The sequence below is a fragment of the Mus caroli genome, unplaced genomic scaffold, assembly GCF_978045245.1.
Source record: "Mus caroli unplaced genomic scaffold, Mus_caroli_1 scaffold_13, whole genome shotgun sequence".
Classification (NCBI taxonomy): domain Eukaryota; kingdom Metazoa; phylum Chordata; class Mammalia; order Rodentia; family Muridae; genus Mus; species Mus caroli.
Window position 1 is genome coordinate 87,574,739 of NW_028227268.1, and position 72,089 is coordinate 87,646,827.

Genomic DNA, 72,089 nt, shown 5'->3' on the forward strand with positions numbered 1-72,089 from the left:
CTTTAAAGTATTTCTTGGGGGAAATACGAAGGCACTGGGTTGTTTTGTTTTGTTTTGGGGGTGGGGGAGGGGGTGGTCAAGGCTGAGTCCAGGGAAGACTATTGGATGCTGACCTATTCAACCTGACTCAAAGCTAGGCTCTTCCCTGTGCGTCTGTTTTCTGAAATGCCATCTTCTTTTGTAGCCCTGGACGAGCTTAATCCTCCTGCCTCTACTTCCCGAGTATGCAAGAAGTAGATGCAAACCAACTCAAACCCAGATTATCAGCCACAATGTTTTGTTTTGTTTTGTTTTCTTCATTTTTCTGCAGTCCTTGTGACATTTAATCATCTCTCCAGCTCCACGGTGGCTTTGTTACAATTTCCATGTTCAATTCCATGTTCTTCCAATTTCCTTTGTTACAATTTCCATGTTTGTTACAATTTCCATGTGAAGCAATGGGCTTCCTGAGGTGAATACCAGACTTACACAGGAGGGAGAATCTTGTTGCCACTTTTTGGTATCCCTCGTGCTGTCTTGGCTCTGCCCTCTCCCATCTGACACACACACAGAAGTAGGGATCCGAGGCCTCCTGTTCTCTCTCCTCCTCTCCTTAGGCTCTTTCTAAGTTTTCACAACAGCAGAAGAAGGCAGGGAGACAGATCGGGTGCTGGGTCTGACATACCCGAGAGGGTATCACTAATGGTCTCCAGAACAACCAGAAAAGACTTCCCTCTCAGAAGGGAATTCTGGACTCAGTAACATTGGATGCTGGCTCTCAGAACTAACCCATCCTAACCCTGGAAGGCCAAAGCAGAAAGTTTGAATTTTAGGTTAATCTGGACTGCATAATAAAATATGTCACACACACAAAAATACAAATGAGTAGGAGAACAAGCAATGGCCACAAAACTTTAGTACCCCTGCCCCAAAAGCTCCAAGTGAAACTTAAACGTGCTCATTCACTCCCCCAAGCCCCAATGCCAAGGTCATCCACAAATAATCTAGCAATGCAGCATTGGGAGAGGGGTTTGACTTCTTCATGGTGAACTCAGGGTGGGGCTGGCAAGATGGCTCAGCAGGTGAAGGAGCTTGCTGCCAACCCTGATGACCCGAGTTCAATCTCCAGGACCCACATGGGAAGAGGTATGCACCAGCTCCCCCAGATTGTCCTCTGATCCCCAGAGCATGCACAGCACATGGGAACGTGCACACACATATACAGTAACTTTTAAATGAAATGAAGACACCTAAATACGTGCTGAGGGAAAGATCTGGCGTGGTCGACTTTGCTCCAGGGCATACCTCCTTGAACAGCAAAAGGATAAAAATGACATGCCTCACCCGTACACCAAAGCCCGGGAAAGTCATAGGCAATTGAGAGAGCTGATGCTGCAAGAGAGGTCTCACTCAAGACTTCTCCTATCACCCAAAAGGTTCACAGCCAGAAATCAAGCCCCATCAGTCCAGACTCCAAAACTGATGTCATTTTCACTATGCTGGCCCAAGTTGCTTTACAAAGCACTCTCTCCAATCCCACCATAATGACTGAGTGGCTGAGGTGAGATGTGGAGGCTGGAAATGGAGTCTCACGGAATAGGGGAGATGGCAGGAAAGAAAGGGCCTGCTGGGCCCCGCCTTCCTCTGAGCCAGCCCAGCCTGGATAATGAGCCCTGGAGTCTTCCTTACAGCCGCATGCTTCCTCCAGCATGGAGCATACAGCAGGGAACTCAGCAGTTTTTCTTATTCCAGGCAAACCGTTACACTGGCTGCTTCTGAAGATGCTAGAAACTGTGCCTGTTAAGGATGGGGTGACATGGAAATCTAAAGAATCCCCATGAATCTGATAGGGTGGCGGCTTGTTCCAATAATCTTCCTCGGAAAGCTGCGGTAGAATCACTTGAACCTAGGAGTTCAAGGCTGGCTCGGGAAACAGGGAGGAGACACTGTGACTAAAAAGAAAGCAACCCCAACAAATTTCAGATGGACATGGTTCACCATGGATGGTGGGATTATAGCAGGGAGGCTGGAGCCTGGTTTTGGAGGAGGGCAGGGAAAATATGAGACTAACTCCAGTGGGAGGTAATCCTAAGGCATACTAGAGGTAAAGAGACACTGGGTTCCAGATTTATTCAGAGCCAGAAACCCCAGCAACTATCTACTTGGTTTGAGCATTAAATGACCCCAATATTATGTGAATGCTTGGTCCCAGCAGCACTGTATGGGGAGACGTTCCAACGTTGTTGGAGGAAGTACATCACTGCAGACAAGCTTTGAGAGTTCATGGTCTAACCCCGCATGGTGCCCACTCTCTCTACTTTGTTTGTAGGCTTCCTACCCTGGCTACCTGTTGCCAGGCCTCTCCCTCCTATCCTACCCCATCCCTCTAGAACTGTAAGACAAAATAAATGCCTGCATGTAGACAATTTTGGTTATGGTGTTTCTAACCCAGCAACAGCAGAAGTGAATACAAGTTTTGCCTGAAATAACACACAGACCTGGTGGCTTAAACAATGGCCTACTTGATTAGTTTTGAGGGCTACAAGTCCAGGTGTAGCCTTTGTTGTATCTGGCTTCTGAGGAGGGTTCTACCCAGATAAAGTTGGGTAACCTTACTGGTTTTCAAAGAAAGAGAGCTCTTTAGTATTTCTTCCTTCTCTCCCTACAGGACTCAAGCCCCCGCCTCATGACTTCCATGGTCTGTTACTGCCTCCTTGAAACTCTCTATATAGTTACTTCTGGAGCTAGGCTTTCAACTTACAGTTTAGAGGGAATGCATTTTAGTATATAATTCTAGAAATAGAATGATAAAATGACATCCTTACTGAACTGTGAGAATTGGCTGAGGAGACCAGGTCCATTGAGGAACTGGGGGAATGGTTGGTGCTGTGTGTAGGCCCTTCATCTTTTCATCCTGCTGTCAACAGAAGATGAGATCAATAAGACAGAAGAGAAGCAGAGCTCAAAAAGCTGGGTGGTTCTAAGGGAGGAGGAGGGGGAGGGGGAGGGGGAGGGGAAGAGAGAGAGAGAGAGAGAGAGAGAGAGAGAGAGAGAGAGAGAGAGAGAGAGAGGTTGCCTTGAGCATAGGAGAGCTTAGTTTAGCATGGTTTCTGGTCCAAACTTAACTAGATGGAACTTGCAAAGTTTCAGAGAATAAGTCGCACTTCAAGAGCCACATCCATGAAACAAGTCCAGGTCCATAGACTCCGGTTACTTCGAGGCTTTATGTCTGACACTTGGTCAAGAGACATCATGCTTTGGCATGGCCCTCACAGTGATGGTTTGCATGACCCTTTCAGCATCTGCCACCAGTCTCACTGCCAGTAATGGCGACGCACTCCTTTAATCTTAGGACTTGGGAGGTAGAGGCGGATTTCTGGACAGCCAGGACTACAGAGAATCCACAACTGCTTACTTATCACCCACAATTCCCTCTTCTTTCTCTCTCCACCAGCTGAGCAAGATGCTCGCCAGGCAGTGGTGGCGCACGCCTTTAATCCCAGCACTTGGGAGGCAGAGGCAGGCAGATTTCTGAGTTCGAGGCCAGCCTGGTCTACAACAGCCAAGGCTACAGAGAAACCCTGTCTCCAAAAACCAAAAAAGAGCAAGATGTCCAAAGGAAAGAAGGCCAAGGGGAAGAAGGCGGCCTTGGCCCCTGCCATCATCAAGAAACAGAAAGCCAAAAAGTTAGTCAATCCTTTGAGAAAAGGCCCAAGAACTTTGGCATTGGGCAGGACATCTAGCCCAAAAGAGATCTAACATGCTTTGTCAAATAGTCCCACTATATCGGGCTGCAGTGGCAATTTGTCAAATAGTCCCACTACATCGGGCTGCAGTGGCAAAGAGCCATCCTCTATAAGTGGCTCAAAGTATCTCCTACCATTAACCAGTTCAGGCCCTGGACAGGCAAACAGGTACTCTGCTGCTTAAGCTTGCCCACAAGTACAGGCCAGAGACAAAGCAAGAGAAGAAGCAAAGGCTACTGGCCTGTGCTGAGAAGAAAGCTGCAGGCAAAGGGGATGTCCCAACTAAGAGACCACCTGTCTTCCAAGCAGGAGTCAATACAGTCACCACCTTGGTGGAGAACAAGAAGGCTCAGCTGGTGGTGACTGCCCATGATGTAGACCCCATTGAGCTGGTGGTTTTCCTGTCTGCCCTATGTCGAAAGATGGGGGTGCCCTACTGCATCATCAAGGGAAGGCCAGGCTGGGGTGCCTGGTCCACAGGAAGACACGCACCACTGTTGCCTTCACGCAGGTTAACTCAGAAGACAAGGGTGCTCTGGCTAAGCTGGTGGAAGCCATTAGGACCAATTACAATGACAGATATGATGAGATCTGCCAGAGGAGCAGAACTGCACATAACCTGCCAGATTGCTCCATTTTTATCAAGTGGAGTGGGAGGGACGGTTCAGCAGCTAAGAGGCTGGATTCTGCTGGCTGGCTGCTCTCCCAAAGTCTTTGGTTTGATTCCTAGCACCCACGGGGTAGCTCACAATGGTCTGTAACTCCAGCCCCCGAGGATCCACCCAGGGAACACCCTCTTCTAGCCAACTCAGACACCAGGCACACACCCATGGCGCGCAAAGAGAAAGTGGGTAATCACAGCTACCAAATGAATCCTCAAACAGGCTAGGACATTCAAAACCCAAAGAAATGTTAAAAGTGAAATTTACAAAGCTTAGTATGGACCTGGTCAATAGATTGCAGGTGCCAAACCATCAGTGATTAGTACACATTGCCCTCAGTTGAGGTTATCAATAAACAGCTTGCCTCCACACTTTTCACAGCAACCACAGACCATCAACTTTCCTTCTCAGATGCACTGTTGATTTTGAACAAAGCAATTATTACTATAGTATACAGCAAACTTGCTCTTTAGTAATGCTGGTAGCCTTTGTCCGTGGTGAGCTGAATTAACCCTCAAACACAGCATTTCCACATCCTACCACGCTCTCCCAGTCAAGGTCTCGCCTTCCTCCTCCCTCCCTGCTCACTGGATTCTAACAGAGAGGTTCTGCTTTATACTATAGTGCAATCATTCCCGGAGTCAAGGAAATGACATCAATATCAACTTTTCCTTTTCTTCTCAAACAGGCTTTGCCTACTACACATAAGATGAACAGGAGACAGCTCAGTGTTAGGAACGCGAGGCCCAGTACACAACACTCACCCAGCAGCTCCAATCATCCCTAACTCCAGTTTCGGAGGATCCAATAGTTTCTGGTCTCCCTAGGCACCAGGCAGGCACATGGTACCCATTCGCATGTGTAGGTGAAACATGCATATACACAAAATAAGAAAATCTTTAAAGAAAAAAAAAAGATTGGGTTTAGAGTCCATTTTCTGAAGGTATCACCAAGGTATCATAGATGTCCTGGCATCGCTGGACCACCCTGTCAGATGTACACCCATAGCACAGAAAAATGGTCTCATTTTAAGAAAAATAAAAGGCTTTCATATCTGTGTGTGTCTACACAAGCAGAATAACTACGGAAGGGCACGTTATAGTCAGTTCACTAAACATAGTTCACTTATTGAGCACTTTGTATCAGGGCCGGGTATTGAGGACCCAGAACAGAGCTTTACAGAGAGCGTCCTCGCTCTCATGGAGTTTATTATGTCCTATCAGCTAATGGCAAAGAGAATCAAACCTGATGCTGAATCCGAGTGGAAATGCAGCTGCTCCGCTCTGGATGAAACAAGCAAGAGACATGTGTAGTAAAGAGAGAATTTATTTGGAAAGTAGGGTATAAAAAGCATGATTCTAACACTTATTGAATATTAACAAATTTAAAAAGTTAGAAACTACAGAAAAGGTAGACACCCAAACCCAGCTTACAGCTACATAGTACAAACAAATAGAACCCAAAAGTCTCTCATGCAAATAAGCATTAAGGGAATGTTTACAGAGCAGGGCACAACAAATATCTTTTAAATTTACATTAAGAAACTGTACATAAATGGAAAAATAAATTAGATCATTTACAAGAAGTGTTTTATAGGTTACAATAGGCTATAACTTAGTTTTGTTATGCATAAAGTTTGTAGTACATCATACATTTTTTACATAAGATTTAATATTAGAAGAATCTAAACATAAACAAAGCTTAAACCTGACAGGAATGATGCAACCAACAGAGTAAGGCAGCTTGCACTGAGTGACGTGTGTGAGGAAAGGAAGCCCTAAGCTGGGACAGCAAACACCTAGGAAAGATTTCCTCAGGACTCAAGAATTAACAAGAATACCTTTCCCTTCAGTTTAAATGCCTGGAGTTCACTTAACTCCAACACAGTGGGTAAAAGAGACAAAGTGTTCGAACCTCACTCACTGCAGGGTCCAACGATTACAGGCAGAAATGGGACACTACAGCATGAGTGCTAAGATTTTAAAAAATTATTTTTCTTCTAAATGCCAGAAAAACTAAGGCCAATTTTCAAATGGCTTAGTAGCAGGGTTAGTTAATTAAGTACTGAGTGAGCCACTGTGACATCCTGATGACACCCGGTCACAATGACAGCTTTGAAGCATAGAACCAAAACAATCGAGATCTCAAACTATTTTACATCACTTATGGTAATGTATGTAAAAATGAAAATGCTTTCTGTGGAAGTTACGTTCTTTACCAGGTCTTTTAAACATAAAATTAACAGCAGCTGCAGTAAACCTTTGTTTAGAAGACAAACTAGTTTGTGAATTCAGATCAGAAACCCAAGCCCCAGATTTCAGCAGCAGCCCACACTGACTTCAGAAAGACACTGGGTCAGACACAGGTCTACTCCAGTCAGCTCACAAAGAGATCTTAATAAGGTCTTCTGTGCCTTATTAGGTAGCACTGTAATCCATCCAACCTATGTGCAGGTGATTCCATTTTCATTTTCATTTTGTAAGTGGTGCTGGAACCGTGTGTCAGACAAATACAATCATTTCAGAAGAGCTCTGTGTTCACCCTCACCTGTGACCACACAATGATTAGAAATAAAAACAGGTCAAGGAGAGGGGCTACTAAAATCCCAAATATAGCTAATACTTCAACATCTCTGAATTTTCATCTTGTACAAATGAAGAATAACAATCCCTAAATGATTTTGAGGTTACACAAGTACTTTCCAGTAGCTATCACAGGCAATAATGACAATAACTTTTTTCCTGGTTTTGTAAGTACTTATCCACATGTACTAATGAATTACTAAAACACTATGAAGCACTAAAAATAAGCTCTAGCACATGATAGGTCTGCAATGTGTAAGTCATCTTGAGCCCTGCCAGGAATGGAGCAACTGTTTGCTCTGGCTCCTGGCAACGGTGTTGTTCCCACGGTGGCCAAAGTCCTGGTTAACAACTAATGAGAGACGTGAAGAAGCTAGGCCAATGACCAGAACACTGTAAAACACTGTTCCAAGCAGAACTCCACATGTACTGAATATATACGACAGCACAGTGTGTCCAATGGGGGAATATTTTAATTTTGCAAGTAGAATAAAAGGCAGCAAAAACTTGGGACACTTTTTTATGTTGCTGTATTGAACTGGCTATCTTAATACTTCAAAGGGAAAAAAAGAGATTATATCACTGTATTACTGACAGTGTGAGACAATTCCTGTTATAGGTTGTAAAACAGAACTTTTGTGATGCAGGCCGGATGTGCTGGCACATGCTTTTGTTGCTAGCACTTGGGAAGCAGAGACAAGAGGATCTCTGAGTTTGAGGCACCTGGTCTACATAACAAAGTTATAGGACAGCCAGAACTACACAGAGACCCTGTCTCAAAAAGCAAAAATCAAACAAGAGATTATCTGGTGACACAGATGAAGCTAGCTGGCCAGCATTGCTGTCACAATGAAGTGCACTCAGTAACATAGGAGCTTGGGTGGGAAAAGACAACATAGACGGTTTAGAGGCAATCACCTTAGATATCAGAGTATTTTAAAAAATGTTTTTCTGTTATTTTGTTTACACATACCACAAAACTGAAGTCGAATGCAAAGTAATATACACTCATTTTAATTATGCTTTATAAATTCTTTGCATAACCTAGAATTTCTGAATTATATTCAAAAATGCAAAACACTAACAAAGATAAAGTGCTCAACAAAAGATATGATAAACTAAATAAGAAAGAACTTTGTTTCTAACAAAGTAGTTATATAAAGGATGTTTAGAAACTATAGCCAGATGAACTTTCCTTCCTCGAGAATGTAACCCACAAAACAGCGTTATTTTTAGGAGTGGATACCTAAACCTGCACTCAAGGGCGCCATCCATTTAGAGCCTTGGAAGAGTCCAGTATTTGCAAATAATGAGAATCCCTTGAGGGGCTGTCTTTCAATTATGCATATTACTAGCCTTGCCTTGGCAAAGACTTGAACCACAGGAGAAATCCACTCCTCCTCCACCTCCTCAGAGGAGCTGAGGAGGGCAATGCCTTGCTATGGCCTGTGTGTGTACAGATGACTGGAGAAGTCTAGTTAAAAGGCAACCTTTTGGGGGAGAGGTGATGTTTTAGATTTGTGTGCGTGTATTACCACCAAAACCATGGCTGACGATGCTCTTAGCATTTGAAAGTTATCAGAATTTTTAGAAAGACTCTTTGTGTGTATAAAAAATAACAATGAGATAAAAAGTGTCTCTTGGTAATCTTTCAAAATTGACTGCACAAAACTCAGAAACTTTAGAAACTAAGTCCCTGGAATTAATTTTGCTTCCATAAAGGAAATACATTAGTTTGGAAATTGCTAACTATTAGGATGTGTCACAAGCAGTTTTATCAATATCAGTTATTAGAAAAATCCCATACACTACACAAGAGATGACATGATGACAATATACAGTATTTTTGAAATAGTAACAGCTTATCTATGTAAAATAAACTGCCCCAATAAATGGTCTTTACTTAAAAAAGTTATTGTTTTTTCCCATCTCATTCTTTTAAAAGCCCATATTCACAAAGTTTTCAAGGACACATAATAGTGCTCTCTTGTAAGGACTCCCAACAAACCTTTAATCTTGGCAGACAGGGGCAGGGACAGAGGCAGGTAGATTTGAGTTTGGGGTTTGCCTGGTCTACATAGTCAGTTCCCAGCCAACTGGCGCTATCTAGTTGAGGCTGTCTCAAACAAAAACAAAACAAAGAAGCTTTAGAAAAACACTACTAATATATGTGGCTATGAAATCTGAAAGGTGGTCAGTCTAAAACTGAATGTGTCATTAAGAATAAAATATATATTAACTGAAGACTAAATAAAAACAAAATAAACAAAAGGGCAAACACATCTCCCAATTAATTTTTTGGTGCCAATTTCACACTGAAATAACATATTAGATATACTGGTAAATTTTTTAAAAAGGTACTAAAATGACCTTCACCTATTTCTTGTTAGCTTTTAATGCATTTACTAGAAAATATAAAATTATTCATAGTTTACATTTTATCTATTAAATGGCACTGTTTAAGAACCCAGATCTTTAATTAGGTTGATTGATATTAGAAGCAAATCTCTATTTGTGATAGCATGCATACAGGGAATTTCTCAAGAGCAATACAGGTTAGATTAGAATCTTGGCAGCCTTTATCAATTATGATTCTGTGTTCTCATTAATTCAGTAATGACAGATTACACTTGAGAAAAGGTAAATGTATGAACAACTTAGTTCACTTTACATGGCCCTTAGTAGTTAATTTCCGTTCCAAATGGCAAAATGCTAGTTCTATATAAACCAAAGCAAAGTGGTGAAATTAATGTGAGCACTATTTAATTTAAAGATAGCCCTAAATCTATAGCTGCTGATGTATAGAATTTCCACACTAGATAATCTACAGTTTCTATCATTCAGTTATTTTCTTATCTGCACACTCAAGTCAACCTTTAAAACAAAGCAAGCAGTAGCATCACAACTGAAACAAGCCAGGCTGTCGAGACAAACACTGAGTGACATCATTGTAGACTTAAAATGTTTACTGGGCAAACAATATCGTCATGTGCTTCCATAAACTACACAGAAATCTGTGTTGTGGTTTTTTTTTTTCACCCCAGAAACAGGGTTTCCCTGTGTAGCCCTGGCTGTTCTGGAACTCACTCTGTAGACCAGGCTGTCCTTGAACTCAAGAGATTCGCCTGCCTCTGCCTGCCAAGTGCAGAGATTAAAAGCATACGCCACCACACCTGGCTCCAGAGACCTGTCTTTATCAAGAACCTCTTGACAGTCTGCTGGAAACTTTGAACACTGGGGTCTCAGAAACTACACTGAAATACTCTTTCAAATGTAAACAATCTAACCTCTTTAAGGTTATTTCCAGAAATCAGAAATTAATATAGGTCCATTTCCCATACAGACTCAACTTACCAAACTAATGGCATCAAAAATGTTACATTTTAACATTATAAAAAAACAGGAATTCAAACCCAAGAATAAATTCCAAGCAGAAAGACAAATTCTTGGTCTGCGATGCTTTTATGACCAAAAACCATAAACATTGATCCATCTGTAACTTAGTAATGCTGCCCAGAGCCACATAACTTTAAAACTTTCCTTTTGATAGCATCTAATTCTGTCCATTGCTACTGCTTATGGAAGGTACACATCAGCTTCCCAAGTTCAGATCTAATGATAAGAAATGCACATTTGGGCCTGAGATACACATGGTAGAGAAAGAGCATAGAATGTCACTCGCTCTAACCATATTCCATTTGAACAGTCTAAGGACTTAATTAATTAGATAGACTCCAAAGTATGTGATTATGCCCTCAATTTTACAAACAGTAAACATTTAACACATATACTGATTAATGCATGAGATAAAGAAAGTGTAGCGCCACCAAATATGCGCAAAAACTTCAGGGATTCAATAGAAAAATTCAGGTTCAGGTTTAAACACAGTATTTCAACTCATCATCTGAGAGAAAATTATACTTATGGGCAGAGGTCATATAGACATGCTTTTCTGAGGATATGTTATAAAACTACCACAGTTAATACTTAATATTGCCTTAACATTTCTAAGTCACAGAAAATGATCTTTGATTGCCAGTACAATAAATTATGAGAGTATGTTACTTCCTGCTCACTAATAACCAAACATACGTGACAGACTCAAACAAATATTTAGAACAAACAAACATTTAGAATCAATTATTTTGCATAAACAAACATTTCTGAGATTTTAAGATTTGTGTCTGAGCACACAGTACTACAATGTTGGCTGCATCAAATAAATAGAAAATCATTGAGGAAAGTTCAACAATCAAGAGGCTGTATTGCATTTAAGATGGAACGCTGGCTATCATACAGACAAGAGGACATCAATGAGGGATACTTCCCATTACAGGGCTTTCCATGCGGCAAAGCTCACGAGCTCACCATTCTGACATTTAAAATGAACACAAATAGAATTATGCTTTCATCCTTTGGTTCCCAGTGACAAACAATGACTGCAGCTTCTGGATCGGCTCCTCCTGAACGGCGTTCCTTAGTGAAGCTCGCGGACGTCTTAGCTGAAATTTGGCAGGCCAAGAAGTGCACCGACAGCTCCAAAGTATCCCTGCGTGGTTTTTTAAACAATTTAAGGCAATGTAGTTTTTAAATTAATTTGTAAGAACACATTTCTATAGCCTTCTTCACATTAATATATGAAAGGGTACATCCCATAAAAACAACAGCTAAAATTCCAGCACTCAGGAGGCAGAGGAAGGTAGATTTCTGTGAGTCAAGGCCAGTACCTTGTTCCTGATTCAGAATAATGTAAGCATTTGAATTCATCATAAAAGACTGATTAGAGGCAGGCAGATTTCTGAGTTCGAGGCCAGCCTGATCTACAGAGTGAGCTCCAGGACAGCCAGGGCTACCGAGAAACCCTGTCTCAAAAAAAAAAAAAAAAAAAAAAAAAAAGACAAAAAAAAAAAAAAAAAAACCCCAAAAAAACCAAAAAAAAAAAAAAAAAAAAAAAGGGACTGGTGAGATGGCTCAGCGGTTAAGAGCACTGACTGCCCTTCCAGAGGTCATGAGTTCAAATCCCAGCAACCACAAGGTAGCTCACTATCCATAATGAGAAACATAAAAAAAAACCTGGAGCAAGCGGAGGCCAGAGTAAGCAGGGCTGGAGCAAGAGGGAGAAAGGAAGGGGAAAGGCATTGTCTGCTCTCCCAGATGCCTGGGGTTCAGTTCCTAGCACCCAGCCACCCTGCTGTAACTCCAGTTCCAGACGCCCTCTCTTGGGCTTCTAGGGTACTGCACACATATGTGGCAGAGACATCTGTACAGGCAAGCACTCATGCAAATGAAATTAAAAAAAAAAAAAAAGACTGATTAGCTGCACAGATTAGAATTTAACTGGATATTGTGAATAGCAACAACATAGGAGGTGGGCTGTGGTTTTTTGTTTTGTTTTGTTTGACACGGGGTCTTGCCATGGAACCCTGGCACTTCTATAGATCAGCCTGGCCAGGGAGCTAGCAAACATCTTGCCGCTGCTTCCTGAGCTTTAGGCTCATACAAGTGCAGCCATTAAGCTTAACAAGAGGAAAACCAATCGCACAGATTTCAAGGGTTCACAATAGGGTTATTTGGGGGGGGGGGGAGAGATTAAAAAGAATCTTCTTTCTGAGAAACAAGAAACTTCCTATTGTTCACTTGGTCAGAAGAGCAATGAAATTCTCATCTGTGAGCTGTCTATGTGGTAGCTAACTATCTGCCAAACTGAAACAAAATGAATCAATTTACTTAAGTCAATAATTTGTGGCACAAACCTGTAATTTCATCATTTATGGAGGCCTGAAATTCAGTCTGAGCCGGGTGTGTAGTGTGACCTTTCAAAACACATGACTTATGACCCAGGCCTAGGAAAATACCTCAATCTGTAAACATAAGGAACTAGGTTTGATTCCTAAAACAAATGTGTTAAAAAAAAAAAAGGCCAAGTGTGGTGGCACATGTTTGTATGCCCAGATATAGGTGAGGCAGATCTCTGGGGTTTGTAGTCCAGCCAGTACAGCCTCACTAGTACATTCCATGCCAGCGAGAGACTCTGTCTCAAAGATTGTGGAGAGTGACACCTGAAGTTATCTTCTGGTTTCCACTAACGTACACACAAAAATTATTTAATTTTTACATATATAAATACAAAATATATAGAAATATAGAGCCAGGCAGTGGTAGCGCACACCTTTAATCCCAGCACTTGGGAGGCAGAGGCAAGCGGATTTTTGAGTTTCGAGACCAGCCTGGTTTACAGAGTGAGTTCCAGGACAGCCAGGGCTACACAGAGAAACTGTGTCTCGAAAAAAAACCAAAAAACAAAATACAAACCAAATAAAAAAAAAGAAATATAGAACAATTTCATACAAAACACACTGTTAAATAACCCACAAAAAGTGTTTACATACCTCATGTTCTAAAAACAATGCTTTCAGTTGGCCCTTTGACCAGTAATCCAAAGCATACGCCAAAAGTTTCATGGAGAGAGTATTGACACGTAAAAAGTTCCCAACGAAGACAACTCGATTTATTTTCTGGAAAGAGAAAAAAAAAAAGTGGCTTTTAAGGGTATTAAAATATTTATGTGAGAATGTGGGTGTCAATCTACTACTAATTTCTGCATGGAGTTCTGCAATTCTGATTACTCAGGAATTAGATAATTTACCGAGACTCCTGTACAACAGCAGGAGCGAACTCTGATGTCTAATACAGACACTGGACTTCAGTGACACTGGACTTCAGTGTTGATGTCACGTCACTGCACATTCCTGGACTACAACCAAATATACCAAGAGACAGAGTGTGTGAGTCAGGGAGGCTGTGCACCTGTGTGGAAGGTGTGGCAACTGCCTGTTCTTTCCTTTTTAGTTTTACTACAAGCTTTACATTGATCTACTTATGTCATAAACATGCACCTGGCCCCTACATAAAGTTGGACAGTAGAAATGATTGGGGGGAGGGAGCATGAAAGGTGAGTAACATGAAAGTTAAGAAAGAGGAGGAAGAGGAGGAAGATGTGAGGCCAGTGGACCAGAAGGCATAAACCAACTAAAACAGTTTGAGATCAGGAGAGATGACCCAGTGGCTAAGAGCAGGAGCTGATGGTCCAGAGGACCAGGGTTCTATTCCTAGCACCACCTTGGCTGTCACAATTATCTGTAACTCTAATACCAGCAAATCCAATGCCCTTTTCTGCCTTCCACAGGCACTGCATATATGGTGTACAGATAAACATGCAAGAAAAATAACCATATACATAAAATAAAAAATTGTTTAGCCCAGAGAGCTGACTCAGTCTTTGAATTCACGACTGAGAGCAAACCCCAGAATGCTCCTGTCTCCCCATCCATGCTTATTGGGGTTATAGGTGCAAAGCCACATCTGGCTTCTGATATGGGTGCTAGGGACTCAAATTCAGGTCCTCATGCCTGCACAGCAGCCACTGAGCCATTTCCCCAGCTCTCCATATTGTTCTTAAGGCAAGCAGCACACATCACTCAAACCGCATGAAGAACAAGTCTCAATGCCTTCATAGCCCTGTACAATGCTGCTTGATCCATATGCAACAAGGCAGCACTGTAAAGAAGCCGAGGGCAGTAAGAAAACTTCCAAGCATCTTACTAATTGAGTACTCCATCAATTATAAACAAGAGTCCACAGTGTCCTTTTCAACAGTTACCTCAAGATGTTTTTACCTCACTTAGATTTAGACTGTACATTCATTGGGAAGACATTTTGTCTTATGTCTAGCCCCAGGTTGGTTGGTTTTGTTTTGCAGGGTTGGTGACTGAACACCAAGAACACTGCCTTTTTCTATTTCTCCCATTTCTTTCCTTCTTCCTATTGGTTGTTTTGAAGCAAAGGCTGTATAGCCCTGGGTGGCCTGAACTCTTTGTAGGCCAGGTTGCCCTTAAACTCAAAGAGATCTGTCTGCCTGCTTCTTGAGTGCTGTTATTTGTCATGGAAGAAAATGTACCAGAGTAACTGGTAAGCTGCTTGGGAATGTATGAAATGGATCTCAATCTGAGAGCTCACTGGAAAATAAAGGCACTCTGTCAGTGCACAGGAATCACCTTTTTAAATTATTTTTATTATCTTAAATTTTTAAAAAAACAAAAGACAGGGTCTGTCTATGTAACCCTTAATGGCCTTGAACTCCCTATGTATGTAGACCAGGTTAGCCTTAAAACTCATAGAACTCCCTCCTGAGTGCTAGGATTAAAGGCATTGATTAAAGTACTGGGTCCAGCTTTTTGTTTTTGCACAATTAAAAAAGATTCTTGGATGTCTTACCTCATTAACAGCACACATCCGCGCCACAGAACCAATGTTATTGGTGATGGTAACTAAAGTAGCTCTTGCCAGGTCCTCTTTACTAACAGTCTCTCGTTTCTCCTTATAAATCATGTTACCAAAACTGCAAAGAGACAGAGACAGACAGACAGACAGAGAGAAACAAGTCAGATCTACCGGTAATGAATGACAATTCACCTTAACTTACACAACTATAATAGCTCTATAAAGTTAGGCCAAAGAGCATGAGCACATAGGGCGGCTTAAAACAAAAGTCTGTAAGGAATAAGCAGCATTTTAAAAAGAAAAGTTAAACCTGTGTTTAAAAAATGCACACTTCTTTGTTATTAGTAAGCAAAGATTTATTTTATCTATATTTTAAGACCTTAAAACACACAAAAAAAATATGAAAACTATTTTAGAAAGCCAAAAAAGTGCAGTGATTGATTTAAAAGTTTGCTTTTAAAGTCAAAATATTGTTAAAGATGTCATCTCTAATATCAACCACACAAGCATCTACAACATACCAAGCATTATGCTACAGACACAAAGGTCCCTCAAGCAGTATACTGTCTAGGGTAGCATTGTCCAATAGAAATACATGCTACATAATATATTATCTATTAACTATATTTTTAAAAGGTAAAAATAAAGGCGAAATGAACTAGAGTTGCTCATCTAAGTGTAGCCATTTGGCCATGTGGCCCACATTAACTTCATTCCAAGTGCTTGTTGCACACATGTTAAGAGGCTGTCCTATGGACAAAGCAGGCCACACAGAGAACAACAGAGACTAACTGTAACAAGACAAAACAAAAATCAGAGAGCCAGAAAGAAAAGATTCTATTTTTGTGGTAAGAAGAAAAAGGTAAGTGAAAAGGAAGGTTTTCCACAGTAAAAAGAAGTTTAACTAGTTTTTAAAAAGGAAAATTTTTAGACAGAAGCAACAGAGGCTAATAATGTCAACAAAAATAATGAAACATGTATGAGATCAAACATGACATCAAGTGTAAAGAGCAAAGGATCTCAGAATAGAGGGCTGAGGAGGTAAAGTCCTCACCACAAGAGGGCACTGGGTATCCTGACAAGCAACAGCCAATCACAACATAACGGAGATCATATACAAACAAAAATATTTAGGAGCACAGGGAGGATTCATGAGGTTCCACCCTTCCCTGAGGATCCAAGAGTTGATGGGGAAGGAGAATGACACACATTTTCTTCAGTGGCAAAGCCAACGCACCAATGAGCAACATCAACTAACTCATTAGGGTTGTGAAACAAAGCAGAAAGAGAAGGGGACAGCTAGTGAGAAGAGAATCAATCAAGTGGGAGGGGTATAGGAGGACAGTGGAGATGGAACGAGAGAAAAAGAAACTATATTCACAAATGCCATAATGAAACCTATTAATATATATAAAATATGCTAACATAAACTTTTGTTTAGGAACAAATTTAAATTAACAAATTTATAGACCACTTTTTAAACGTCTGAAAGGCACTTAAGTTCTATAACAGAAATAACAAAAAAAAAATCACTTTTTCCAAATATTTATTAATTCCCTCTCTGTGTGTATGTATACACATTCAGAGCTCAGAAGACAACCTACAGGAGGAGTCAGTTCTCTCCTGCCCCACGTAGGTTCTAGGACACGCATGGCAGGAAGCACCTTTACCCACTGAGCCATCTTACTAACCCAAGAATGTCATTCCCCTAAGTTGACAAAGAAGCTTAATGAAATCAAAAAAATAAATAGAACATACTTTATGCTTCTATAACTTTAACAGAGGTTAGCAATGACATGTCCAGAGTAAAAAACAAAAAATTAATGTATGATGATGCTATCTCAAATCAGTGGAAAAAATAATAAGTGTTAGGTCTTTGTGAAAAAAATTGAAAAACTAAAAGTGGATCCATCTCATCACATAATACTGCTTTACGAAAAAGTATAGGCTGGGTGTGGTGGCGCACACCTTTAATCCCAGCACTTGGGAGGCAGAGTCAGGCGAATTTCTGAGTTCGAGGCTAGCCTGGTCTACAAAGTGAGTTCCAGGACATCCAGGGCTACACAGAGAAACCCTGTCTCAAAAAAAAAAAAAAAAAAAAAAAAAAAAAAAAGAAAAAGAAAAAGTATAAATGTTTGTATCAAAGACTTAAGTATAAAAGTATTAAAGTGGGGCTGGAGAGATGGCTCTGCTCTTCCAGAGGTCCTGAGTTCAATTCCCAGCAACCACATGGTGGCTCACAACCATCTGTAATGGGATCTGATGCCCTCTTCTGGTGTGTCTGAAGACAGCTACAGTATACTCATATAAATAAATTAATAAATCTAAAAAATAATTTTTTTTTAAAAAGTAATAATGTGTCAGAAAAATATACATGTTAATTCCTTTATGTTTGGAATGTGGAAGACTTACTTACTATGAATCAATATCCAGAAGCCATAAAGGAAAAGACTGATAAATTCAACTGTATAACAACAAGCCAACAACAAACCGATCAGCAATCACTAAAAGCAACATGTAAGGTTCTCAGCAAATTAAAAGCAAGGCATGCAAATTAAAACTACACTAAGATGCTGCTTCGTTAGCAGATCAGCAAAACCTCATAGCACACCCGTGCACTTTATGGAAATACTTTACCCTGTGGTCTTGGTGAAAACCACCACTTGGATCGGAGGGCATGCTTAACATTACTGTAAAACGCACTTGTACTTTATCTTTAGGAGGGTAAGCTTCCAACAGGACTACAGCAAGGACAAAGACAGACTAGAGCTGCAACATGGAAAGACTTCTGTCTAGAATCTGTAACTATCTTAGAGTCACATATGCCATGTACGGACACAAGTTTTTGGATAAGCAGATTATAGGATACAATTTGTATTTGTACAGGCAATGGATGCTCTGGAATATAAGAAATTTCTGTTTTCCTGTTTTTGTCTTTTTAAGACAAGGTCACACTGTGTGAGCCTGACAGGCTGGAAACTCCTTTTGTAGATTTTGTTAACCTCAAAAACTAGAGCTGACTGAGCACACGCCTTTAATCCCAGCACTCAGCAGGCAGAGGCAGGTAGATCTCTGAGTTTGAGGCCAACCTGGTATGAAAAGCAAATTCCAAGACAGCCAGGTTTGTTACACAGAGAAAACCCTGTTGTTTTCAAAACAAAACAACAACAGATCACAGAGCTCGCCCTGTCTCTGCTTCCTGAATGAGATTAAAGTTGTGTGATGCTGTGCCCAGGTGAGAAGTTTCTTTTTGTTCTGCAGTGCAGGGAATCAACCCTGGCCTTGCTCCTCCACTGAGAAACATCACTTAGCACAAGGCAGTTTTTCACAGGGTGCAAACAAGACAAAACTTAATGAATTTTTATGTTTGCTGATTGTGCCATAACTAGCTCTGTACATCAGGCTGATCTCAAAACTCAAGAGATCAGCCTGCCTCTAGCTCCTGGTGCTGGGATTAATGGTGCGTACCACCACTGCCCAGCTTGAATATTTTATTTTTAAACTTCAATGTTCAAAACTTGAACTCTAAACAGAGAAGAGGAAATCATCCTTAAACCCCATGGCATAATATTATCCAAAAACTAAACAAGACAACTTGAGTAACAATGTAACTTACCTAGATGCCACAGCCCAACCCGGCAGACCAAATCTTTCATAATCTCCTCCATAAATATCTCGGACCAACCTATCAGCTTGGGTGCTGTCACCTTTGGATGCCATTTCCAGAGCCTCTTCAAAACTTTCACAGCCAGTCAACAAACTGCATAAACCAAGAAAGGTGCCCCCTCCAAGGCTAAAAAGGAAAATAAGGTGTACTTGTTAAGTTGCATTTACATGTTATTTTCTTTCACTTATTGAATAAACAGAGGGAAAACATGGCAAATGCTAAACACCAATGTGATAAAAAATAAGACTACTTAGTAGAACCAAACCCATCATATAAAAAGCTAAATCTGCTGGGAGAAAAATCCTACCTGGCATCTAATAACTCAAACTGTATAACGGCTAAAAATATACTCCTGTGTATGCACTGAAAGAAATGCTAACAGTCGACCGACGAGACTGTGTGCTACAAAGTCAGCTGAGACAAGGTCTTGAGTTCTGGGTCAGCCTGTGCAACAGAGCTGTCTGTGTGCTAAAAATACCACACAAAAAAGGAAATCTGTGATTAAAGTCCCAATAAATGACTTGGTGAAAGGTTTACTTAGTTGTCCAATTAGACTAAAATCAATTCCATTGTGCTATATGGCTGTGAGATGCCATGTGGGTACTAAAACTCAACTTGGGTTTTCTGCAAGATCAGCAAGTGCTCCTAACCACTGAGCCATCTCTCCAGTCCCCTATGTAGTTTTCTGTTTTACAAATGTGTTTTTTTCTGGTACAACTGTATAGCAATATATAGCAAAAACAGCTGGGGCCTAATTCAGTAGAGTATTCTTGCTGGGCAACAGTTTAAGAGCCTCTTTTGTTCTCCAGCACCAAAACAAACAAAAAAATATACTCCTCAATTTTCATGCATAAAACATGATGAATGATATAATCAAACCAAAAAGATGACTACCTTGTCCCAGTCACTCTTTTATAGTTGTCTTTGGAATGGACTGCTAAAATACTGACTCCTGAGCCAATATTCACTACCAGCAGTGGGTAAGGATCATCCAGGTTAAAAGGCATCTTTTGGCATCGCTCGGGTTCTGAGGCATTAGCAAAATAATAGCATTCTGCTTGTCCATTGAAACTGACGGAATCTATGTACAGCAAGCCCTTTACAAGGCAGTCAAGTTCATCCAGTTTGTGCAGGTGGAGGTTTCCAATCTGAAAGAAAAAAAGCAAAAAATCAGAATTTAAAAAAAAAAAATCAAATATATCTGGTTTAATTATATTGTATAGTTTTCAGAGATTTTATAAAACTTCAGTATTATTTTTATTTAAGGCACTACAGGTTTCATTTTATTTAGGGTCAAAATCTCTAGGATTGATCTCACGCACTTGGCTGGTTCTCACCGCCTTGGATCATTTAATTTCCCATGGATGAAGAGGAGGCAGGTATCAAAGTAACATTTTAGGACAGATGGCTCAGCAGTTAATTCTAACTACTAATGCACACAAACATGAGTCACACTCATACAGTTTCAATGTATATATTAATCGGCTAGAATGGCATTCCAAAATACTGAATTACATTTGATAAAACTCCAAATACAGAAAGACAATATCCCTTCAGTAGCTCTCCTGTGACACGCATTACAACCTCAAGGACAAGGGCAAATACTAATGTAACTTATTTCAGGAAATAAGATAGTCAATATGAAAACAAAAATCAAAACCAAACACAAAATGCCAGGGTGTATGTGTGCTGAGGTGGCACATGCCTTTCATTCCACCACTTAGGAGGCAGAGGCAGGCAGGTCTGAGTTCCCCGTCTACAGAGCTACTTTCAGGACAGCTAAGGCCACGCAAACAAACCGTTTTGAAAAAACAAAAATATCAAAATAAAAATTAAGACAGTAACAGTAAGACTGCCACAGGGGTCTCCCAGCACAGCTCTGCACCACAGCTCTACCACATGCACCACATTCCATCAACACACTGAAAGCCCATCAGTCCAACATCTAGTCATGCACATCCAACTCTGGAAAGGGCCATTCTAATCATTGGTTCTCAACCCGTGGGTCACAATGCTCTTCAGGGTCAAACAACCTCTTCACAGAGGTTGCCCAAGACCACGGGAAAATACAGATGTTTACATTGTGACTCATAACAGTAGCACAATTACAGTTATGAAGTAGCAACAAAAGTTATTTTTTGGTTGGAGTCACCACAACACGAGGAACTGTATTAAAGGATTGCAGCATTAGGAAGGTTAAGATAAAAGCCCAGCCTTGTATTTAAAATTGAATATTCACGTTAATATTATTTTTTGGTTTTCAAGTAAGAGACACCTACTGTGCGAAAATCTTTCTCAAACTTGTAAGCACCACCTCCTGTAGCACTCAGCACCGTTTGTAAGGTTGAGAAATTTTTATCTCTCCCCATTTGGATAAAAGTAGGCAGGTCCTGGGTTGGAAATCTGATAAAGTGCAAGTTTCCTCTTCGTCCAAAAAGTGTTAAATCCTTCAGTTCAAGATGTACATCCCGAATGCCAGTAGATCCATATGCTACATTAGAAGTCAAGTATTTCCGAATACTCTTTAAGCTCTCAACTTCCTCTTGTTCTTCCTCTGCTGTGATGTCAATAGGTTCAAAGTATGAGAGCTTTACTAGCGTTCCTCCAATGTCCATGCCAAACCATGGGAAAGCTGGAAATTAAAAGAAAAAAGGAAGAAAAAAATATATAGTAGGAAAACAAAGTAGAATGAGTGCTTAATTAGCCACAAACTTCATTTCCTCTGAATCATGCGCTTAGTTAACACTTACATTGATGTAAGTCTTACCTTCTGCATGTAACTCACCCTTTCTTTCAGTTTTATCTGTATATTTTCCTAAAAACTTAAATGGTTACCAAAACACTGGGTTTAATTCTTTATCCAACAGGTGTCCCTATTCAATCATTACATTCTTATCATGTGACGCAGCTGGCAGCTATCCTGAAACTCATTGACTCTGAAGGCCAGGCTAGCCTCAACTAAGAGATCTACCACCACTGCCCCACTGACAAGAATTTAAACTAACTGATTATCACTAGGATTTGATTTTTTTTTTTAAAGGGAACTAGGAGAAAGATTCCATCTGAGAAAACAGTCAAGCACAAAAGATCTTGCATGCTAGAATAAGAAACTTAGTCTTGAATCTATAAATAATTTCAAGCATAAGAAAAGTGTAGTTTGGCTGAATACCACTAGGAAAATACGGGACAAATAGACAAAATTACAAATTAGGCATTTATAAATTAAAGGCACCTAGCAAACAGAAAATCAAAACAATTTAAGCATTATTTAAAAATTACAGATTTCTGGGCCCTCGCTCCAGTGCTAGACTATATTACCTGAAGAGTTAGATTTGGGAGGCTGGAGAGATGGCTCAGCAAATGATAGGTAGTGTTTGCTGCTCTTCCAGATATCTTGATTTAATATCTTAGCACCCACACCAGGTGGCTCACAAGTTCCAAGAACTCCAGCCCAAGGGGATCTTAGCCTCCCCACCCCACCCCCACCCATGGGCACCAAGCACAGATATTGTGCATGCAGGCACTCATAGGCAGCTCCATTAGGTAAAAAGAATGTGGTATGACTAAGTACTACTTTTAGTTCATAAAATCTAGAATTTTTTCAGAAATTCATTCATGATTAATGAATGGCTTAAAAGGAGGGAGAGGTTTCATTTGTAATATTACAGGTCATTTCCTTGCCCCATCCCCAGTAATGTTTCTAATGCAATCCTGACAGAAGATTTTATCCAGTGTTTAAACAAATCCTCTTTAGCATTTCAGGCTTAAAAAATGTTTTGTCCCCAGTTTTTTGTTTGTTTGTTTGTTTATTTGTTTTTTGAGGGTGACCTCATGCTGTAGCTCAGACTGACCTGGAATTATAGGTGTATTTATAAATTATGCATTTATAGTCCCAGTTGGGACTATAACTTTGACTTTGAACTTGCAGCAATCCTGATTTAACAATGTTGGTATTATGGGTGTGAGCCACAAGACCTGGCTATCCTACTTTAAAATTGGGAGCGGATGACACTCAGTAAGGGAACTTGAATTTCCCTCTGAATTGCTTTAAAAATTTAAAATACCATGTTATTAATGACATATTTTGGTGATACTTGATAAAATAACTTTTTCTTCCGTTAGCCTAACCAAAAGAAGTTCTATTTAAGTGATTCTTGATTCTAGATTTCATAATCTGGAAGAACAGAAATCATTTTACCAAACTCCACTAACAGCCAGTAAGTATTTGCATCTTCTACTCCAGTCTCCTTTGGTTTTGGTCAGTAAGAAAGCCCAGGACCCTGGTGTATGCTAGGCAAACACTGCCTCTGAGCTGTACCCCAGCCCTTTAGATCCTTTCTCAGGCTCATGTCAAACACAGGTGAATGTCACTGAGAGTACAAACTGCAAGTTCAAAGTTGACTCCTTTTCCATCCAGAATCCTCTATTCACAGATTTACAATTATCAGAGTAGTAACACTCTTGAAGGCAAACTTCAAGTTAGCACTTAATATTTCTTAATCTTAAACAAAACCATGAATTAAATTTCAGTGGAAGCCTGATTAAGCAACAATATTTGAAATTTATTTGATATACTAGAGAAAAAGTCACCAACTTTTGTAAAGCTGTGACTGAGTATTCATGTTTTTTTATTTTAAGTTATGAACAGCCAATTCCAAAATGCATATTCTGTCTACCTGCAATGTGAGCTATGAAGTAGTAAGGTGTGGAAGGTAATCAAAAATCTCTTTGTAGCAAATGGTTGATATACGCTTGGTCCCTCCTCTGGTGTAACACGAGTCTCATTTAGTTAAAGCAGGAAGAACAAGAAACCATTATTACTGATTAAATCTTTTAGAGAGAAAACAATTAGTTTTAACTACCGTTAAAATAGGAAAACCAGGGCTTTTGAGACAGCTCAGCAGTTACATCCACATATAATTTAAAACTTTTTTTTTTTTTGGTTTTTCGAGACAGGGTTTCTCTGTGTAGCCCTGGCTGTCCTGGCACTCACTGTGTAGACCAGGCTGGCCTTGAACTCAGAAATCCGCCTGCCTCTGCCTCCCAAGTGCTGGGATTAAAGGCGTGCGCCTCCACCACGCCCGGCCTTAAAACAACTTTTAAACAACTTAACAACTTTTTTTTTTTTAATCTTCTATAGCCTTTTAAAAGTTTCTTGGGCAAGTTGCTTGTACCAAACGACCAAATATGTCATAACTAAAAAAGACAACTTTTACACATTTAAACTCACATACAAAGAGCCAAGAGCAGCCTGGTCTACACGCATAGCCAGTTCATGACAGCCAGAGCTATGTAATAGCACTGCTAAACAAAGCTGCACATATGAAAGCTTTCATTTGTTCACAATGATTTTCTTTTTAAAATCAGGAAAATAATTGAAAGGAATTTACTCTGCCAATAGCTCAAATTAAAAGCGGGGAGGTGGGGGATCTACCCCATTCCGTTGATTTGTGTTTATGCAGATGTGCAGGGCATGCCTGTCACAGCTTGAATGTGGAGAACAAGAGGACACGGTCTAAGAGTCAGTTCTTTCTGCACTATGTAGGTCCCAAGGACTGTATTCTTGGTGATGAAGCTATTAAGCTGTCTTGCAGCCCAACACCTAACTTTTGCAGAGATCTTTTCAACTCAGCAGTGTTCTGGAATTCATTTCCTCGAGCCAGGAAATAACCAGTATTCAGGGGCTGGAGAGAGAACTCAGCTGTTAAGAGCAGGTTTTGATTTTCTAGAGGACCTGAGTTCAGATTCCCAACACCCACTTCAGGTGGCTCCCAAAGCCTTAACAACCCAGCTCAAGAGCTGCTCTGACAGCTCTGACCCCACAGATGCACTCACCTACACATACCCACATATTCACTTTAACTAAACATAAATATTTTTAAAAATCACATTCAAAGGGCTTGAGGAAGGCAACAAAAGCACAGAAGACAAACTCAATCATGAGCCACTTTTATCATGCAGCAAATGGTCTAAATCACCAGCTTCTGACTTTTCTAGCAACTTAAAATGGGTAATACACTGGCAAATCCCAATGTTTGGAATTCACGAATAAAAGAATTTCACCCTCCTCACTGACCACTGCAAATAAAGGACTGGGTTTTCTGAGACAGACAAAATAGCACATCCTCATACCTTCAATATTAAGATGCCCTGGGAAAGATTTGAGGATTTTTGTTTTAAGTGAATTCCTCATTTCTAATGGGAGTTACATTAGCAACTGTTACCTCCTAATGGACTTTACCATCTACTAGAAGTAACAGTTTTTAAGATTAATAAGTCACTATATCAAATTACATAGAAGCACAGGATACATAAATGCTATGCTCAACAAAATTTTCAAGTATCTTACTACTTGGTTGGCACTGACTCTAAACCCATATCACATTAAATATATTCACCACCCTTTATCATTAATCCAGTTACACAGCATACATATAGGCAGAACCTAAAAACCTAAAGTTTAAGAAACATGTGGGGGCTGGAGAGTTGGCTCAGCGGTTAAAAGCACTTCCAGAGGTCCTGAGTTCAATTCCCAGCAATCACATGGTGGCTCACAACCATCTGTAATGAGATCTGACACCCTCTTCTGGTGTGCATGAAGATAGAGACTGTGTACTCCTATACACTAAATAAATTAATAAAAAAAGGAAAGAAATATGTGGGCCAATTGTGGTGGTACACATCTTTAAACCAAGCACTTGGGAGGCAAAGGGACGCAGAGTTTCAGGCTAGCCTAGACTATGTAAAGAAACCCTGCTTCAGGGGGGCAAAAATCATGTAGGGAAAGGTGAGATGGGCCTTGAGCAACATACAATGTGTACATGTATAAATTTCTTAAAAACTGAGAGGCCAAGTTCCTCAAGGGAGAGAAGAGCCTGATTCACTTACTTCTTTCCTGGAGATGAATTAACACATAATTCAACTTAGATGATAAAAGTGATTTTTTTCTTTGGAGAGAGAGCGAGAGAACTTTTTATGTAGCCCTAGCTGTCCTGAAACTAGTTCTGTTGACCAGACTGGTCTTGAACTCAAGAGATCTATCTGCCTGCCTCTCCTGGGATTAAAGGCACAAGTCACCAAGGCCCATCAACCAAATGTAAATTCTATAACAAGCAGAGAAAGTTCACTGAAGGAAGGTACTGGAGTTGGGATCACAAACGTGAGCCACCATGCTAGCCTAAGGTGCATTAATTTACCCCAGAAAATGTAAACGTGGTCACTGTTTCAGACTTCCTATTTTTGTTTTTCTGAGACAAGATCTCACCACATAACTCCAACTGGCCTCAGAATTTGGGGAGATTACTCGTCTCTGCTTCCTGAATGTTGGGGTTAAAGCTGTGTACCACCACACCCTGGTTCAGATTTGATGTAAGAAGTTAGTGTGGTGGCGCACGCCTTTAATCCCTGCATTAGACAGGCAGAGGCAGGCAGGTTTCTGAGTTAGAGGCTAGCCTGGTCTACAAAGTGAGTTCCAGGACAGCCAGAGCTGCAGAGAAATCTTGTCTACAAACAAACAAAACAAAACAAAACATCATTAATGCTTTCTATAAGCAGATAATCTAAAATTACAACAAACACTGTTTCTTAAGGACTATGCCCTGTAGGTGGAAGAGAAGCAGCACTGCACTTTGAGCCAGTACAAGGAGGGGACTAAAAGTTACTGAAGCAAACTTGTCTTTCCTCATCTTTAAGCACTGAGAACTCTCACGTTTTAAGTAAATGTTTCTAGACTGCGTTGGAAGCTGCGTCTGTGAGGTTTATGGGAACAGGCAGGGAAGAGGTTCATGCCCCCTTTACAGCTGACCTCTAGGCGCAGTTGTAGAGGATGGCAGAAAACACTAAAATCTGTAAAACCTGTATGACAGGAACACAGATCCCCACATCCCCAGTTTGTAGAAAATGAAAGAACAACATTCACAAAGACGGAGCCAATAAACAAGCCAACCGCAGGAATAAGAGGCATTTAAAAGACAGCTTGTGAAACTTGATGTGTCTCTCATAGCAAGGTTAGAACCTTTGCATGTATATGCATGTACAACTACAGAAAAAAGCTCGAGGTATTTACCACCATATTAATGTGTTCGAAATAGCTGAAATACGATGTTTAACCTTGGTGTTTATCCTCTCCCTAAAACACAAAACCAGCTGATTTTCTAAACTGCCCAAGCCATTAATTTATCTACAGGCAGAGTACATGCACAAGGGCTGAACAGCTCCAACTGCAAGGCTGACAACTCCCAGGAACCCACCTGGACTTCAAGGACACGCGCAGAAAACCCAGAAACCGGGGAAAATGGGAGGGAGGTGGTGTATCAACCCCTATCTGACAGCCGTGACTACCTCTTTTCAAGAGGGGCCTGGTAGCTGTGCTCCCATTTTGGTAAAACCCGAGTCAAGATTCTCCCGTGCACCTCCCAGATCTGCAGGGGCAAGAGAGCAGCGGGCAGGGGGACCGCAGGAGCCTGGCCCTCATGCATGGGGGTGGGGAAGCCCGCCGCCTGCAACCTGGGGTTGCAGCGATCCCTCCCTTCCCTCCCTGGCTGGCGCCCGAGAACAGCCGCGAGCTTAAAGCGGGCCGCTCCGCCTGAGGCTCCAAGGGCCGTCTTCCCAACCCACGGGTCCCGGGTCCCATCTTACAGGGTTTTTTGGCATCCTTGATCTTCATGGCGTCGGCCTAAGGCGCGAGGGGTAGCCTCGGGTGCAGAGCTCAGCGAGGAGAGGTGAATACTCCGGAGCTGGCTGGGCCGCGCGGCGAGGCCCGGCCGGTTCCTCCCCTCAGGCCGGGCGGGGCGGGCCTAGGGCGGGGCGGCGGCGCCTGAGGCCACAGGCGGCCCACGGGGCGGCCCCGCAACCCCGCAAGGGGTGGCCGGGACCGAGCGAGCCGGGGAAGGCCGCGGGCCTCGCCGCTCCGTGGCCCCCCGCAGCCGCTCCGAACAAAAGGCCCCGGTCCCCCGAGCCGCCGCCGCCGCCGCCGCCGCACTGAGAAATAGCCCGCCCAGGCCCAGCGCCCACGTGACTCAGGCCTCCTCGCCTCGCTCTCCGAGGGGCTGCTAGGAGTTGTAGTTCTCCGCAGAGTGAGGCTCCACTCTCCTGCGGCAGATGCTCAGGCGGACTACAAAGCCCAGGATGCCTCTCGACCCCTATTTCTAGCCCCCCTCCGCTTCCGGAGATCGCCTCAGAGTGGTCCCAGCGGGGAGGAGGCGGGGCCTTAGTCACGCCAGCAAGGAGGCCGCCAATGGTAGCAAGCCGTGGGCGGTCCTGGCAATTCCCGGGCTCTGGTCTCGTCGCGACTGAAAGAAGAGAGGGGTTGTGAACTCTGAGGGCGCTGTCATGGCTGTCACGCAGTCGCAGATTTTCCTCTTGATGTTTTTTCCCTGTGATGGCTGTGTCAAAATTCAGGGGTCCAGACCACTGAGTACGTTTGATGAGTTAAGTCATCCGCTAAAGGAACACCTTGAATATTGGGGTTGGAAGGTCACTAAAGATGGTAACATTTGCTACATAATTATTATTTAATGTAATGTAGTCTAGCAGCCTTTTGAGCCACATGCGAGTTTTATTTACTGTGAAGATACAGCAGGAACGAGGCAGTCGAAACACTTGAAAGTTGTAGTATGGTCGTGGTGCAACGCCTTTAATCCCTGAACTCTGGAAGCAGAGGCAGGCAGATCTCTGGAAATTCGAGGCCAGCCTGGTCTACAGAGCGAGTTCCAGGACACCCAGAGCTACGGAGAAACCCCCGTCTCATAAAACAAAACGTTTGAAAGCACATGCCTTCCAGGTTCCTCACAGGATCTCTCTAGTCTAGCTCCTCATTATAAAGAGGAAAGTGACTTTCAGAGAAGAGAATTAGATGCACCAGTTCTCAGAATAAACCCAGGATACCTCTTGTGACTTGAGATCATCCATCGGAAAGGGAAGAGATGGTATCAAGGACATGGCCTCTCCACTTTTATGTCTTAGATGGCAAAGAATTCAGTAATTGACAATATGTGGCTTGGTAGGAACCTAGTTCAATGTGCTTGCCCCGGGGGAGTTGGCCCTGGAAGATAGCATTCTAAGAAACAATCTAACTGGCGAGCTCTGCTGTCCTGCCTTTGGGGATTGCTATTGTTTGGGTTTAGTTGCTCTAAGCCAAAATTCACACTCAATGAAGTAGTGTGAGAAGGTGGAGCCTTCAGAAAGTGACTGGGCAATGGGGACACCAGTCTTGCGGTTGATCAATGACTTTCTCTAGAGACTGCATTACATCTCATGGGACTAGGTTAGAGTTTATGAGAATGAGTTGGGTCTGGCAGGTCTGGTGTAATTACTGTGTACTAGTGGGTATAATGGAAAGTTAGCTTTGGTGTTCTGGCGTCTTTCGGATTCACTTGCCATTCTTCTATGGATTTTACCACGTAATGTTTGTCAGACCCCCCCTGCCTCCACCCTCCTCCCCCATAACATACCAAGTCTCAAGTATTTAGATATAGGCAACACAAGACAGACTGAAACAGTTGATAAAGCAAGGGCAGAGAGAGAGAGAGAGAGAGAGAGAGAGAGAGAGAGAGAGAGAGAGAGAGAGAGAGAAAAGCCAGGTGTGTGGTAGTTGCTCATGCCTTTAATCCCAACACAGACAGGTAGATTTCTGAGTTCCAGGCCAGACTGGTCTACAGATTAAGTTCCAGGATGGCCAGGGCTACACAGAGACTCCCTGTTGGGGGCTGGGGGAGGGGGAGATAAGAAAGGGCCAGGGCGATGGTGGCCCATACTTTTAATTCTAGTTCTGGGGAGGCAGATACAGGCAGATCTCTGTGCGTTCCAGGACAACCAAGATTACACAAAGAAACCCTGTCTTGTTTTCTGCCTTTGTTCTTACCCCAAGATTATTTCTTGAAACAAATTTGTCTGGTAACCAGAGCTGATGGGAATACTCCAAATCCAGAAAAGCTATTGCTTACCCTTAGCCCTGGAAATTCCTGGTTTAAAAAAGCTTTGTTTTGCCAGGCGGTGGTGGCGCACGCCTTTAATCCCAGCACTTGGGAGACAGAGGCAGGCGGATTTCTGAGTTCAAGGCCAGCCTGGTCTACAAAGTGAGTTCCAGGACAGCCAGGGCTATACAGAGAAACCCTGTCTCGAAAACAAACAAACAAAAAAAAATTTTTTTAAATGTCAAGAGAACCAATGAGTAACAGAATTAATTAAGTAACAGAAAGGCCAAACAAAAACAAAACAAAAAAAGCTTTGTTTTGGGCTGGAGAGATGGCTCAGCGGGTAAGAGCACTGACTGCTCTTCCAAAGGTCCTGAGTTCAAATCCCAGCAACCACATGGTGGCTCACAAACATCCGTACAGCTACAGTGTATTCATATACATAAAATAAATAAATAAATCTTTAAAAAAAAAAGCTTTGTTTTTCGGATGTGATAGCACACACCTTTGATCCCAGCACTTGGGAAGCAGAGGCAGGCAGATCTCTGTGATCTGCCTGATCTACATAGTGAGTTGAGTTCCAGGACAGCCAGGGCTACACAGAGAGACCTGTGTCAAGAAACAAGCACATAGCAATATAAAAGCCTTTCTTTATATGTAACAGTAACACTAGGAGTCTTTTTTCCCACTCACAGAGATCTGCCTGCCTCTGCTTCCTGAGTACTAGGATTAAAGGCAAGCAAGCACCACCATTGCCCAGCCACACTAGCAGTCTTTAGCTGAAAGACACACCCACACTGTGAGGTAGCTAAGATGTTTAGATTTGGTAATAGCTTACCGTTCTGCAGGAAACTACAAAGCTGTCTCTGAATCCTCCTTTTCAGAATTTAATGTAAGCCCATTTTGTACAGAAAACCAGGAAAAGTAGGCCATTTGGTTAGCATATAGATTCTGATGTCTTAAATTAAAAAAAAAAAAAGTTATATTATTAAAAAACGCCGGGCGGTGGTGGCGCACTCAAGTGCTTTAATCCCAGCACTCGGGGAGGCAGAGGCAGGTTTCTGAGTTCGAGGCTAGCCTGGTCTACAAAGTGAGTTCCAGGACAGCCAGGGCTATACAGAGAAACCCTGTCTCGAAAACAAACAAACAAAAAAAATTTTTTTAAATGTCAAGAGAACCAATGAGTAACAGAATTAATTAAGTAACAGAAAGGCCAGGCCTGATGGACTGAGTTTAATTCCTGGGCTCCACATGGTAGGAGAGTCCCGCTGTGACCCCACACACCCCATACACAAATCTATACACAAGATAAATAAGTAAATACATGTGAGTTTTAAAAAAAGAAACACCATGAGTCATGTCCCCTGGGAAACCCACTAATGTTGGTTATTCTAGTCATTTATGTCTTTAGAGGAAAGAAAAGAAGTATAAAGTTTGGACTCCAAAGTCCTGTCAAGGTCTTCTCAGGCTATAATAAGCCGGGGGATAAAATTAAGCCACCACCATTCCTTAAGTTAATATGAAGGACAGGCACATTCCAAGGAAAAGAGTGCCAGCTGGATTTTACTCAAATTGTCCTCTATTCGGGATATATTTTCTGATGTTTGTTCATACTTCTCAGAATAGATAAAAGTCTATCATTCCTGACCAGAAGAACTCAAAAGTTATTTTCTAGAATAAAACTTCTCCACAGCCTCAGAAACACTTTAGAGGACTGGCTGGGCATGGTGCCCACGTTTTTAACCCCAGAGCTCTAAAGGCAGAGGCTGGTAGATCTGCGTGAGTCTACCCATCCCAGACTTCACTGTGAAACCCTATTTCAAACAAAAAACTCAACAAACCAACAACATTTACATCACCGTGTGGTTTCCTTTAGGTTTCTTAGCAACCCTATGAAGGTAATAGCTTCTGGGAGTGGAAGGAAGGATGGACAGGAGGAGTATTTCTGATACTAGCCCCCAGCCAGGTTCAAGGATAGATCTTGTCTCACAGGAAGAGAGAGACAAGAGGACCTATGACATCTGTAGCCACCCACCACACATGCACATAGATACACATGCAAAGAGGCTCTAACTGGGAATTTAGATCTTGTTCCCACCACTTAATAATTGTCAGGACCAAAGGAAATTCACATTTTCAAAACTTCAAAAGTGGAACTACCCAGAAGCAGCTCGCGGTGGACTAAAGACAGATTTCTGGCAGTTAAGATAAAAGTCAGCATTCTTTGGGAACCTGTGAGACAGGTTCTCTCTAGCCAAAGGAGTCGCTTCTCTTACCTAGGGCAAAGGGACAGCTGGCTCTCTATCATATATACCCGTGGCACCTATCAGAATGTCCAGGCCTCCAGGCTTCCTCAGTCCTTACTTACAAGTGCTTGTTACACATTTCAATGCCTCCATGGACAATACCCAGATCCTCCCCTCCCCCAACTACTCACCCTTCTTATAACATGTGAGCTACTCTCAGGGTCCCTGTGTTCCTGCTAATCACTCTATACCTTCTCTAGTCTCTGCCCCTGCTATTCACTCTATACCTTCTCTAGTCTCTGCCCCTGCTATTCACTCTATACCTTCTCTAGTCTCTGCCCCTGCTATTCACTCTATACCTTCTCTAGTCTCTGCCCCTGCTATTCACTCTATACCTTCTCTATTCTCTGCCCCTGCTATTCACTCTATACCTTCTCTAGTCTCTGCCCCTGCTATTCACTCTATACCTTCTCTAGTCTCTGCCCCTGCTATTCACTCTATACCTTCTCTAGTCTCTGCCCCTGCTATTCACTCTATACCTTCTCTAGTCTCTGCCCCTGCTATTCACTCTATACCTTCTCTATTCTCTGCCCCTGCTATTCACTCTATACCTTCTCTAGTCTCTGCCCCTGCTATTCACTCTATACCTTCTCTATTCTCTGCCCCTGCTATTCACTCTATACCTTCTCTAGTCTCTGCCCCTGCTATTCACTCTATACCTTCTCTATTCTCTGCCCCTGCTATTCACTCTATACCTTCTCTATTCTCTGCCCCTGCTATTCACTCTATACCTTCTCTAGTCTCTGCTCCTATTCACTCTATACCTTCTCTATTCTCTGCCCCTGCTATTCACTCTATACCTTCTCTATTCTCTGCCCCTGCTATTCACTCTATACCTTCTCTAGTCTCTGCTCCTATTCACTCTATACCTTCTCTATTCTCTGCCCCTGCTATTCACTCTATACCTTCTCTAGTCTCTGCCCCTGCTATTCACTCTATACCTTCTCTATTCTCTGCCCCTGCTATTCACTCTATACCTTCTCTAGTCTCTGCCCCTGCTATTCACTCTATACCTTCTCTATTCTCTGCCCCTGCTATTCACTCTATACCTTCTCTAGTCTCTGCCCCTGCTATTCACTCTATACCTTCTCTAGTCTCTGTCCCTGCTATTCACTCTATACCTTCTCTATTCTCTGCCCCTGCTATTCACTCTATACCTTCTCTATTCTCTGCCCCTGCTAGTCCTCCCCCCCCCCTCTCAGTAAGAAGGACTGTGCTCACGTTTCCTGGGGTTGAGATGGGATTAAAGGGGAGAACATAAACTAAGTCCTGGCCACACTGCTCTCCTGTAGGTAGTGATCAGTTGTATTTATGCTGCTGCTGTTGTTTTGGTTGGTTGGCGGGCTTTCGGTTTTAGAGACAGGGTTGCTCTATATAGTCCTGGCTATCCTGGCACTCATTCTATAGTCTAGGCCGGCCTTGAACTCAAAGACCCACCAGCTGCTGTCTCCTAAGTGCTGGGGTTAAAGGTGTGCGCTAGCACTTGGCTCCAGGTTGTTTTCCTTTCTGTTACTTGAGGTTCCCTAGGATCTGGATAGCTAGGGGTACACAGACAAAGCCTGTCCTGAAAAGCCAAAATCAAAACCAAAACTGAAAAAAAAAATAAAAGTTTTACTAGTGTTCCTAGGATTGTCAATAGCTACACCCATAAAATCTTACCAATATGATTCTCTAACATGACCTGAGCAAGAACAATAGACTTGTCACACTGGGTAGAAGAAAAAGATCACAAGGCCTCAACCTTCTACAAAGAATTACAAGCAACTGTGGAATACAGAGAGAAGGGGAAGTAGTGTTCTCCAGGGAAAACTCGCCAACCGGTTCTCTAATACCAAACGGTCAGCCCTGAAGACATACAGTAACATTACACAGACTGAGCAGGTTTTATTAGGAATATAGATGTATATACATATATCCATGTAACAGCAGTTCATGAAAAAGGAGGCCATGAATTTGAAAAAGGACAAGGAGGGGTATATAGGAGAGTTTAGAGGGAAAGAAAAGTGGGAGATGATGTAATTGCATTATAATCTCAAAAACAAAAGAAAACTTCACTAGAGCAATTGAAACTGACATGGCATCCTGGCTTTGGTTTCTCTGTCCTTTAGCCCTCGTTGGCGCCCTGCTGGAATCCCTCCCCACAGAGGTGCCTGGTTAATTGTATGCTCTCTTTTCTAGCATGGCCTTGAAACTATTCCCAGCAGACTGAGTGGGTGAGATGGGAAGAGTACCTAAATGGACCAAGAGATGGTTTTCCTGTCCAGTATTTCTTGTCTAGGAAACATAAATCCTGCATCTTGCAAAGGGAGAGAGGATGGCTGACACATCCTCACTACTTTGCTTCTGCTGAGTGGGTATCACACACTATATACAGAACACACACACACACATATAAAACACACACACAGCACACATACACATACACACATACACACCATACAGATACACACACAAAACACACAACACACAAACATACCCACAGCACACACACATACACACAGCATACACACACACACAAACACATACAACACACACACACGGCACACATACACACCATACAGATACACACACAAAACACACAACACACAAACATACCCACAGCACACACACATACACATAGCATACACACATATACAAACACATACAAAACACACACACGGCACACATACACAACATACAGATACATAGCACACACACATACACACAGCATACACACATATACAAACACATACAAAACGCACACACACACATAAACACAACATACATATACACAACACACACACACAAACCACAGACACAGCATATACACAGCACACATACATACAGTGTACACACACATATACACAACACACACACACACACACACCTCAAGGTGGCCTAGGTCAAACTGACATGGTCAACAACATACTGCCTCTGGAGGCATAAACTCAAATCAACATCGTAGTGTCCTTAGTATTTGTGACATCAGCACCAGCAAGTGTTGGGTTTTGTTTTTGTTTTTGGGTTTTTTTTAATTAATTGAATTTGATTGTATAGTTTATTATGGGTGTTTGTCTGTATGTATGTCTATGCAGAGCCTGGCACCCATGGAAGTCAGAAAAAGAAAGTCGGATCCCCTGGATGTGAAGTTGTAGATGTTTGTGGGCCACCATGTGGGTGGGCGCTGGGGATCCAGCCTGGGTCATCCGGAAGCACAGCCAGTGCTCTTAACCACCAAGATTTCTCCAGCCCTGGCATCGTCACTATCCTCATGATAGCAAAGCACCAAAATTCCTAGTGACGAATATGAGTCAAATTCTAACCATGTGCCACACTAGGAAAAGTAAGAAACAGAAACAGTACACAGTTACCAAATCACCAAACAAGAATGGACTGTAGCCGGGCGTGATGGCCCACGCCTTTAATCCCAGCACTCGGGAGGCAGAGGCAGGCAGATTTCTGAGTTCGAGGACAGCCTGGTCTACAGAGATGAGTTCCAGGACAGCCAGAGCTACACAGAGAAACCCTGTCTTGAAAAACTCAAAAAAAAAAAAAAAAAAGAAAGAAAGAAAAAGAAAAAAAAAAGAATGGACTGTAATAAATGGTGAGAAAGGAGCCCCTTGTGTGCTAATGAGGGTCTGGGGCTGTGGGAGGGAGGTGGGCCTTATTTTCGGCTGGAAGGGCAGGGAACACGTCTTTGAAGTGGTGTTTTAACTGGGACCCATGCCTTTTGCTGGGGAAGCATGTGCCTGGTATTACAAGTAGGTTTGGTTTGATGCATAGAAGAACCAGGGTAGAGAGAGTGCAGGGTGAGGGCCAGATGATGGCCAGTGAAGTCACACAGCTGAGCACACAGGGCCTTGAAGGCTGCTGAGAGGTTTCAAGCAGGGACGATGTTCCTGCTTTGTGAAGAACGTGGAATTGGAGAAGGACCATATCTGGGAAAAGAAAGACTATTTGTGTCAGGCTGTCCCTGCACTGCCCTGGGTGGCAGCTGGGGCACTACAAGCACAGCCAACTGTGTACGGTCCTGAACTGGTGGCAGCCCCATAGACGGGAAGGAAGCATTCTCATCAAGTGCTTCATTTAGTGAATGCTATAGAGTTCCTAAGATCTCTTAGGCACTAGTCTAGTGGGTAGGGCTAGGGTACGCACAGGGCAAAGGTTAACCCTCCTCACACACAGGGCATGTTCCACAGAAGACAGGCAACAGGTGTGTGAATCTACAGCCTTGCTTCAGACTGTGTGGAGGGTTAGGAGTGACCGGGGTTATGCTGACGTGCAATGGCTGTTGTAGGTGAGCCAGGTGAGACAGATGGGACAGGGAGCAAGGGAGATAATGAAGGGAGGCTTAGGCTTTGGGTTTGAACTTTGGGCTAGATGGTGGGGTTAGAGATGAGGTGTGAAATCCAGGGCTACCCTTGGCCTTGTTGAACCCCAGAGCCTCTGCTTCCCTCAAGTTGGCTATGTCATCTGTGTTTTGTTGTGGAGGTCAGCATGCTCTGATATCCCACAGGCCTCTGGTTTGATGACACACCCAGGTATGAGTCCTTCTAGATACTTCCTTAAGGGACAAGGAAGACTCTCTCTCCAGTCCTCTCTTGCTTGGCGTTTCCTACCTCCTGATTCTTCAGTGTCAGCTGAGTCCAGTCACAACCACCCCGCCCCCGACAGACTCAGTTCAGTGTCAGCGAGTCCAGTTACACACACACACACACCGCCCCCAGACTAACTTCTCCTAAAGCTCTTTCTCTCTAGTGCTTCAAGCTACCACTCCCTTTGGTCCCTAAGACAGGAGGTCAGGAGTCTGTCTGGACTCTTTCTGCTCCTCACAGCACACCCCGTACCTCTGCCTGCCTGCTCAGCCTCATTCTTTTACCATAGCTCCAGCCAGCACATCGCTTTTGGTCAACAACACTCCTCAAGGCCTTTGCTGCCTATCTGAGCCACACTCCCTAATTCCACAGAACATTCCCAGGACACAGCGAGATTATTCTTTCCAGGACCCAGGCCCTTATGGCTCCCTGCCACATTGTTTTCAACAGAAAAACCAAGCCTCTTAGCTAGGCTCTAAAACCAGTCACACATGACATCTATGGATAGACGAGCTGTTTGGCTTGCCTCTACTTATCCTATATCAAATGGCCCACTGAGGCAGGAATGTTTTCCAATACACAGTGCATGCCGCTGTCAGATGCCCTAACTCCCTTTGCAGTAGAAGGCTCTCTTTTGCTATGTCTTCTGGACACTTGCTTTACTCAAAAACCCAACCCAGAACGGCTCCCCCTCTGCTCTCGACCTATCTAATGTGTTACCCTTTGACCCTGAACATGAATCTTACTCTTCTCACTGCCTGATGGGAACCTGTTTGCTTGTCTGTCGGCCTTCACTGCCAGGTTGGAATTGTAATTTACTTGGCTTGTCTTCTCTACACCTTGAATGGGGTCTAGTCTAGAGTAGAAGTTCGCACATTGTTTAAATAGGACAGGTTCAGCCCAAGTCTCTCAGATGCAACCTGGAAACTCTCATCCTTGTAAAAACTTCCAGAACCCAGTGATTAGTGACAACAAAAGCAGACTGACACCCCTCATCAGAGTGAGTCACTCCACTTTAGGAGGTTGCTACTGAAGGGAGTCCGGCCCGGGAGCTAGCCAGTAACTGCTAACACCGTGTTTGATCACAAGCAGCTCTAATTACAGTTGACTCTCTTCCTGGACCCAGGCTGCCTCGTCCTCATCTCAATTGTGTCAAGCCTTCCTCTAAGTTAGAGTAGAGTGAGGTAGTTAAAGACAAGACATCAATAGGCAATCTCTTACGCACTGTGCAATTTTGTAATGGTAATTTTGTCTTTCTGTGTCTCAGTTTCCTCATCTATAAAGTGAGTATAAAATGGCCAATGAGCACATCTGTATATGGAATGACTCCTTGTGTGTAAATACCTAACTTTGACCCAGGGAATGAAAGGAAGGACTTTGTAGTAACTAACACAGGCAAGGCATTCATGCTGAGATTCCTATTTGGAGGGTGGGGGTGGGGATTAGGACAGAATCTTGTGAGACAAAAGCAGGAATAATAGACCTTGCAAGTTAATGGGAGACCCAAACAAAAAAAGTGTTAAGGATTCTGCTTGCTTTAATTGAACAACCAAGGATTCTGTCTTTTCTTGAGAGTCTCAGTCTCTCTGTAGTCCTGACTGTCCTGGAGTCTCTATGTAGTCCAGGTTGGTTTTGAAGTCACAGAGACCCTCCTTTGCCTCTAGTGCTGGGGTTGATGGCATGTGCCACGAAACCTGACTTTCCTGCTGATATTCAGTCCTCCAATTTGGCTATCAGTTCTGTCTCCCACTACCACAGAAAAGCAGATCAGATTACAGTGTCTACTTGATCTCACAGGACTTCAGAAGCTCTGTCCATAGCATTCACTGTAGTAATTTTTTTTTTTAAGTTTTATTTATTTATTATATGTAAGTACACTGTAGCTATCTTCAGACACTCCAGAAGAGGGCGTCAGATCTCATTAAGGATGGTTGTAAGCCACCATGTGGTTGCTGAGATTTAAACTCAGGACCTTCAGAAGAGCAGTCAGTGCTCTTAACTGCTGAGCTATATCTCCAGCCTCTCACTATAGTATTTTTAATCTAGTCAATAATGACAGGGACACAGACACAGGCCTCAGGAAGCCTAAGGAGTTTCCTGAATTTTTAGGTACTTGACTTCAGTAAAACCAAATTCTTAACTTCAATGCAGAAAACAATTTCAGAACAAGCCAATATGAAGTCAAGCTGGAGTGAGATATTTTACCATAGGTTTTTTGTTTTTGTTTTTGGAGACCAAACTCCCCTCTCCTCCCACTCCTCCCTCCCACAGCTCTCCCTCCACCCTCCTCTCCTGGGGAGGCCCCACCTGAGGATCACCCCACCCTGGCACATTAAGTCTCCCCAGGACTAGGTGCATCCTCTCCCACTGAGGCCAGACAAGACAGCTCAGTTAGGGGAAGGGGATCCACAGGAGCCTAGCATAACTGTCTTCTGAGAGACTCCACCCAGCAGCCAATGGAAACAGACACAGAAGCCCACAGCCAAACATTAGATAGAGCTCAGGGAGTCTCGTGGAAAAGTTGGGGGAAAGATTAAGGGACTGAAGAGGACAGGGGCTCCACAGGAAGACCAACAGAGTCAACTAACCTGGACCCTTAGAAGCTCCCAGAGACTGAACCGCTAACCAAGTGTGCACGGGCTGCATAGCAGATGTGCAGCTTGCTCCTCATTGTTATTTTAACATAAAAATCTGTATATAAAAGAAATATTATTTGGTGCTTCCACCTTTACAGCAAATCCTTACTATTCAACTGTAAGAGGCTTCAGTGAGACGAGACACCTTTTCCTTCCCGTGCCTTCAAAATGTCACTGTCTTTCTAGCCTGCCTCAGTCTGACGGCCTTCTTCAGATTAGAAAGTTGCCAGAGGGTGAGGACTCTGCTTTATTCTTCACAATTCTATCCCTGATTCTCAGTATAGTTCCTGGCACAAAGATAACACAAGCTCAATTATAATGCGCACAAGATTAATGGAGGAGTTAGTCAAGGTTGCCCAACACCAACAGCATCAAAGATCTGGACATTTTCTGCTTGTGTGCGCACACTTGCTTGCATGTGTAAGTTTTTGTGAATCCATTCCTGGGCGTGTGGTGATGTTGCTGGGTAATGCCAGATGTGAAACAGCTGGAAGACAGTGACAGAGCATGGTGCTGGCCGGGAGCGCTTCCCCAGTCTAAGGAAGATCTGAGAACAGATGAGGGCATCATAGAGGCATTGAGTTTGGGAGGCCAGAGTGTATAATAAGAATAGTTTGTACAGTTCTGCTTTGGAAATCAAAAGCAGGCTTCGCCAGCCAGCCAGTCAGCAAGAATAGCTTTCTAGAGCATAGAGTCATGTGAAAATTCCAAAATTAAAAAAGAAAAAGCAGGGTATTAAAAAGGAAAGGAAAAAATCTTTTCAATATTCTTTTCATTTATGACAACAACCATCTGCTACTTCCTGGGCAGAAGCCCATTCCTGCCAGCCAGGAAGGGACCAGAAATGAAATTGGGGCGACACTGGAAGCTGTGAGCTGAGTAGAGGAGTGGGACAGCATGACAGTCAAGCAAGAGTGACACTGCCCAATGAGGGCCTTACAGGAGCGTGCTAGATCTCTGACAGCTGCTGACCCAGGCAGGGTGGCTATCACCGACATCACTCGGCTGACCGTTTCCACATCAGCTAAGGCCCTCCATCCGCTAAAGGCCAAGCTTCTTGATGTGTGCAGCTCTGATGTGCAGTTTACCCAGGATGCCACAGCCCCAGGCGTGGACCAGTAGCCAGTGGCTCCTGGATATTCCTCCCTCGGTAGCATTGAGAATGTGGGCTTGGAGCTCTCTTGCTTAAACACGTCCCTGGGCCTTGCAATCCAAATCTAGAAAAGGGAAAGTCCCATTCTCCCTGCCTGTCTGTCTGTCTGTCTGTCTAAGTGTTTGTGTGTGTGTGTTTGTGAGCCACCGGCCATGGGTGCTAGGAATCTAACTCGGGTCCTCTGCAAAAGCAGTATGCACTATTACCTGGTGACCTATCTCTTTAACCCCCTTTAAAACATGTATGTATTTATGAGTATTGGTCTATCATCGTCTGCCAGGTACTATTGTGTGGGCTTAGGAACTGGCAGATTTCTGCTTTAAAAGGGGCCCGCAGATAAAGCAAATGATGGTAGCTTATATTAAATACTGTTAAAGACATTGGTAAAGCAGTGAGAGAGAGAGAGACAGAGACAGAGAGACAGAGATAGGATGATGATGACGATGATGATGATGACGACAGGGAGAGGGAGACTGACTTGAGGCATTTGAGAGAACTGTGAAAAGGTGTGTGAATAAGTGTCAAGGTCCTGAGGCATGCTGGGAGAAACGAGAAGCCAGCCTTTATGCTTGAGTAGAGTGAGCAAGGGGAGATGACTCAGGAATGCTGGCAGGCTCCAGTTCACACAGGGCCTAGAAGGACACCAAGGAAAGCTAAGCTTAGATTCCATTGTAAGAGCAATTCAAAGCCACTGGAGGGTTTTACGTGGACTGTAAAGTTGCTTATAAGCCATATAAAAAGCCGTTGGACTCTGTCCGAAGACTAGCAACCCCAGCGCACATATTTCAATGGGCGTCAGGATTAAAAGTGCATTTGAAAAAGTTTACTCTGGTTATGGTAGAGACAGCAGCTTGCTTAGGCAGGAGTGAGATACAGAGGCAGGCTAGGGAAGACACTGTAACACTGGTCCAGTGACGTAAGAGTGACTGCTTTAATGTCAGCAGCCACCACCAGCTTCCTAAGACAGCTCTTACCACCCCTTACAACAATGCTCCTCACTGCAGACATTAGGTGCTGGTGTAACTCTGCTTCAGGTTCACATTGAACTAGCCAAACTGACCAGCTTCAACTCAGACTAGACTTTCACCTACAGTGCTCATCCTTCCCAGGGGTGGACTTCGGGCTTCCTAACCTTGCTTGCTTTTTACCTCTTTACCTTCATGCCTGCCGGTGCCCCAGAACAAAGGATGAATGAATTTCCAACAGACTTGGGGTGATTCCAATCTGGAACCAAACAAGTGGCTAAGCCCTGTTGGGAATTTCTGCAGTCTGAATTACCCAGTCAAAGATGCTGTTGCACAAGGCATAACCAGCCTGCCAAATAGCCTGATTCCTCTTACACAGGAGAAGTCCTATTTATTATCTCAGGCCTTCCCAGGCACCTCTGATTGAATCAATATCAGAGACCAACTTGAGAGTAATTTACTGAGCATGTACACACTATACACTGTACAAAATATACTACACATAATATCTATACTTGTGTTAAACACAAGACTAAGGGTTTGTTTTGTTTTTGCTTTGCTTTGTTTAGACAGAGTTTTTCTCTGTGTAGCTTCGGCTGTTCTGGAATTCACTCTGTAGACCTGGCTGGCCTCAAACTCACAGAGATCCACCTACTCTTGCCTCCTATGTGGTGGGATTAAAGGTGCACACCACCACCGCCCGGTGACTAAGGGTCTTATATTGCATCTCTGACTTTAACCCTCACAATAACCACATGCAGTAGGCTTTATTTCTTTTATTTCTTATTTTATTTGTGTTATGTGTGTTTTGCTTTCATGAGTTTATGCGCACCATATGCATGGCATGCAGGAGCCTGAAGAGACTAGATTCCCCACAAGTGGAGTTACAAGTGGATGTGAGCAGTCATGAGGGTGCTGGGAACCAAACTCAGGTCCTCTGCCAAAGCAGTGAGGACTCTTAATTCCTGAGCCATCTCTCCAAACACAAGGTATCACTTCTATTTTATCTGATTTATTTTATTTTATTTTATTTTATTTTATTTTATTTTATTTTATTTTTGAGACAGAATCTCCTTGCATAATCCTTTATTGGCCTGGAGTTTGCTACCCTTGAACTCACAGAGATCCATCTGCCTCTCCCTCCCCAGTTCTGGTATTAAAGGTATGCATCACCAAGTCTGGCCCAACATGTTCTTTTTAAGTGCTTTAGTAGTGCACGTTAATTTCTTAAAACAATGCATTTCACCATGACAGTTTCATGACACACGTCCCTACTTTGATCATATCCATCCCCATTCACCCCTCTCTCCCTCTCCCCTAAGGCCCCCTTCCTCCTCCCTTGACATCTTTCTGCTTTCATGTCACCTCCTAGGTCGGGCCAAATACTATTTAGCTTTTTTGAAAAGATACTTTTCGTAATCATGGGTTTTCAGGCCAGACGTAGACAGACAAGTGCTAACAATGCACACTTTTCAAACTCCTTCCTCAGATAAACTACCAGACGCTGAAAGCCACCATAAAACCCAATACACTCCTTTTAACTTAGTTGGCGGCTATGAGTGCTTTGCCTGCATGCATATATGTGCATCACATGCTTGTCTGTCGGATCCCCTGGAACTGGCGCTGCAGATGGTTTTGAGTCACCATATGAGTACTGGGAAATGAACCCAGGTCCTCTGTAAGAACAACAAGTGCTCTTAACTGCTGAGTCCATCTCTCCATCTCCCCTCACCCCCACCCTGTTACATGAAGTCTTACTTGATGCTCTTGTACAGTGAAAGTTTAGGGACAGGATTGACATTTCACATTGAGCAAGTTGCTTAGCAACTTTCATGATATAACCCTGAATTTTCAGAAAAATGATGTGAAAAATGTCATAATCATCATTCTGAAGATCCAGAATCCTAAAATAAATCCTATCCAGGCACAGTGGCTCACGCCTTTAATCCCAGCACTTGGGAGGCAGAGGCAGGGGGATTTCTGTGTGTTCAAGGACAGCATGGACTATGTAGTGAGCTCCAGGACAGCTAGGACTACATAGAGAGACTCTGTCGCAGCGCCTCCCCCTCCCCACCCTGCCCCTGGATGCTGAGAGGCGGGGGTGGTTGGGGGGGGTGGGTGGTTGGGGGTGGGGGCAGGGGTAATCTTGCTTGAGTTGTCAGAATAGCTCAGAAAGTAACCTGCTACCAAAGCTGATGACCTAAGTTCAAGCCCTTGGGACCCACATGGTAGAAGGATAGAGCTGACTTCAGAAGTTGTCCTTTGACCTCCACACATGTGCTGTTACAAATAAGTAATATAAAAATAGAAGAAAATGAACCCTACTTGAGTCTCTGTCTCTCTCTCACACACACACATCTTACACAGCAGAGGCTGGCCTTGAACTTGCTATGTAGTCAAGGATGACCTTGAACAGATCCTTCTCTATCCTGGGTTTATCACGGTGTCTCCATACTGGGTGGAAGAAAGACATTTTCAGTGGTTCTTTCTATTTCTCTAGTCAAACGGAAGCTACAACCTGGATATTGACCTGCTGTGTTTTGGCCTCTCCAAAGCTATCTTGCCAGTTCATCCCCAGTGTAACAGCTGAGAAATGCTACCATTTCTTTAAGAGGTAGTCAGCTCATTGATAAGCTTTTACTAGCTTTCTCGTGGGCTAATTCTGCAGGCTCAGTAACTGAAGAGTCAGTTGTCACAAAGCAGTACTGTCCTCCTGCCTTGCCTTTTAGATCCAGCAAGACCCACTGGCCATTTTTTTTTTTAAGATTTATTTATTTATGTAAGCACACTGTAGCTGTCTTCAGTCACCCCAGAAGAGGGCATCAGATCTTATTACAGATGGTTATGAGCCACCATGTGGTTGCTGGGATTTGAACTCGGGACCTTTGGAAGAGCAGTTAGTGCTCTTAACCACTGAGCCATATCTTCAGCCCTGGCCATTCTTTTCTATTGTGTATTGAGTGAAGTTTTGACAGTTACAGCTCAGATAGAGTCATCCCATCTTGGACTTCAAGCCTCTAGACCAAAGCTAAATATGTCTCTGCTTCTCATGAATCTCTCCAGCTTGATCGCTCTGTGACAGTAGCAGAAGATGGACTAAGACTGAGACTTACTTAGCTAAGAGGAGCATTGGTACGAGGCCATATAGCCTTAGACTCAAAGCCATGGATGCTTTCCTAGCCATGAGCAAGCGGTTAGGAGAGAGAACATAAATTCAGAGATTCATGGACCATATGTTTGCCACTCTAGAGCCTTGGTGGCCTTTTAAGGCTCTGAGTCCTGGTTATTACCAGTTTCTAGAATATCTCTGTATTCATTTATTTGTATTTATTTTATATTATTTTTGAGACAGAGTTTCTCTGTGTAGCTTTGGCTGTTCTGGAATTCATTCTGTAGACCAGGGTGGCCTCAAACTCACAGAGACCTGCCTGCCTCTGCCTTCTTCTGCCTCTGGAGTGCTGAAGGTAAAGGCATGTGCCGCCACGATCCAGCTTTGCCTGTGCAATCTTACCATAAAGTCCTATTTTGACTCAGGTTGGCCTGGGGAGCCTTCTATTTCTGCCATGCTACATTGCCTTGCTTCAACCCTAGAAGGAGATTGTGAGGAACTTTATATTCGGGAGGAGCTATGGGAGAAACAATGTCGGAACCAAAGGCCATGGTTGCTTACTCACTCTTTCCTATTTCAAGTGTATATCTGGCAAGCTTCATTAGGCCCTAACTTCTGCGATGCGTGGGGCACATGGACGTGATGGAAACTGATAGGTTCTTGTCAACCAGCAAGACTTATCCAGACTCAAATTCAGATTCCTCCTCTGCCAGTTACTTAGCGGAGTGAAGTCCTTACAGGCTTCGTTTCCTCAGCGGGGAAATGAGTATCGTTTTGTAGAGTAGGAGAAATCATTTAATGGCGCTCATATACGCAAGTACGTGAGCGCATGCGCGAGTGCGTACATCACATGGCACAGGAAAGATCCTTAAGTATTTTACTTTCTTTTTCTTGCTTTCTTATGAATGTGTGTGTGCATGCGTGTGTACTCTTGAATTCACGTGTGTGAACGTGGGCACTCGTGTGGAAGTTAAAGGATGACCTTGCGCCTTGGCGCTCGCCTTCCACCTTATTGAACAGTCTCTGTCTGCGCCATTCTCTTCTGCATACATCAGGCTAGCAGGCTCACCAGCTTATGGAGATTGCTCTGGCTCTGCCTCCCGACTCCCACTGGACTGCAGAGGAACACTTTATGACACCTTGCCTTATGTAGGCTCTGGGGATGCAAATTCATTCCTGAATAGTGAGTACTACCCACTGAGCCCGTTCTCCAGCCTTTCCTGATTTCAGTAGGAGTTAGGATTTTGGACTTGTGTGGTTCTCTTTTGGTGAGCTGCCCTGTGCACTGTAAGATGTTTCAAACATCCCTGGCTTATCTCCAGACAGGCCTATAACTGAGACTGGCCTTGACTCTCCCTCCTGCTTCCAAGTCCTAAGAGCTAGGATTACAGTCATGAGGCCCCGCACCTGGCTTCCTACTAGGATTTTATAGCCAAAGCTAGAAGGCATGAGAAGGGAAGTGGAGACCAACGCCAATTTTGAAATGCAGGTATTGCGAAAAGGACAATCTGTACGGCTCCCTCCCTCCTTCATTCTGGAGGCCAAGCCCAGTCACACCCTGTTAATTAGTTCCACTGATTTCAGTTGAGCCACTCTGGCTTAAAAAGCAACAGGCTTAGCCAGATCAGATAGCGCAAAGTTCTTTCGCTGGTTCCTTGGGCCCCAGTTGTAGGTGGAAGGTCACGGCCTGCTAGTGCTTAGCCACAGCACACTCTCTAGTGCTTGAGAGAGAGGGAGAGTGTTCTGGTTATAGAGGCTGCTGTATACTGAAACAACAGGAGTGGGTAGAAGTTGATATGGTACAGACCTATAAATATATCATAGTTCTCGCAATGGCCACCATTTTTGCTTTATGCAATTTCAGGAAAATGTCAGTTGTTTATGTCTGGAGTCTAAGGTACACCGTGTGCTACTTATTCTAGTTTGCTTTCTGTGACTGTGATAAAACGTTGACCCAAAACAACTTTCTGGGGAAGAAAGGACTTAGATGGCTCGTAAGTTCTATCATGGAGGGAAGCCAAGGAAGAAACTCGAGGAAGGGACCTGGGGGCAGGCATTGAAGCAGAGACCGTGAAGGAACACTGCTTGCCAGTTGCTCTCAGGCTCACACTCAGCTACCTTTCCGACATAACCTCGGCCCATCTGCCTAGGAATGACCCCACCTACAGTGGGCTGGGCTCTCCTATATCAATTAGCAACTGAGACCATGCCCCACAGACATGCCAACAAGACCGTCGGCTGAAAGGCAACTCCTCAACTGAATGGCTCTTCCTGGAGCAAATCCGAAGCTGGCTTGGTGTTCTTAGCATACACCATCCTTCCATCTCCGCCTCCTGAGTATCTGTGATGTAGGCAAATGCTTCTACCCTGCTGGTTTGAATGTAGAGCTAGTGAGCAAGTGGAAGCATCTGTGAGGGGGCATGGGAGCGTCCTCCTGGCATGTCCCCTAACAGGCCTGGGACAGGGCTGGATGGCCCTGTCCCTCTATTTCACCATATTCCCCTTACACAGATGATGTTTTCTTGCTATTTCTGAAACCCAGATTTCCTCCAGGACCTTTGTATCCTGCCTTTTCTAGAACATTCCCTGTCTTGGTTTGCTTGTCTCCTCATAACACACCACAGGCATGTTTCCTTTCCTTGTCTCTAATTGTAAATAAGGGTCACTGTTAAGTCAGTTGGAAACAGAAATAAGACAAGAAAACAGAACAAGACTTGAACTTCTGTCCACACCATATCCACCGGAAACGTCCGGGTCCCAGCCACTCTTCTTTGGGGAGAACAAAAAAGAATTAAAATTTAACCATTATTGGGTTGTCAGACTGTAAAGTAGCACTTAAAAAAAGAGATTTATTTTATTTTTAATTGTACACACACACACACACACACATTCAAGGCCAGTTATAGGCTGTGAACCACCAATGGGCATACTAGGAACCTAGGAACTGAATTCAGGTCCTGTGGATGAACAATAAATGCTTTTAACCACTGAGCCATCTTTCTAGTCCTGTACAGTACCATTTACTGCTGTTTTAGACAGTGTTTCCCTAGTCACTCTGTAGCCCAGGCTGGCCTCAAACTTAAAATCCTCCTGCTTTAGCCTCTGCAGTGCTGGGATTATATGTGTGTGTGACCACATCCACATGTTTTTGCCTGTGAGTATTTGGAAGGTGTCTTGGTTTTGTTGGCCCAGTATCCATTCCTAATTCTTGAGAAAGGCACATGTGATTTTTCCCTTTGTGAAACCAACTGGTTATGGTTTACATACAGCATGTTTCCCAGATTCATGAAATAGCTTAGTTTCCAAAATGTTATATTAATGGTACCAAGACGATAGAAACCTACTGACTTTGTATCTAAGTAAAGTCAGGGCCTCAGGGAGATGGTGGACATTAGATAAGGTCATTAGGGGGATATTTCATAGTTGGATCCTAGTGGCTGCTTAAGAAGGGATAAAGAGACAAGACACACATAGAGATGTGAGACATCTCAGGACTCTGCTGAAAAGAATTACAGCACTAGCTAAGACCTTTACGCCTTGGATTCCCAGAACCATGAGCTAAAACCAACCTCTTTCATTTATAAAGTAGCCTGTTTCAGGCTCCTGTTGTAGTAGTGATAAATGGACTTAACACTCTGACCTCTCAGGGGCCACGTAAGCATGCAACAGGGCCTGGCAATCAGCGGATTTCTTCTGGACACATGATTGGCTTGAGGACAGGGATATGAGCCTGAACTTAGGCTTTTTCTTGTTTCATCTTTCCCCAGAGATGATAAGCTCTGGACATTTAATCTTTTTTTTTTTTTTTTTTTTTTTTTTTAGTTTTTCAAGACAGGGTTTCTCTGTATAGCCTCGGCTGTCCTAGAACTCACTTTGTAGATGGACATTTAATCTTGTTCTTAATTTTTCTTTTTTCTTTTCTTTTCTTTTTTCCTTGTTTTCAAGACAGAATCTTTCTATGTATAGTTCTGGCTGTCCTGGAATTCTCTATGTAGACCAGGATGGACTTGAACTTACAGAGATCCACCTGCCTCTCCCAAATGCTGGCTTTAAAGGCATGCATTTATGCATTTACTTTTTTTTCAATTTTTTATTAGATATGTTCTTCATTTACATTTCAAATGATATTCTGAAAGTCCTCTATACCCCCACCCCTGCTCCCCTACCCACCCACTCCCACTTCTTGGCCCTGGCATTCTCCTGTACTGGGGCATATAAAGTTTGCAAGACCAAGGGGCCTCTCTTCCCAATGATGGCTGACTAGGCCATCTTCTGATACAAATGCAGCTAGAGACTCGAGCTCTGGGGATACTGGTTAGTTCATATTGATGTTCCACCTAAAGGGTTGCAGACCCCTTCAGCTCCTTGGGTACTTTCTCTAGCTCCTCCATTGGGGGCCCTGTGTTCTATCCAATAGATGACTGTGAGCATTCACTTCTGTATTTGCCAGGCACTGGCATAGTCTCACAAGAGACAGCTATATCAGGGATGCATTTACTTTTAAGTTTTACATTTTAAAGCTTATTCTCACAGAGAGAGAGAGAGAGAGAGAGAGAGAGAGAGAGAGAGAGAGAGAGAGAGAGAGAGAGAGAGAGAGAACCATACATAGTGAGTCTGTAGATGTCTAAGGACAACCTATGGGAGCTGGTCCTTTTCCTATGTAGGTCTTGGGTCTTGGGAGGGAAACCAAGTCATCAGGTTCAGTAGCGGGCACCTTTACCCACTGAGCCTTCCCACCCATTACTTTTCTGCTGCTCTGATTAACACCAAGACCAAGAACAACTTAGGAAAGAAAAGGGTTTCTTTCATCTCACAGTTCCAGAGAGGTAGACTCCATCACAGCGGGCAGGCATGGCAGGAGCAGGAAGCTGGCTGATGACACTTTCACAGCTACACCCGCATGTGAAGCAGAGAGAGGAGAGGAGTAAGGATGTAAGCCCTCAAAGCCCGTGCTCAGTGATGTATGTCCTCCATGGAGGCTCTACCTCCTATGTTCCCTAACCTTCCCAAAGAGTGCTACTCACTGGGGACCAAGTGTTCAAATCCATGAGGCTGTGGTTTGGTTCTCACTCAAACCACACTGCTGTCTTCTTTTGCTTTATTGCTCCAGGCATGGCCAACCTACAGCTGAGGATCGCTACAAGTGTGGCCCAGTATAAAACCACAGACCCTACTTAAAATAATAAGATATTTTTGGTGTGTGATTTTTTTTTCTTGTAACTCAATTGCACAACTCTCCAGTGTCATACCACACTACCTGAGCTCACCTTTTACACAGGCAAAAGCAAGACAAAAGCGTGTCAAGAGACCCTCATTTTTGAGCTGGCAAGGTGGCTTAGTAGGTAAAGGCTCTCATAACCTGAGTTGATCCCTAGCACGTAGGGTGGAAAGAGAGAACTGACTACTAAAGCTTTCTTCTAATCTCCATCCATCAAACATGGGACATGGAGATCTGTGTGGGTGGGGACACACACACATACACACACACACACACACATACACAGAGACTAATAATAATTTAAAAAGTAGCCTCACATTCTAAATATTCAAGGCCTTTCATTCAACCTTTAAAATGGTTTATCATTTTTATGTTATGTGTGTGTGCCTGCATGTACGTATGTATGTATGTATGTATGTATGTATGTATGCATGTATGTATGCATGTACGTATGTATGTATGTATGTATGTATGTATGTGTACCATGTACCTATACAAGTCAGAAGAGGACACAGGGCCCACTGGAATTGGAGTTATGAAGGTTGAGAGCCACTGTATAGGTACTGGGAATCAAAGCTGGGTCCCTGGAAGAGCAACCAGTGCTCAGAAACACCTGAACCATTTTTCTAACCCTTCCTTCCTCCCTTCCATCCATCCTTCCTTCCTTCCTTCCTTCCTTTCTTCCTTCCTTCCTCTTGAGACAGGGTTTATGCAGCTCAGGCTACTACCCTCAAATTCATACTCAAGGATGACCATGAACTTCCGATCCTCTAGCTTCCACCTTAGGGACACACACACACACACACACACACACACGGAACTAAGAGAATCGCGAGTCACAGATCTGACTTTCTGAGACTAGAGAAAAGGAGGGGCAGCTAGGATGTGTGGATCATGGATGTCAGGGGGTCAGGGGTCTCTAACCATGGCCTGGTAGGTCCTTCACTCTTCAGTGTAAAGTTTAAAGAGATTTCCTGTCTGGACAGGCTGTCATCAGGCCGCTGATCTGTCCTTCTCAGGTTGCTCTCAGGAGGCAGAGATAGGTCAAGGAGATGAGGTCCCAGAGAAACATTCGAAGGAGGTTATTTTCAATAAGAGGGAAAAGAGGTGGGAACTCCTAGCCTGGTCCAGACAGCCTTATCACTGAGCTGTTGGGGGAAGTTGGACTTGCTCAGCTAGACTTAACTGTATCACTGGGGAAGGAGGCAGATGAACTGACCATGTTTCTTGTCTATGAGACAATAAATCCAACAACGTCAACTCAAAGTGAAGGATTAATTATTTGGCTCATTGTACTGGCTGGTTTTGTGTGTCAACTTGACACTACCTGGAATTATTACAGCGAAAGGAGACTCCCTTGAGGAAATGCTTCCATGAGATCCAGCTGTAAGGCATTTTCTTGATTAGTGATTGAGGGTGGGAGGGCCCCTTGTGGGTGGTGCCATCTCAGGGCTGGTAGTCTTGGGTTCTATAAGAAAGCAAGCTGAGCAAGCCAGGGGAAACAATCCAGTAAAGAACATCCCTCCATGACCTCGGCATCAGTCCTGCTTTCTGACCTGCTTGAGTTCCAGTCCTGACTTCCTTTGGTGATAAACAGCAGTATGGAAGTGTAAGCTGAATAACCCCTTTCCTCCCTAACTTGCTTCTTGGTCATGATGTTTTTTGTAGGAATAGAAACCCTGACTAAGACACTCATAGTTTCTGAAATTAGTTAATTAATTATAGTTCACAGCCATTGGCTCCTTTGGTTCTGGGACTGTGGTTGGCAGATCATGGTGGTAGGAGTGTGTGGCAGTAGAAGTGTTTCCTCACTTCAGGGCACACAGGAAGTGCAGGGGCAAGCTCGAGGACCCAACCCCAGTAGTCTTTCTCCCAGTTGGGACCTAGCTTTTAATGTTCTCAGAACCTTCTAACATGTTACCAGTTGGGGACTAAGCTTCCAACACGGTGAGAGCAGGGGTGCGGGAGCATCCTAGGCAAACCATAGTGCCATTCTGTGTCCGTTCCTTTTCTGTTGCCCAAAGCAACTTATAGAAGAGCATCTTTTGACTCGCAGCTCCGGAGAGTTAAGTCTATCAAGATGGGGAAGCGCAGTAGCAGCTGGCAGGAGGGTTCAGGGAGCTGGAGGATTACATCTTTTGCTGCAAGCTTGACACAGGGAGACAGCCGGGAGCCAAGTGTTCGGATAAACGTCTGAGCCCGTGGGAGACATTTCTCATTTAGATCACCACACCCACTTTTTGTTCATTTTCCATTTGGGGAGCTTCTGGCTCCAAGTTAAATGTTAGAGAGTAGAATTGAGGAGCAATTACATGCAAATATAATTGATGGCCCAGCAGGTCAAGTCACTCAACAGATCAAGTCAAGCCGGCCACCTAAGTTTGAGTCCCCAGGACCCATATAAGAGAGAGATCTGATTCCTGCAAGTTGTCCCCTGGCACATGTGCCCTGGCATACATATGCCCACACACATGTGCATATAGAGGCAAGGCAGTGAGCTGACCGTGGAGCAGAGAAGCACTCCCCTCAGGAACGGAGCCTGCATACGTCCTGAATCTTTGTGGCCTGACTCATTTGCAAAGGCCCTGGCTAAGGTGGACACAGGAGGCTCCTATGCAGAGCAGGGCTGGTGGACCTGTTTTAGCAACTGGTGACACCTGATCTGGAGGTCCTGCCTTGTTCCCAGTACTGCCCAGCTGAGGAGAAAGTAGAAGGAAAGATGAAAGGAAGAAACAAGGAACAATGCTGACATGGGGTTTGGCTTTTTAACTCAACCTCTTATTGAAAAAAAAAAAGCTGAACTCAGAGAAAATATAAAGAGGGGAGAGGTTCTCTTAAACACACAAGGTTCTGAAACCTCTCCCTTTCTCCCACACACAGTCTTTCAGCGCACCATGGTATTTATTTGCTATTTAATGTCATTCTAAATAAGGGAAAAATTAAAATTTCAAATCAGCATGAATTTCTCTGTTCATCTTTATCCCCTGCCATGCCAGTGGGAAACGCAAATATCAAAGTGTTTAACTGGGATGCCGAGTCAAAAATTATACAGTTGGAATCTCTGGGCCTCATCCCCAGAAGGTGCCTGAAGCTTGCCAAAAGAGATGAACATGAGCCAGACATTGGAAGGTTGGAAAAGACGGTCCCCTGGCCATGAGGATATGCTGAGCTGCGCGATGCTGAGGAGCCTGGCTGAAGATGCCTTTCCTGAGCCAGCTGCTCCAACCCACAGAAAAAGGTAACCTTGGGGGTGGTTGACAGCCTCTGCTACAGGTTGTCTGGAGACAAGAATTGGTTGGGGAAAGGTCTGTTTCCATCATAAAGCCTGTCAATGTGTCCTGGTCCTGCTTGCAAGGGCAGCCACCAGCTCACCAACTGCCCTGTCCTGAGGAATGCCCATGCCCACCCTTGATTCCTTTGACTTGGTTTGTGCTCCCCCACAGCCGGATGCCAAGGAAGGAGGGCAGCAGCTGTTACTGGACAGGACAGGGAGAGAGAGAGAGATTAGGCAGAATGTGGAGTGCTGGGGAAAGGTTGGTGTCTAAGTTAGGGTTTTGCTGCTGTGAACAGATACCATGACCAAGGCAAGTCTTATAAGGATAACATTTAATTGGGGCTGGCTTACAGGTTCAGAGGTTCAGTCTATTATCATCAAAGTGGGAGGATGACAAGATCTAGACAGGCATGGTGCAGGAGGAGCTGCGAGTTCTACATCCCCATCTGAAGGCTGCTAGCAGAACACTGGCTGTAACATCCTTCTTTCTCCTGGGCTGGTTCCACTCCATTAGGTGTGTTCCTCAGCAGGTAGACCACGGCTCTGGCATCTCGAACATCTTGGGGTCTCCAAAGCAACTTCAATGTTACAGCTTTTTTTTTTTTTTTTTTTTTTAAAGATTTATTTATTTATTACATGTAAGTACACTGTAGCTGTCTTCAGACACACCAGAAGAGGGAGTCAGATCTTGTTCAGGATGGTTGTGAGCCACCATGTGGTTGCTGGGATTTGAACTAAGGACCTTTGGAAGAGCAGTCGGGTGCTCTTACCTGCTGAGCCATCTCACCAGCCCCTGTTACAGCTTTTTGTTTCAATGTCTCGTATGATCTTCTGGGCTCCTCCAAAGGGTTGGCGTCACTTCCCAGCTCTGCCCTCTGTAGCACTCTAAGCTCAGGATGATCCACTCCAATGCCACTGCTGTTCTTGGTGATCATTCCATGATACTGGCATCTCCATTACGCTGGGGTCTTACACTGTAACTAGGCTTCACCAATAGGCTCTCTTCATGGTGCCAAGCCTCAACGCCTTTGCATGATCCCTTCAGTCCTGGGCTATCAACTGCAGCTGAGGCTGCACCTTCACCAATGGCCTTCCATGGCCTCTCACAGTACCAAGCCTTAGCTGCTCTTCATAACCCCTTCATGCCTTCAAAACCAGTACCACCTTGGTGACTCTTTCCCATTACCAAGTACTGCTGCAGTACGAGGTACAACCTTGGCTATGCTCTATGTGCTTGCAGAAAACACTTCTCAGATTTCACCTCAGTGATGCTAGCCTCTTCTTAATCACCGCTAATTTCTTAGCTCCAGCTAATTAGCATCGATTGTTTGAGTAATCCCTTCTATTATTCACTCTAAAGCCAGAGCTGGAACTACAGAGTTCTGCTGCTTGCAGGAGCTGGAACATGGCCCCCTTGTTCTTATTACATTATCACCAGCTTTCTGTTCTCCAATTCCTTCAGTGCCTAAGCTTGGCTGTTTTGGATCTTGCTCTGCAGATTAATTTTGAACTCAGAGATTTGCATGCTAGTCTCCTTGGATTAAAGGTGTGCACCACCATGCCTGGATTTAAGCTTTTCTTCACCTAGAAATTGTTCTGTCCCAGTCTGGCCTTGAACTCAGAGATCTACTTGGCATTATATCCTGGGATTATGTACCACCATGCCTGGATCTAAGTTTTTCATGACCTCTATGCCTCTGTGTCTTCCAGGCTCAAGATCTGGATCACAGGTGAGCCCTCCAATTCTGGATTGTAGTTAATTCCAGATATAGTCAAGTTGACAACCAGGAATAGCCATTACAGGGGGAGAGGAAAAAATGAAAATAATTTTTGTCCATGGACTTTGAAGGTATAAGTCTCAAGGCCTCATTTGGTGATGGCATTGTTATTAGGAGAATCCAGGGTGTACAAAAAATTGCATGGTAAGACAGAGAGCATACATGTATATACCCAAGTGTATGTGGCTCCCTCCCTTGACTTATTAAACTACCAGGCTTCAGCCATGGGGTCTTCACCCCAATGCCCTCTTCTGTTTTTGTTTGTTTTTGTTTTTTGAGAAAGGGTTTCTCTATGTAGCCCTGGCTGTCCTGGAACTCACTCTGTAGACCAGGCTGACCTCGAACTCAGAAATCCGCCTGCCTCCGCCTCCCAAGTGCTGGGATTAAAGGCGTGCACCACCACACCCGGTGCCTTTGTATTTTGTAATGGAGAGCTAACTCACTACCTATTAGGGGTTTCATACCACATATTGCCATTGTTTTAGAGTATATGCTCTGCACCCCCAGCCTCCAATAGCAGTCTTGGCATTTCTATGTTGCTTAATTTAGGCCCTCTATTTTCCACTCTCTTAAGAGTCATCCTACCAGCAGTGAGAGCTGTCCCTTGGGACTCCTGATAACCGGTTGAATCCTGTATTCCTGCAGAGACTTCCTCTACTCCAGCAAGTCTACATTTTCTATTCAGGTTTCACTGCTTGTGATCCAGTCCCCTAGAATCCTCCACAGCCTCTCCCCGCCCCACCAACCTTCCACCAGCCTTGTGCTGTTGGCCAAGTCTAGTAAGTGTTCTCTTTTTTCCCTTAACATTTCTGAGATTTCCTTAGCTGGTCCACATTGAGAATTTCTCCCTCCTTGGTTATTGGTGGGGTGTCCAGGAGAAGAGGTGGGGGAGACTCCCTAGTGGAGCAAGAGTTGCTTTATCCTGTTTGAAGTATCTGCATGGTATCCCAGCAGGGGCTGAGGTGTGGACTCTACCTTCTAACATCTGGAAGGGACACTTCTGCAGCCCGAGAGTTTCCAGGAATGTCTAGGAAGTCAAGGCCTTGTGTTTGGTGTAGAGCTGGATCCCTAGAGGACATTTGGTGTTCAGTGAAATGCTAGACTGTTGCAATTCAGCTCTTGTCCATTCTCCAGCCCTGCTGTCCCCCAATCTGCAGAAGACTGTCTCTAAGTTCTGCCAAGCAACCCAACTGACTTTTCCACTTTGTTTTCCAATTAATTGTCTAGTGAGTCTTTTGGGGTCTTCAGCCAGTCTGTGATCCGTAGCAGAAGCCACCCAGTTCCACAGCTTGGTGGGGTCATGTTTTTTTCTTTCTGGCTTTTCAAAGCTGCAAATACTCTGTTCCTATCTTTCCCATCCTGGTCAGCACAGCTGCAGGTCCTAGCCAGCATTCAGTCCTAGCGGACTGTCAATGCCCACCACCCATCGGGACACTGTTCTCTTGGAGAGCAGCCTAACCACAGACAGTGCTTCCTAAGAATGCTGCTGTTGCTATAAACCAGTTTTAGAGCAAAAACTCTGGCTCTGGGAGTCACAAAGTTTGGCCACTAGGCTTGGCCAGTCACCACGAGGTGCCAATTAGAGATGAGCAAGCCGGGCGTGGTGGCACACGCCTTTAATCCCAACACTTGGGAGGCAGAGGGATTTCTGAGTTCGAGGCCAGCCTGGTCTACAAAGTGAATTCCAGGACAGCCAGGGCTACACAGAGAAACCCTGTCTGGAAACACACACATACACACAGAGAAAAAAAAAAAAGAGATGAACAATTGTGAAGAATTGGGGCAGGGGCAGAGCAAATCAACCAACTCTGGTCAAGGTGTTGGTCATCGCCTCAGATCTGGCTCCACCAGGTGGTTTGAAGTTCTTCTTGCTTGAGGGAAGCAATCTGATTCCTATAAAATGATCAGCCCTCTTCCAGACATAGACAGTTGCCCTCATCCCAGGGGTGGTTTGTCCTGACAGGCTCTGCTGTTCCTCAAACCCAAGGTGACTGCAGGTTTAGGGCAATGACTTAAGTCTATCAGGTGACTTTGAAGGATCTGGGCTAGGACATTGTAAATTGGATAGCAAGATGCCTCAGTTTCTCTTTTCTTTGTGCCTTTAGCCTTAAGAGGGGATTGGCTAGGTTAGATATTATCTGGACAAAGAAGTCTAGAAAGACAATCTTTGAATGATTGACTTAGTGTTTTTTTTTTTTTTTTTTTTTGAGACAGGGTCTCTATACATAATACACACACAGACACACACATATGTTTTACACACACACACACCAGGTCAGCCTTGAACTCACAGAAATCCACCTGTTTCTGCCTTCCAAGTGCTGAGATTAAAGGCATGAACAACTATGCCTGGCTCTTTGAATAATTTGTATGCCTATAGGCAGAAGTAGTAAAAAGGTGACCCATAGTAAAGGAGATTGGCTTAAAAGGCCAAAGCCAGGGCTAAAGCCAAGTGAGGAGGCCAGGTGTGGTATGGCCAGGTGCGCTGAGGTCAGGTGCATCTCTGACCTTGAGGCCAGCCTAGCCTACCTACCAAGCTATAGGCCAAGACTATGTAGTGAGACCTTATCTCAAACAAACAAACAAACAAACAAACAAACAAACAAACAAACAAACACAGGGATACCAGGCTTTCAAACTGCTTTGCACTCTTGCATACATACATACATACATACATACATACATACATACTTGCAGACCTAAGTGATAAGTCAGTGGCTTAATTTTTTAAAACATTTATTTATGTGCATGGGTGCATGCCAGAGTGCACATATGGAGGTCAGAGGAGACAGAGGACAACTTGTGGGAATAAGTTCTCTTCTTCTTCTGGGTTCTGGAGAGTCACTTAACTCAGGTGGTTAGGCAAGCGTGTTTACCTGCTAAAAAGAATCTCACAAGCCCTCAATGAGGTCTAGCAAAAGCAGTCTCTAAGTGTCTGTCGTAGGACCACCTTGACTGTTTCTTGGAAGTGTAGCCTGAATGGCTGATACTCCAAATTGTTTTTGTTTTTTTAAAGAAAGGAGTTAGCAAAGCAAAGTACAGTTGGAAAAAAAAAAATCCAAGTAAGAACCAGATCTCCCTGGGACTCACAAAGGGAACCACCAAGAAGGACCGCAGGGAAGGGGCCTGCCTTTTACACACCCCTGGCACAGACCTCTCCCTGGCTTATTCCTTCATCCTTCTGAGAAACGCTCAGGAGAAAAGGTAGCCTACAGCCCTAGGGGACAGGCTCAGAGAGGAGGCTGGCCTTTGGCCCAGTTTCTTGGGAAAACACATTTCAGGCTGAAAGACATTTTCATTTACTGCAAATGCCTGAAGGGATTTTAAGCCACTTAATTTAGATCCCAGTTCACTGGCACTTCAGTTGGCAAGAGGATAGTGATCCTCTGACAAGGACACCCGGAGGTCTGTGCCTGTATGGATCCTATGTGTTCAATAGTTACTGGCAGAGCCAGAGAGTCTGAGCCTGCTCCATGGCATCAGACAAAGATGGGTTTGAATCCCGGCAATGATTCTTCCTGAGAGCAGGGCCCTGGGCAAATGACACTTCTCTTGATGTTTTCTCTTCTGTGATGTGATTTCTTTTTTTTTAATTATAGGTTGACATGAAGATTAAGTGAGATAATCCATAGAAAATTATGTTATCTTTTGTATCTGTTGACTATTGAGAAGACAGACTATTGATAAAGAGAAGGATTTGAACAGGAGAGAGGAAGTAGGTGTTCTAGAAGTCTGAGAGAATGGCTCACATCTGACCCTACCCACTCCCTGGCTGTGTATCTGTGGACAACTTTCTTCTCTCTGGGCGCAGCTGACCTCAGCTATCACAAAGCAGTCACAAACCTTCACTGCAGAATTCTGGTTAGCCTAGCAACTGCCTGTTCTCTCTTCTCACTTACAACAGAATAGCCAGCCACACCTTTGTTTCTCACAAGTGGTTTAAGGTCCAAGCTGGCAACTGGCCTCCTAAAGCTTCCCAGAGGTAGGTGGAACAGTAGTTCCACCCTGCTTTTGAGGGTAGAATGCTCCTGCGTTCCAAGAAGCTACGTACTATGTATTCACTGGAGCAGGGAAGACACAGGCTCAAGCAATAAAGGTAGCAAATACAGGGATCTCATTTCTGCAGCAGGAGAGGTGGTTGGCCCCCACAATCATTTCTTTTTCATTTTCTGTATCTCCAGAGATCTAACCCATACAGGGATTTTGTGCTTGTTAAGCCCTCCCTTGCCACTCACTGAGTGACACCGCCATCCCTGACAGCTCATTTAAAATGTTTACTACCTACCTGTCTGTCTGTTTGTCCTATATGGTTGTGAATCTGGGTGTATGCATGTGTGTAATGTGCATGCAATGCCTGTGGAGGCCAGAAGAGGGCGTCAGGTCCCCCTCAATCTGGAGTGACAGACTGTTGCAAACTGCCATGTGGATTCTGGGAGCCAAATCCAGGTCTTCTGTAAGAAGCAGTAGGTGCAGTTTAACCACTGAGCCATCTCTTCAGCCACTGACAGTTCTTAATCCTCAGCTTCAAAGATGACAGAAAGGGAGGAGAGAAGACAGCTCATAGGCATTCCATACGTATTCTTTTTCTTGTTTGTTTGGTTTTTTTTGTTTTTGTTTTTGTTTTTTGAGACAGGGTTTCTCTGTGTAGCCCTGGCTGTCCTGGAACTCACTCTGTAGACCAGGCTGTCCTCGAACTCAGAAATTCACCTGCCTCTGCCTCCCAAGTGCTGGGATTAAAGGCGTGGGCCACCACTGCCTGGCTCCATCCTCATTCTTTTCTCAGCACCCGGTTAAGCACCAGACATGCTGTCTTTTTGTGACCTTGTTAATGCCTCTATGAGGAGGTGCGGTTATCCCCATTTTTACAGACAATGAAAGGGAGCCATGAGGAGGAAGCTCTTAAGGCTTGTAAGAGGTTTGAATTAGAATAGGCGTCTATAGCTTCGGGAGTCAGAGGCAGGCGGATTTCTGAGTTCGAGGCCAGCCTGGTCTACAAAGTGAGTTCCAGGACAGCCAGGGCTATACAGAGAAACCCTGTCTCGAAAAACAACAACAAAAAACCAAACCAAAACAACAACAAAAGGCGTCTACTAGAGTGCACACTGCAAACATCACCCCACTGTGTTCTATGAGTTTCTCAGACAAAAACAAAAACAAACCCTCTAGGGACTGGACTCATGAGAATCATTCTTAGAGAAACAATGACTCTGATGTCACTTTTAAAAAAAATATTTATTTATTGATTATATGTAAGTACACTGTAGCTGTCTACAGACACACCAGAAGAGGGCGTCAGACCTCATTATGGGTGGTTGTGAGCCACTATGTGGTTGCTGGGATTTGAACTCAGGACCTTTGGAAGAGCAGTCAGTGCTCTTAACCGCTGAGCCATCTCTCCAGCACCTGATGTCACTTTTTATAAAAGGTATTTTCACAACATCTCTGATTCTTTTACAAATGTGATTTGCATACATAATGGGTTTCATTAAGACGTTTTCCATCCATGTACATAAAATATTTCAGTCATATTACCCTCTCCCATTACCCTCTTTTGCCCCTCCCTTCCACTAATCTCTTTCCACCCAAACCTATTTATATTTTCATTTCCTTTTCTTAGGTGTGACCCAGTGAATGTTGTTGTAAGGCATTTAATAACTCTATTAGTTATTAACTCTATTAGTTAATGACTCTATTATCGGGGGGCCAGTCCCCCGATAAATGAGACACAGTCCTATCACTTTATTTAATCAGCTCTAGCACAATTTCTGGGTGATTACCCCTAAACTACTTCTCTATGCTAGACTAGCTATTTCCTAGCTGCGCTCCCCAAGTTACTCGCTGGTTTGAGTCTCACCAGGGCTCCTTCAGTTCCATTAGTCTGTCCTCAGAGGGCATTTCTCCTGACCACAGGCTTCTGGTCCATCCCACCTAATGGAGACTTCCTGCTCCCTCTGTCTTCTTTCTGCTTCCTCTCCTTCTTCTTACCCTCGTGGTCCCTACCTGCGACCCCTCCAGCTTGGTAACTGAAACCCCGCCTACCTCTATACTCCCCAGTAATTGGCTGTAGTAACAACCAGTCAAAGACGATTGGTGAGCAAACTTTATACAAAATCATTTGATGTACGTGAGAATGTGCTTGTCTGGACTGCAGTCTTGGGGGACAGTAGTTAGCATTTGAATACAGACCAACCCCCAACAAATGAGTTTCTTCAGAGTGTTTTTTTTTTTAACAGGGGGATGGGCACCTTACCAGTGTCTCCCCTTCCCCCAGCACCATGAACTGCCTATAGAGTCTCAGAGGGGCCCCATGAATCCTTTTCCTTCCACAAGTGGGCCCAGTCTTGTTCAGGTCGTGTGCAGGTACTCACACTGTGAGTTCGAGACTGGTTTCACGCCTGGAAACCAGCATTTAACACTGCTCCCTCCTCCTCTTGGCTTTTACATTCCTTTCACCTTGTCTTCCCTGAACCTTACAGGGTGGAGTATGACATAGATGTCCCATTTATGGCTGGGGACTTGACAGTCATTTAGACCTAGTACTTTGACCATTTATGAGTCTCTGCAGTCAGTGCTGACCACTACAAAAGGACATTTCTCAGACCAAAGCAGATAGCAAGGCCAGCCTATGGGCATAAACACAGTAGAGTAGACAATGATTAGATAGGCCCTGCAGGTCAATTTAGCAAAACAAATAGTAGCTTCCACACTATGACTTCACCAGCCACAGGCTTTTAACCAGGCTTTCAACACCAAATGTGAATTTCCTCCTGTGAAGTGGGCCTCAAATCCATGCAAGAAGTGTTTGATTACCTCAATAACAGACTTGCTGGTTGTATGTCACTGGACACATGCCTGGGGGTAGCAGGGTTGCATGCAGGGCCCACGGCTGAACAAGATCGTTGATGTCAACCATCTCCTGGCAACCTGCAGAGCCTCACCCAGCTCTCTGAGGCCTGCCTGGCAAGGAAGGAGCTTCAGTTCCAGTTCCAGTTGATTTCTCTAGGTCTTGTAGCCAAGGCATGTGGTGTCTGAAGAGCCAAGGGCTGAAGTTTTAGGGACAACCAACAGCAGTGACAATTGCCTACATTGTTTTAGGGGAGTCAGGGTCCTTCCTGACCAAGAGCTTGTTGGGGATAGCCTGCTCCTGGCACTTGGAGTTTTTGCATTTAAAGAACTATGTGTCTTTTAGAAGCAGCTTTATCCATCTATAAGGGTTCTTACATATTCTGTCCGTCTGTATCTCTCTCTCTCTTTCATTAACTTATAAAACATCAGATTTCCTTATGTTTTTTCATATATATGTAGTTTTGGTGACCCAGGCCCCACCCCACCTCCCCTATTTCTTGCCTCCAGTATCCCCACTTTCACTTTCATGTATTCCATGTGCTCTACCCCCACCCCCTCATCCCACAACAATTCTTTTTCCTCTCTTGGGCCCGTGTCTGGTTTCCGGCTCTCACCCATGCCAAAGTGACCTACCACCATGATGGTGCTCTGGAGTGAGTCTTGCTGGGGTTCGAGTGAAACTTTTCAAATCTGAAAGCTCGTGTCCCTCAGTTCTAGGTTGTTTTACTTACAACAGGTCTTGGCTAGCAGATCTCTGTTTAGCTGTGTGGTCAGATCACTACAGCCTCTATTCTTTGTGCTGAAAACCAAGTTGGTGACGTAGCGGGCAACCTAATAAAGGCAAGGTGCTGATGCAAAGGGCTGAGAAAATAAAAGTTCTGGAAAAACTTAGGGTTCAGATTGCTTCCAGAAGTAGCTTTCAGCTCTTCCTTAAAGAAGATGAAAATCTCTAGGCATGGTGGTGCCTGCATGTAGTCTTGACACTCGGGAGCAGAGGCAGGCACATCTCTGATTTCCAGACCAGCCTGGTCTACATAGAGAACATAGAGAGTTCCAGGACAGCCACTTCTATGGAGAGAGAAACCCTGGGGTGGGGTGGGGTGGGGGAGAGGGAGAGGGAGAGGGAGGAGAGGGAGGAGAGGGAGGAGAGGGAGAAGGAGAGGGAGAAGGAGAGGGAGAAGGAGAGGGACAGGGAGAGGGACAGGGAGAGGGACAGGGACAGGGAGGAGAGGGAGAGGGAGGAGAGGGAGAGGGAGGAGAGGGAGAGGGAGGAGAGGGAGAGGGAGGAGAGGGAGAGGGAGGAGAGGGAGGGGGAGGAGAGGGAGAGGGAGGAGAGGGAGAGGGAGGAGAGGGAGAGGGAGGAGAGGGAGAGGGAGGAGAGGGAGAGGGAGGAGAGGGAGAGGGAGGAGAGGGAGAGGGAGAAGGAGGAGAGGGAGAGGGAGAGGGAGGAGAGGGAGAGGGAGAGGGAGGAGAGGGAGAGGGAAGGGAGGGAGAGGGAGAGGAGGGAGAGGGAGAGAGAGCTGAACATCTTTAACAGATACCTTGGAGACCTAGTGAGAGGATAAACGTGCTGGATTTCCCCTCTCCGGAGTCGGTGCTGACCTCCCGCAAACTGGACCCCACTGGCATCATGCACCTCCTGGATGACATTTTGGAATAATGAAGATTGTTTTCTTTAAGGACAGTTGATAAAACTGAAGTGTGGATTGGATAATAAATAGCATTATACTAATGTTAAATGTTCTGATTTTGACAACGATGCACAGTTATGAAGGAGACTGCTCTAGCTGTTAGGAAAAGCACTCAAATATTTAGAGGGCATAATACCAGAATTGAGAAGAATGACTTATTTATACTTATACAGAAAAATTCAAATGAGGCTAACTATAATTAATTCTGGACACGGAATGTACAGAGTCTCTTTGTCTTATTTAAATAACTTTTTTTTCCTGTAAGATTGCCTCACTATAAAGTGCAAAGGTATAAAAATGTTTAAAGTGACTATTTTGCTAACTTACTATGGTTAATAGTTAGATAATCTAATTTCTCTTAGCCGACTGCCTTTGCATCTTCTCGGGTGAGAGGAGCATTATGTAACCAAGCTGATGTTTCAAGGTCAAAGGCTGAATGGAGGAGAATGGAGAGCAAGAGGTGGGTCAAAGGTTAGACAAAGGGGTGTGACCCCTTTCACAGCCCCGAACTTTGAAACTTGAGCTGGGAAGTGGCCAAGTACAGGGGTCAATGACCCCCAAGGGTGCAGTGTGAAAAGAGGAAGGCAGGCAAAGATGCAGAAAAGGCTATAGGAGCTTTCCATTAAGTGTTAAAATTTATTCTGTAGGCCAGGGTAGCCTCATGCCCTCCTCTGCCTCTGCCTCTCAAGTGCTGGGATTAAAGGTGTGTGCCATCACCATTTAGCTGGTCTTAATAGTCTTAGTAGACTTTTTAATTTTATTATCTAATGCATATAGGTGTTTTGCCTATACGTATACCTGTGTACCACATGTGTGCCTGCTATCTATGGAGGCCAGGAAAGGGCAACGGATCTCCTAGAACTGGAGTTACAAAATTTAGAAAACTCTCCAGAGTCTTGCTTACAGCCAGATCTTTCGGAGGCATTTTCTCAGTTGAGACTCCCTTCTCTCCAGTGACTCGAGTGTCTGTCAAGTTGGTATGATACAACCCAACACACACCCTTTGGCTATATATACTGGGCCTGATAGATTTGTGTCAGGTGTTTTCTGTGTGCATGCTATCCAAGTGCATTCCATATTTTTATTAGACCTTGCATGTCTTTTCGTGTGTGATAAAATCAAATCTATGGCCCTTGAATACACCGGGAAAAAACTCTACCCCTGAGTCATAACCCTAGTTGTCTTCCAATAGATCTTTTGCATTTTTTAAATTGAGTTGTTGAATTCTTTCCCAGGCCATTACAGGCTATAGAGAGTCCTTTCTCTCTCCTGATTTGGGCATTTACAACTGTTCATTGTCCTCCACATCAGCTGGACCCCATACGTGGTAGCTGGATCTTTGAATTAGGCACTGCATATTTCCTAACATCTCATTTCCTTCTTTGACCTATAAGTCATTTAGAAAGCCATCACTTAACTTTTAAATACCCAAGAGGTTTCAATATTGCTGCTTGCTGTGGGTTTGACTTGTGTCCATGGTGGTTGGGTGCTGGGCTGTGGGTGTAGGGGAAGAGTGGGGAGGGAGAGAGCCCATGTCCAGCCAGAGTTCCTGTGCTCTGGGCAGGTGGATGTGAGAGGACTGCCGGATGCTTTCCACATGGCCCGGGTGGGCATCTACCTGTGTGAAGCCACTGACCCCACATGGCAGGGAGTGAACAAGGGGCAGCCCCTGTACCAGGTTCTCAGTCTCTGGCATCCCACGCTGGATATGGCAGAGGAGCTGAGAACAGAATAGCGACCCTGGGGAGACACTTGGCCCCAGAGAGGAAAAGAAGAGAGGTAAGGGGGAGAAGGGGAGCTGGGTGGTTCCCACGCAGGCGAGAGTCTTTGGTCAAGTCCATGGCTGGAGCACAGGAAGGCCTTCTAATGGGAAGTTAGAAGCAGCTCATTAGAAAAAAGCCTTTCCCATTGTCCAAGCACAGTGGGCCTTGATGAACAGAGACAGTCAATGGTTTTAGAGCTTTATTGTAGAAAGGCAGGGGGAAAGAGAGAAAGTAGAAAGAGAGAGAGAGAGAGAGAGAGAGACTGTCCATGGCCAGGAGGAGAGAAGGGGGAAGGGAAAAAGAGAGAGAGTTAGAGAGTAAGAAAGGTGAAGACAGAAAGAGAGAGAGCTTAGAGAGAGAGTAAGGAAAATAAAAGCTTAAGAAAGTAAGAGAGGGAAAGTAAGAGGGAGAGAGCGAGGTGGGGCCAAGCAGCCCCTCTTATAGTGGGCTTGCTGTTGCTAGGTAACCGGGAGGAGTCTAGCCTGAAGGTCAGAAGCTTGGGACATTGTCTACGTGACTATTAGCCATGCTTCTCCTATGGGGGCTGTGAGGGTGGTAACTTCAACAGGAGCCAGGAGTCCAGGAGACATGAGGGAACACCTTCTATCCCATGTAGGTGAAAATTATCACCACCGGGCCCTACCAGGGTTCAAGACCTCAACTTGATGGGAGACCAGCCTGTCTGTGCATAGCCCATTGCCCTACAGTTGCTTTGTATGACTTCGGTCCTTCACTTTTGTATATATGTATACACATGTTCACATGTGTGTTGGAGCACCTGCATGGATGTGCACGGATGTGTGTATGAAAGATTTGTCTATTCTAGCTAGCTAGATTGTTCTGGGGATTCCCTGTCTCTGCTCCCACATGCTGTGATTACAGGCATGCACCTTGCTGCCCCACCCCCTGCCCCATTTACATGGCTGCTAGGGATCTGAATTCCTCAGACTTTCAAGGCAATCTCTTCTGCCCACTGAGCCTCAGTCCTAATCTTAGTCCTTTCACATTTATCCAGAATTACCTTCAAAAGGCAGATGGATGGATGCTCATGGGAAAGCTAAACATCTTTTGAATTGTAATGAGTTTCTGGAGCCCCACCTCACCCTTAAAACTGTTTGGCCCTAGTGTCTTCACTGGATTCTGACTCTAAAGAGCTCCTAGCTGAGCCCTTTGGATGCCTGTAAACTCTGCAAGCATCCATCAAAGAAGAGCAGGCAGTTTTGACTCTCCTTGCATTCTTGATCTTGTCCCTTCAGCCCAGGGCAATCATAGAAAACGAGTGATTTCTCTCTCTCCTACAGTGCAGTGTGTGTCTGTCTGGGCAACGTTCCAGCACTCGGCTCATGGTCATATTTCTTAAATGCCCAGGAGAGAACCCAGCTGCCAGCCTCAACTCTCCCCTTGTCTCAGCGTCAGCCCGTTCAGTTGGATCCAGTCGGGATTGCTTCCATGCCCCTTTCACATGCTTAGAAGAAAGTTTGTGCAATTTACCAGGTCTCAAAGTTGATGTCAGGGCAACCTCTTCCACTATACCAGAAGTTTTTTGTGCTAATCATTTTAATTAATTAATTGCTTGATAAACTATGGTTCTGGGATTGAACCTCAAGCTCTATGGGTGCTAGGCAATATCTACTCCATCCTCCTTTGCTTTTTCTTATTCCTTCTCCCCCTCAACTTTGAGGCATAATCCCATTATTATCTTGAACTCATTCTGTATCTCAGTCAGGCTTTGGATTTGTGATCCCACTGCTTCAGCTGCCCCCACTGAGGAACTGGGTTCACAGGCTTGAGCAATGGGCCTGGCTGTCCTTATATTTTAGATAATAGTGTACTCTGCTGTGCTATTTTCTTATATTGGTTTGCCATATATCTTTGGTGTTCCTATAAATTTCTCTTTTTGCTAGAATATCACCCACCAAAGTATTTTTTAAGGAGGAAGTTTAGATATATACCTAAGTTTTATCCCCTCTCTTTCCCTCCCTTGGGTTGGTTTTTTTTTTCCCTTTGAAACTTGAAAATACTGTTTCTTTTCATATTATTGCATTACTCACAACAGCCTCAAATTGGGAACAACATAAATATCAACAGTAGGACATTGATGTAGTCACAGAACTTTACACGAAAGCTTAAAGTGTGGATGATTTCTACCCAGAAGGCATTTGCTAATGTCTAGAGGTTTTTGTGGCTATGCCAACTTATGAGTAGGAAGAATTTCCATTGGCACCTACTTGGCAGGAGATAAGGTGCTGATAAACACTTTACCATTCTTTAAAAATATTATTTATATATTTTGTGTATATGAATGCTCTGCTGCAGGTACACATACATGCCAGAAGAGGGCATCAGATCCTTTTCTAGATGGTCATGAGCCATCCTGTCTGGGAATTGAACTCAGAACCTCTGGAAGAGCAGCCAGTATTCCTAACCACTAAGCCATCTCTCCAGCCCCAAGCCTACTGGTTTTAAACAAGTAGGTCCTGATATGTGGGAACTGGCCCCAGTGTGTCTTGATATGAAGGAAAAGCCAGCAAGACTAGGGGTTTCATGGAGTGCACCTTACTGGGTGGGCACTTGGTAACTCAAGTGTGCTTCTGGGTAGAAATAGGATGATTTGTGTTCCAAAGACTGGGTCTTGTCAAGTGGTCAGGATACAAATCAACTTCATCCAGGCTTGAGTGTACCTAGCTTGCTATAACCTAATAGTAAAAAGTCAGGCATTGGGTCAGTGAGATGGGTCAGCAAATAAGGTGCTAGACCATGGGCCTGACAATTTGAGCCCAGCCCTGGATATCACAAGGCAGCAGAAAGAACGGACTCCTGAGAGTTATCCTCTGACCCCCACAAGTATGTCAGGGCACATGTGCATCTGCAAACACACCCACTCACCTCCCCCCACTTCCTTCACCCATTCCCACCAACCCCCCTTCCACCCACCTCTGCTCACCCTCTCCTCCCCAAGCCCAATTTTTTGGAGCCAAGGGCCAGTTGTAAAGCTACACAGGACACTCTAATATTTTCTTCTTTTCATATTCGGCTGGAAAACTATATTGGAAAAACTAATCAGGGACTCTGGGCAGTCACAGTGGTTATGATACAAGATGGCAGTGGTCATGTCAAAGAGAATCCATATGCCTGCCATGTGTGGGTAATGACATCTAGGTTACCATGTCAATATTAAGGTGGAGAAATCTGGCCAAGGAGACAAAAAAAAAATGGAAGAGTTTTTACGTATTAGGGCATACTTAGTCTGTCCTGGTAGAGGGACACACTCAGCTTTCTAGCTTCATTTTTATTTAGCTCAAGATCCCAGGCTTGGACTGGTACTGACCACATTTAGAATGGGTCTTCCCAACTCAGTTAAGCTGATCTAGATACGCCCTCAAAGGTATGCTCAGAGGTCTGTTTCCTTGGAGATTCTAAATCCCGACAAATTGACAACCAAGATTGAGCAGCATAGAATGTGTGAGCACATGGGCATCTTAGAACCATATTAGCTCATCAAACTCACCAAACAGACCGAGAAAGTGTGCCACACCTTACCTGAAGGACATCTAGTACCATGACGGTGATGGCCACACCAACATGTCATCTGACCAACCAGTATGTATCAAACAACCAATAGGGGAAAACTCTAGGCTACCATTAGATTCTGCTTGTCACTTTCATGGTCCAGAAAGTCCTGTGTCTCAATCAGATCTGCATTCCTCCAGCAGACTCCTCTAGGATTGGTTAATCAACACCAGACACCTGTGGTCCCTTTGTATCAGACCTCTGATATCTTTGCTGTATCAGCTCCCTGATTCTAGCATGACCCTTTAAACTCTTCAAACCCTGCAGCCTCTGTAAAACTTCTCTCACCATTCTGTAACATGAATATTAGTCATTAAGATCAGAATAAAGGAACCTGCTGATGCAACCTGTGTTCTCAATGGCCAGCTGTCAAAGGGACGTTGGGACTGCTTGGCAAATTGCAGTCATTATAGCTAGTGAGTGAATTGTTATTAGTAAAGACTGACATTTCAGAAAGGCACAAGCCCGTCTATGTTTCTGGCATAGCATGCTCCTGAAAAATGTGCTTCTGTTTAGATGAAATCTCAAAGCAGAAAAACCCAGTTGCCAGAATGAGAAGCCAGGCTAGGCTTACTTTTAGCAGGAATCAGAATGCCTTCAGCACTTTGCTTTAATAAGAACCTAATACGCTCTCGCCCTCTGTGCTGCATAGTTGTGTGTGCCAACTTGGCACAAACTAAAGTCATCTGAGAGGAGGGAACCTCAGTTGAGAAAATGCGTCCATAAATCGGGCATTTTTAAAATTAGTGATTGATGGGGGAGAGTCCAGCCCATTGTGGGTGGTGCCATCCCTGGGCTGGTGGTCTTGGATTCTATAGGAAAACAGGCTGATTAGGCCATGTGGAGCAAGCCAGTAAGCAGCACCCCTCCATGGCCTCTGCGTCAGTTCCTGCCTCCAGGTTCCTGCCCTGTGTGAGTTCCTGTCTTTGCTGCTTTTGGTGAACTGTTATACAGAACTCTGAGTGAAGGGAGCCCTTTCCTCCCCAAGTTGCTTTTGGTCATGGTGTTTCATCACAGCAACAGCAACCCAAAGTAAGACACTCTACACACCTATTTTCTCTTTTTATTTCTTTTTAAAAAAATATTTATGATTCCTGCCAGTGAAGCTGGTAGGCTGGGTGCAGATCTTCACATCTCCCTCTGCTCCTTCAGCTCCAATCCCTGAGACTCACCACCAGCTTTGCAGTAGAACACCTGCTGAAGCCTCCCTCTCTCCCCTGCCCCCATCTCTAGTGGATCCCACAGTTCTTCCCCTCCTAATCTCCCTCCAGGGCCAGAAAGGTCAGAGGTTCCTCTATCTTGTATTCTTTTAGATTTAGCTATAATTTTATCTCTTTGATAGAGAAGCTCATGGAAACATTACCCATCTCTATTCTAAGAATCCAAGGTCAGGATGTCCTAGCTAGGTTATTTTAGCTTCTGTTAAATTACCTCCGTGTGCAAACCTCCCCTTCCAGTTAACCACTTATTTTAGCTTCTGTCAAATTGTTTGCTTATGCAAAGCCACCCTCCCACCCCCAAGCTGCTGACCGAATTGCCAGGGTGTGGTTTTTGCCTTAAAAACAAAAACAAAAACAAAAAACCCTGTGGTCTGGACACTTGGGGTGATGCCTAGGTCCCCAAATACCTGGGTGTAGTCCCAGCCTGCTGTCACAAAGACTTTCATTTGTCTATAAACTGTGTCTGAGTGGTCATCTCTGATAGGCTACCCATAACATTCCCCCACTTACTGCTTTATGCAGTTCTCCTCTTCAGCAGGCACCCCCCTGGGAACTCACTGGCCACTTTAACCAGAAAATCATGTAGGCTAACTACAGACCTTCACCTTCTGCTCCTCCAAATCCAAACTCCCAGTTAATCCCCAGCTCTGTAGTATTACACCTGCTAAGGCCTCACTTAGGTCCCCCCCTCCCCCATTGCTTTGTCTCAGCTCCCAGCTCCAGCAGGTACTCCCTGGGAAGCCACAGGTTACTCCAACCAGGGAAGCAAGTTGTAATGTTTCAGATCCACAGCCAAAGTTATTTTGAGCTACCTTTAGTACTCTAATAGCCATTTAGGACCCACCTTCTATCACTGACCGAACATTCACTCACCTATGTGGTAAAACCTCTGGAATATATTATCTTTGTGCTCCCAACCCCAAATCTAAGAATGTCATCATATAGCATTTGATACCTATAGGAGAGACCTCCCCCTTTTGTTTCAGTCTACCTAGCTGATATCCCTGCCACTGTACTTGAAAAAATATTTAATTTGTTGTTGTATTGTGCAATGCATCCTAAATCCATGTTCCTAGTCCACATTTGCTCACGTGAGAATAACCTACCCCGCATTCCCTTTGAGGCAAGAGCTGTGTTTAGCACCAGCACAAATATACTTCAGTTGACCCCCCTTCTCCCTCCTTCTCGAGTGCGGGTCAAAGTGGAAGTTTCTGGAGGTCTGGGAGTCATCTGGCATTATGCTAAAGCTGTCTGAAAGCACAAGGCTGACCTTGGTCTGAGAGCTGAGACCATGGAAATTGGGATGGCTGGTGTGAGGGAGAGGCAGTAGGGAAGGTGGAGAGAGAGCAATGGTCTGGAAGGGCACAGAGAAGCGATGGGGACTAGGGACTGCTTGGGATGTGCATGATTCCTCAGAATCTTCCTTCCAAGTGTCCAGCTCTGAGCAACCTCAGAGTTCCAGCTAGTATCCTTTTCTACTTCCAAAATTCTCCGTTGGGGTGACAGCAAAGAGACATGATACTTAGGTAATGGCTAAGACCTTCCAGAAACTTCTACCCATCTTTTTGTGGAAGTTCAGGGGATGGCTGCTTGAGATATTCTGAGCCAAGTCTGTAGGGACATGGCCTGCTAGTCTTTTCCTCTCCTGTCCTTCTGTCCTCATGTCATCCCATGTTAGCCACCCCAACTCCAGATGCCTGCAAGCAACAGTTCTGTAGCTTGGTATCCTGGCCAGAGAGATGGAGTAAGAGAGCAATTGCCCAACTCAACCAGTGCCAGGCCCTGGTGCTGTGGTCCAGCCTGGCTGAGAAAAGTATGGGCGTTGTGGAGGAACAATCATAAATGACTACACTCCAAGTACAGTGTATGAACTCCTAGAACCGACCAGACAGCAGGCTGCCTCTTGGAGGTGTCACTCTGGACAAGTTCACCACGCCCATGGAGACAGGCATGAACCAGGCCAGCCTCTGAATCCAAGGCTGGTGCACTTGCATTCTAAGACTGCTTATTGTGAAAGAGCTTGGGGCTTTCATCAGACAGAGCTGGTTCATTCCCAGCTCTGCAGAGCTTTAAGTAATGAATCTTGCCTAGCTTAACAGCTAATGAAAATTCTGTAACAAAACTCACTGCTTTATATGCTGAGTTAAATTGGATTGA

The 72,089-nt window shown here is 44.1% G+C and overlaps 1 protein-coding gene across 1 annotated transcript; it reads right to left on the minus strand.

Annotated features, from left to right (window-relative positions):
* Nucleotides 1-11,203: 11,203 nt before the first annotated feature.
* On the minus strand, nt 11,204-27,900 carry Pank3 (pantothenate kinase 3). The gene is made up of 7 exons (XM_021176531.3): nt 27,554-27,900; nt 21,196-21,548; nt 19,811-20,064; nt 18,866-19,042; nt 15,244-15,367; nt 13,359-13,484; nt 11,204-11,518 (listed from the first exon to the last, which is right to left on the minus strand). Exons 1-7 carry the CDS (start codon nt 27,579-27,581, stop codon nt 11,468-11,470), a joined length of 1,113 nt encoding a protein of 370 aa, XP_021032190.1. The 5' UTR covers nt 27,582-27,900; the 3' UTR covers nt 11,204-11,467.
* Between the last annotated feature and the right edge of the window lie 44,189 nt (nt 27,901-72,089).

Coding starts and splice junctions, on each gene's coding strand:
- Pank3 (XM_021176531.3), bottom strand. CDS start 27,581: ATGAAGATCAAGGATGCCAAAAAACCCT. Junction 19,043..19,810: donor AAAAGAGTGACTGGGACAAG/GTAGTCATCTTT, acceptor TTTCCTTTTTAG/CCTTGGAGGGGGCACCTTTC. Junction 11,519..13,358: donor CATTGTTTTTAGAACATGAG/GTATGTAAACAC, acceptor AAAACCACGCAG/GGATACTTTGGAGCTGTCGG.